This window comes from Mercenaria mercenaria, chromosome 13, assembly GCF_021730395.1.
Source record: "Mercenaria mercenaria strain notata chromosome 13, MADL_Memer_1, whole genome shotgun sequence".
Classification (NCBI taxonomy): Eukaryota; Metazoa; Mollusca; class Bivalvia; order Venerida; family Veneridae; genus Mercenaria; species Mercenaria mercenaria.
In genome coordinates, this window is record NC_069373.1 from 29,537,517 (window position 1) to 29,600,251 (window position 62,735).

Here is a 62,735-nt window from a genome sequence, read left to right on the forward strand (position 1 = left end):
TCAAGTCCCATAACTCTGACCTTCATTTTAGCTAAATTATGCCCCCTTTTGGACTTAGAAAATTTTGGTTTAAAGTTTTGCGTGCAAGTACATACAGCTATTACTAAAAGGCATATAGATTTGAAACTTATTTTTTCTTTTTCTAGATCAATTACCTACCTCACTGGGTCAAGTCCTGTAGCTCTGACATGTATTTTAGCCAAATTATGCCCCCTTTTGGACTTAGAAAATCCTGGTTAAAGTTTTACATGCAAGTTATTATCTCCAAAACTAATGCAGATATTAAATTGAAACTTCACATGTGTCTTCGGGGTTATAAAACTAGTTGATAGAATCAAGTCCCATAACTCTGACATGTATTTTAGCCAAATTATGCCCCCTTTTGGACTTAGAAAATTCTGGTTAAAGTTTTGCGTGAAAGTACAAACAGCTATTACTAAAAGGCATATAGATTTGAAACTTATTTATTCTTTTTCTAGGTCAGTTACCAACCTCACTGGGTCAAGTTCCATAACTTACATGTATTTTGAGCAAATTATGCCCCCTTTTGGACTTAGAAAATTCTGGTTAAAGTTTTACATGCAAGTTACTATCTCCAAAACTAATGCAGATATGGAATTGAAACTTAACATGTTTCTTCGGGGTTATAAAACTAGTTGATAGCATCAAGTCCCATAACTCTAATATGCATTTTGGTCAAATTATGTTTCCGTTTCGGAACTTAAAACTCTTTTGATATTTAACATTTTGGGTAATAATTTCCTGCTTCTGTGACAATATTTCGAATAGTCGAGCTTGGCTGTCTTACGGACAGCTCTTGTTAAAGTTTCTACTACCGTACATAAATATGGGTGACACTGTGTTATTTTAAGAAGCTGCATGTCTTGAGAACATTAATGAACAAAATATAATCCAAAATTTTATTACAGATGAAATTTTACAAATAAATTGATACAAGGTATGGACAATTCATATATTGTAAATAAAAATCCATGAACACACACAGCCACCCCTTCTCACACAATCACCTGAAAATATAAAACAAAACATGAAAATTAGTATTAACTCTATATTCCTGTAACAAATTGTGAATCGTTGAAATGAATGTCACTCTATGTCTATTCATCTAGCCTCACACGTGCAGTAGTCCTTGTATACAAAATGTCATTTTCTTGAGAAACAGATTACCGGTACAAAAAATGTTTGACATAGAACGTAGTTGCAGACACTGATCGTTTGAGATATTTAATTAGAAATGACCTACAATCTGCCAAAATATATTCCTATATATATTTTCTTGACATTTAAAGATCCAGATCATACAACAAAAAAAAGTAAAAAATTGTTAGATAGAAAAATATTGCTATAAGACTTAAGAATGCTTTGAAACTTAGTTACTGCCAGATTATATGTTACGGAAACAGCTGCTCTTACTTAATTTTCCGCTCAAAATTGAAAGGTGTTTGTAAACTGCCTTAACTATAAAGTTTTATATTTAGTGATCAAGAAGTACGTATTCCTCTGTGGTGATATTAGTCAAGAAAGCGGGAAATTTTTTATTGCTGCGACTGCCCAGATTCCATTCCTGACTCTGGCATTTTTAAGGTATTACCGTGGAACAAAAAACATGACTGTGTTCTAATTCCTATAATATGACCAAACTTCAATTTAAAAGAAAGATCATTTTCAGCCAAAATCTGGAGGTCAGTACCTCTGATTATCAACAGTATTTAATATGTTCAGAAAATGTCAAAGGACTACTGCATGAGGACATCTATCTTCCAGTTTAAGTCCACTTTCATACATGCAAGAAAATAGATGAGCCGTGCCATGGGAAAACCAACATAGTGGGTTTGCGACCAGCATGGATCCAGACCAGCCTGCGCATCCGCGCAGTCTGGTCAGGATCCATGCTGTTCGCTAACAGTTTCTCCAATTTCAATAGGCTTTAAAAGCGAACAGCATGGAGCCTGACCAGACTGCGCGGATGCGCAGGCTGGTCTGGATCCATGCTGGTCGCAAACCCACTATGTTGGTTTTCTCATGGCACGGCTCAGATTGATAAACAGGTACTCATGAAAAGTGATACTTGAAAACAGTTAAAAGAATGTTAAAATTGAATATAGAAACATAGTACAGTTATAATTACATACTTTGCTGCAATTATTATATGAATTAATTTAAATGTATGCATTAAACCTTTTGCCTGCTGGTTGAAAGTGATTTTGCCTTTGCGACCAGTGCAGACCAAGATCAACCTACACGCCTGTGCATGCTGATCACAGTTTGCACTGTTCACTATTCAGTCAGTAAATTTTCAGTAACCACCCCTTTGAATAATAAGTGGTACTGCCCAAATTGAATGATAGACCAGTCTATAATAGAAATTTAGCAGGCTAAATGTTAAAGTACAGTACTTTAGCATAATACTTGCTTGAAGGTGTTTGAATATTGAATCTATTCATAAACAAGTTGTTACATCATTATTTATAAGACACTGCTTTAAAATTATATATAAATTTTGTAATAGATGTATGGCATTGTATTGTTTGACACTGAAACAGAAGCACAGAGATTACTTTATTTACACGTTGGGCACAATGCCCGTTCTACATAAACATTATTTTAAGTCGACAAACCATATTTAAGTAAATCTGACCATAACTTCAGCAATCTTGATTTACTCTATGCAGTTTTTAGAAGTTATGAGATTTGTTCAGAACTGACATATCAATATTGTAAACATGTTCCGATAAAAACGAAAATGACATACCAATCATTCAATAAAATCAGTTAAGTTAAATTCTATCAGCGTGGTTGTGAGAGTTGTGCTGCTGTTTCTGCAACTGCCTCTGCTTCTGCAGCTTCTAATTCACGTGCAATGTAGATAGCTAATGCAAACATTCCTATACCTTTAACAAGTGACCTGAAATAAATGACACAAATATAAATACACAGATGTTCACAGGTACAAATTGTGAGCAGTGTGATTTTGATGTGATTTTACAGTAAGCAAATGTGACGAGAGAAATCTCTCTTAAAAGATACTAGTTCTGGCTACGATGACTTAACGACTTAACCGACACTTTTTTTTCTGATGGTTGTGCCCATCAAGTTATGGCATAACCCCATTTGGTTACTTAACCAGTGTTGATCCGCAACATCTGGCACAGTTTCTCATGAGAAACTGACGACGTCATGCAAAGTTCAGAGCACATGTTTATTTAAATTGAAAATCAAGATCAACATTTTGCATATCTATGAATTTAATTGTATTATAATTATAACCATTTTCAACAAATAGATAAAGCGAAGAACTAACTCCAGAAATATACTTTTTACTTCAAAACTAACATGTTTCGTCCATTGGACTTCATCAGAGTATAATAACAAAATAGTATGACGTCACAGGAAAGTACGACGTCAATGACGACGTCAAAAGACGTTACCCATTTTGGCGTAATATTTACATATAGTATAGGATCAAAAATAGATACTTATTCCCTGCAAAAATTGCAAAGCAAAAATAATATTAATACAGGCAAGGAAAACTAACTTACATGCAAAAATACAATAGGAAGAATCTGTGTGAAAAAATGAAAGACTAAAATAATATTTTAGCATTCATGCCATGAGGCCAGGCTGTATTCAATGTATGAATCCAACGAGTCTCTTTCAAGAGCCTAAACCAGTCATTTTTTACCAAGTCGATTGGCATGAAAGAAAAATCACTAACAGAGTGATTTTCAGAATTGAAATGTTCAGATACATTTGTAGGAGTATCAGGAAAATGTCTGATATCAAATTTATGGCTGTTCATTCTTTGAGAACATTTCTGATGTGTTTGTCCCACATATTGTAACTTACACTTTTTGCATGTGATTAAATAGATAACATTTTCAGACATGCAGTTAAGATTTTCTTTAACATCGTAAGTTTTTAAAGTTTGAGAGCTTGTAAACTGTACAGATTCAGTGATATTAGCGCAATGAGAACACCGTGTTCTATTACATTTAAGAACACCACCATTTACATCCGAAGACATCAGGCTACTGTGAACCAAGATATCACTAAGATTTGTAGGTCGCTTGTAAGCAATAATTGGTTTGCATTTAACCAGGATGCGTACACTGCTTTTCTCAGATAGTTCAAAAAGCCCCCAATATTTATTAAGGATCTGACCAATGTTTGGTAGGGATGGGTTGTATATGCAAACAAAGGGGATAATATCATCTGTGTTCTGCCTGTGATTGGTCATGGCTTCTTCGGTTGACAATGCTGATGCTTTAGCTAAAGCATCATCAAGGATATGACTTGGATAATTACGATTTTGGAAATACGTTCGCAATTTCTCCAATTCATTTGTGAACAAATCATCATTAGAAGTGAGACGCCTGTATCGCTTAGCTTGGCTATACGGGATCCCTTTCTTGCATGAAAGAGGGTGACAGGATGAAAATTCAATGTATTGATGTGTATTGGTTGGTTTTTCATGAACAGAAAAATCAAAATTACCATCTCCTGTTCTACCAATATTAACATCAAGAAATGTAGCTGTATCTCTTGAATAACTGTGGGTGAATTTTATATTGGGATGGACATTGTTTAAACTGTCAATAAATTTAAGTAATGTAACCATTTTCAACAAATTTCATGAAAAACATACATTAGTCTATTTGTTTTTAAAAAAAAATGAAGAGTACCCTGATCAGGTGACAACTACAATGGCGGACAAAATATTGCAGACATCAGTACCTATGTACATGAGAGTATAACTTTTGTTCAGATTATGTTGCATGGATTACTTTATGTCAGATCAAAAGAAAAATGGATTAGAATATTTTAAAGTAAAATGCAAATCCATTGCATTTCATTTGATGAAATTACAGTGGAGCAGACTTCTGGTTAGGTTTCAATATGGGATTCATTTCAGTTCAGAGATACACAACAGCATATAAACATCTCTGAGGCTGAAATTGTTTAGCTAAGAAGATACATGACCCCTACTTTTCTCTTTATTTTATTGTAGGAGGACCTGTTTCAGTGACTGACCTGTTTCAGTGACCTTCTGAAAATCTGCTGCCATTTCCAAGTGCAATATTTTAGGCAACTAATTATAGTAGGATTGTTAACAGTAACATTTCAGCTTTCGATACGCACAAAGAAAATGTTGTGCTGACAAAGACAGTTTGGTGGCATTGTTATTTCTATGGTAACCCCAATTATGAGACATTTTTCTTATAACTTTTTTCTGCCCTCAAATTCTGATCTAGCTCTTTAGTTATAAGTAACATTTTGATTTATTTTCTGTTTTGATGCAAATGTCATCTTGTTTTCTGTCTGGTTTTTATGCAGATAGAACAGTCCAACAATTACTTTTAAGAAATATGCAGCTTTGAAATCCATGATTGGCTTATATATCTTTTAACCAGAAATTTAGCCAATCTGAAAAATGACAACTAACTATCGCTTCTGATACTGTTGACATGAGGTGGCCAGTGTTTCCATATTTTATCAAATGAGATAAACAGCATCTTGTTGAATTATACAACAAAGTATGTTTGAATATTACCAACAAATGTGCATATAATGCCCAGTCTTCAAACCCCACCCCCTTATAATTTATAGAATTTTTATGCTGCATAACCAGTATAACCATTCTGCTCTGTACTTTATTATGAACAAGCTAGGCCCAACATTGTTTTTACTTGGTTTGTTGTTCAGTTTGTGAAAGTTAACATTGACAAAAGGCCAATTACTGGCTACTTTGACTAGTTTAGAAATAAGGTAGGGGTCACTGAAACAGGTCCCACAGAAAATTTGTAAGGCAGATCAGGGTTGCTTGTGATAAACAGTACCAACTATTTTGCTGTAAGATTTTCCACTCTATTTTACATCATCTTAATTGGCAAAAGGCTACACTATAGTTATCCATAAGGCCTAAAAAAATTCTTTGTTTCCGGTAACATGCTCAAAAAAATTAGGGTAGGTAGGTCAGAAATTTTTGGTTATTAATAAACCCGGCCCAGCCCGGCCCGGCCCAAACCACGGAAATAGCCGATTCCGACTGTACGGAAACCACCGGAAACTTACGGACGGAAGGCTAATATAATTACGAATGATATCGTGTCGATATCAACTTGCATATTTAGAGTTTAGTAAAAAAACACTGAACTTTATGAAGCCCGCGAGGAACTTCTTTGATGAATGGGTTAAAAGACTGCGTGTTCTTGCAAAAACGTCTTAATATAATTTGTAAACTTGTACACAGGAATCGTTATACACAGCGTTGTTTTGACGAGCCTTCTAATTAGTTCCCGAAAGTTTGTATCGTTATATAATACTTTATAATCACGTTTTGTCCAAAAAGGTGTTATATTTTGAAGAAAGGAATTCCTCTCGGGCCTCAAAGAGTTTTTGTTTCACCTGTGCATTCCTAAAGCCTAAATAATTCTTTGTGTCCAGTAACATGCCTAAAATAGGTAGTAAATAGGTAGGGTTTTTTTATACTTTTTTGTTCAATGAGACTTTACAGAAATTATTTTTATATTTCTAATATCACTGACAATTTCTAAAGAATAGAATGAGCAGTTTTTTTAAAACTTTTTATTAAAAAGTTTTTTAAAAAATCTCAAAGACCATAAAACGTTTAGGGTCATGTGAAAAATTTAAATTAGGTCGGAATCCCGATTACGCACGGAGAATGCAGTGTTGAATATTGAAAAGTTTTACACACGGTACCCCATATTTTTTAAATATTCCTGTATAAATATATAGAAACAAATACTGAGATAGGTTTGTTCACGCAGTATTTTGAGTATCTCTTGAACTTAGTCAACTGAATTGACGTACGATGAAAGTCACACATTGAATTTATTGTGGTACATTGCAGTTTGTGGCATAGTCTTTGCACTTCATTCTCATCCATCAGATGTTCGTCAAAAAGTTCATCCGGGGAACCACGGTAGAACTCTGGTATGCGAGAATGTTGCACTTTCGATATTCGATTTCATATTCGGCAGGTTGCTATAATGTTTTAACATCTTTTTTATTTTTATTTTTTTCAAGTTTGCAAGTAATCTCTGAATAATCTAACTTACTTCAGTTATATTCAAATTAGTTCAAAACTATATAGAGTAGAATCGTGATACAAATTTTACCTTTTTTTCATTTTTGTACAGATGTCTCGTAATCCGGAGGTCGCGGGTTCGAATCCTGTCAGCGGATTTTGACCGTGACTCCAACAGTCCCTTCTTTCGGTGCGAGTACTGGTTAGTTTCCAGGAAGCAGTCATCGAGTGTATTTGACATTAGTTGGTGAACCAAAACTCGACGCGAAAAAGAAATCTTTTGAATGGGAACAAAATTACCATTTAACTGCACTCAATATATAGAACGATTCACACTGTTCCGTGAAAAAAGACCAAGTAAAAACTTGTTAAGGTTCGTTTGGATATTTACCAATGCTGTACACTTTCAGATTAAGCATTTAGATACTTCAAGATTAAACTTCAAAGGTTAGACATATCTTGCAAAACTGCAGTTTATTTAGGTTGATTTGATATATTATTGTATACAGAATGTCCTTTCAGTCAGTTTGCTAGTGCTCGGCATTTCTGATACATAACAACAGAAGAATCATTTGAGCTCGCTAATCATAATTTACAAATAAGTCTGGAAACAGCAAAATAAAACTTTAAATGGATGTTGTTTCTTCAAATCTCACAAATTTCTTCATTAAGATTTTTTTGTAAATTTATCAATATCACAGTGTACTGCAGACGATTTACTCCAACATTGCTTACTTTACTATGGTCACGTGACCACACCGGAAGTGAACTGTACTTGTATCTATATTGAACAGCTTTAATGCTGTCGCATTCTGAGACCCTACGTTTTGTGAGTTTTTCATTGGTAGAACCAAACCTATCGTAACTATGCAAATTTAACTGTTGCTTTTTTTATATACAGAGTAATTGTACGATAGTTTGCAGTTTTTTACGAATGATCTGAGTGTAATTCTCCGGCTAAAATGGTTTGTTAAACTGCCCATGTGTGGCCAAATCCATAAAGCATCTCGGAAAAGTTTTAACCTTACATATTTTTTTTTCAGCTTTATGGTAAAGAAAGTGTAATGAGCGGGATTTTCCAAAAACAAGTTGCATCCATCATAACTTGTTTAAATAATAGTAAAAGTTGACCTTCACCCGATATTACATTGTATTGAAAAGGTAAAGTTCGTACTTCTTACGCAAATCGCGTCGAGAAATCACATTTTAGCTCAACCCTAAATATATATACATGTAGTTGTGACGTTTCTGTTTTTAAGGAGATTAATTTTTTTCTTTTTTTTTTTTTTTTTTTTTGGGGGGGGGGGGGGGTTGTCCATTATATCCAAAAAGTAATTATGTTTCATTTGGTATAACAGGCCCATTGAAACCTGTATGTTTTCAAACGGAACGACTAAGTAGTGTGTTCTTTTTTTCCACAAATTCAATTATGATAAAAAACAAGAGCTGTCTCCATAGGATGACATATGCCCCCGATGGCACTTTGAATGAGTAGTTATGGCCGATGTTAGAGTTTAGGACCTTTGACCTACGGAGCTGGGTCTTGCGCGCGACACGTCATCTTACTGTGCCACACATTCATGCGTAGTTATTTTAAAATCCATGCATGAATGACAAAGATATGGACCGGACACGCCCATCAATGCACTTTCATGAAAAATGACCTTTAACGTCTAAGTGTGACCTTGACCTTCGAGCTACGGACCTGGGTCTTGCGCGCGACACGTCGTCCTACTGTGGTACACATTCATGCCAAGTTATTTGAAAACCCATCCATGGTTGACAAAGATATGGACCGGACACGCCCATCAATGCACTATCCTTTAATGTCTAAGTGTGACCTTGACCTTTGAGCTACGGACCTGGGTCTTGCGCGCGACACGTCGTCTTACTGTGGTACACATTCATGCCAAGTTATTTGGAAATCCATCCATCGATGACAAAGATTTTGGACCGGACACGCCCATCAATGCACTATCCTTTAATGCCTAAGTGTGACCTTGACCTTTGAGCTACGGACCTGGGTCTTGCGCGCGACACGTCGTCTTACTGTGGTACACATTCATGCCAAGTTATTTGAAAATCCATCCATCGATGACAAGATATGGACCGGACACGCCCATCAATGCACTGTCCTTTAATGTCTAAGTGTGACCTTGACCTTTGAGCTACGGACCTGGGTCTTGCGCGCGACACGTCGTCTTACTGTAGTACACATTCATGCCAAGTTATTTGAAAATCCATCCATCAATGACAAAGATATGGACGGGACACGAAAATTGCGGACAGACTGACAGACTGACAGACCGACAGACTGACAGACCGACAGACGGTTCAAAAACTATATGCCTCCCTTCGGGGGCATAAAAATGAATTGTAATATGAGCGAAAACTGATAAACAGGGGTCTCCTTCTTCGTTTTTGCGGTATTGTCTTAATTTTTTCCTACCCTATTTTCACGCAGCTATTGCACATCAATTTTTACATACCAGTGCTTGTATCTAAGGGAAAAATAAGTTAAGCACCAAAACAAGTTTACAACAGCTAAACTTCGTTTTAATTATATTCTTATTTTGTTAGCCATTTTCGATTTTCTTTCTACTTTATTGTTAGCGTGTATACCTGAATACATGTTCACACAAAGCGCGTAATGAAAAATAATATAGTATTCTTATTAAAAATTTTATGATCGTTTGCACGTAGTATGTATCTTTTATTTTCTGAAAATGTTCTTGAAATGTTTTGAATGAAATAAAATTAAAATGACTACCAGTTCATTTTCATGCTGCGTGTGGGAAAATTTGGACTGCAGGGTCGTCGGAGAGTGGGCCGCAGGGGCCGCGACTGCGGCCCAATAATTTGCTCAAAAACAATTTTTGTAAATTCATAAGTGGAGTCGCAGGTACGCGAACCCAATATTTTGTTAGTATATTAAATTTTTGCTTCGCGTTAAACATTTAACACGCTGTCCTGATTAGTGTGTTACCGTGGTGGCGATGACTTGATCGGGGTGTTTAATTGGAGTCATACACACGTGTCCGTGATTGGACTTAATTACGCATGAACAAATCAGCATGTTTTTAATTGGCATGTCTTTAGTCAATGGAATGTTTAAGCTATACCCAGCCGCAAAGATTTAAGGTATTAACTTATAAAATTCAGAAAAATAATTATCATGTTTTTATTTAATGAAAGAGGTTACCAACCTTACGGGAGGCCCCTCCCGTACCTAACCCCCACCCCCCTCGCGGCCCCAATATCAAACACCTTCCGACGCCACTGGACTGTGCATATCAAAGTCCCGACCAATTTAAAAGTCAGAATTAGCTGGGAAGAATTATTTCTGTTGAGGCCTTTGTAGGATTTTAAGCCCATTTTCGTCAACATTGTTGTACATTTACAGTTGTAAATACTAAATCTTTCCTCTACAGTAACTTACAATGGTCGCATTGAGAATATTAGTCATGGATAGAGTTATTCGGGGGATCACCATCTCAGGAATAACATTACTATTTTATTATACCGAAAAATAATGAAATGATTTATTTAACATTAAAAAAGGCATTACTTACCAAATAATGAAAACAGAATTAAGGAGGCTTTAGTAGTAAGCCTTGAAATTGTCGCGACTTTGCTGTATAAAATACTTTCTGATAGGTATAGTCTTGAGGTTGCATAACGCTGTATTTATGGCATATTTCAACAAATCAGCAGCAGTAACATTCGAAAAACGGCGATAACTACGGAACATAATGAGAGCACTCATTTTCTTAGTATTTAGTAGTTAGTAATTTCCAGTCTGATGTGATAGTTCAGTTTAATATTTGATGAAAAAATGTTTTCAAATGTTGCATGTAGAACAAATCATTCAAAGCAGAAAGAAAAATAGGCCAGTTTCACAATGTATGACACAGACGTAATTTAATCTATGTATAAATAGCGCATGTCTTTTAATCAGTACGAACGTATCGATCTCACATGGGACATGAAAATGTAATTCACATGCGCAGAAAACAAAATAGCGTTGTTGCGCATGTGATATGAAATTATTGTTCTTAACATTAAATCTATATCTATAGTCATTTCCATTGTTCTAGATGTAGTCAATGTTCAACGATAAAAGTCGTATTTTCTCGAAGACGGAGCCAAACACAGTATTGACCTCCAGCTGTGAGTCCACACGTTAACGTTAAAACAAAGCGACGTGTATACAATTAACTACGAAAGATGACTAGGTGCAGACATTTGTATCTAATGTTTTACTTATGAGTAGGCTGATTTAATAATAAAACAAATGTCGCCTTTTATGTGTGGTCGATATGTGGATTTATCGACTGTTAAGCGATAACAGCCGTAAATTCGCCGAGGTTGATATTGCTTTATCATATCAGTGATAATCCACATATGAGCCACGCCATGAGAAAACCAACATTGTCTATTGCGATTAGAGAACCGTTAGCAAACAGCATGGATCCTGACAGACTGTGCGGATGTTGGTTTTCTCATGGTGGGGTCATATCGACCTCACCAAAAGGCATTTTGTATAATATCAATGGCAGAAATTAAAAATAAAATTTTGCCACGGATATAAAAACGTTGTAAATATGATAATTATTCAAGTTAAACTAATAGGTAAATTGCATTGGACATTGTGTTGGGTATAATAATTTAACATCTGAACTGCACACATTTGTAATCCATGCTTTAAAATGTTCGAAACTTTGCGACCGATCTTTCATATTTTAAACTCCAGTTCATTCATTTCTACAACTTACTGTAACTCCGGGTATCATCTCCATACATATCACCCGGTTTTGTTTAAAGCTAAATTATATGATTTATCATTTGAACAACATTTTATATTTTTTTCCAGTTTTCTTGTATTTCAGGAACAAAGACCTATTACATAGATTTATACCTTTTTAGAAATGTTTACTTTGATACTTTTATGAAATTTTGTAATTGCCTCCCTTTAATATGAAAAAATGTAAAAAGTGGGCTATTTTTTTTTTTTTAGCTTTTGATATAATTTCTTGTTTTATATTCAGATTTGAATACTTCAACAACCTGAAACAAATGGCAAGTATAAAAACAGCGCATAGCTTCGAAGTTCATCTATTTTCGATCTATCTTGGTTGCGCAACCGAGATAGGCAAAAGGACTATAATAGTAATTTCATAAACTTACATTTCAAATTAATTTTCACAAAATGTGTACTTATCAATGCAAATCTTTGACAACCTTAATATAAGAGTGTTTATATTCATATGTTCCCTAAGGCAAGATATTTTTATTAAATTAATACTTAATATGCTAAAACGCTATCTTGGTCGGGCAACCAAATTTTATAAATACTTCCAGTGCACGCGGTATAGACCCCTTCGCCGTACTACACAACCTAGTGTCACATCGTTAGGTGTGAAATAATGACGCACCATTAACTAGCCTGTCCAGTTCTGTTGAAAGTATCCTGCAAACTGCTATCTCGTGTCTGTCCGGTACACAAAATGACACATCGACTGTCAAACGTATTACTTCTTTGATTGTGATTCAAATATCTTGTTATTTTAGGTCTTTGCTTAATATGTCAAGTGCAATACTTCATCAAACATACGTATCATCAATATTAAATACTTTGCTTCTGCTTTTGTAATAATAAAATAAAATATACATGTACATAAATTTGCCTTGATTAAGATGGCGGTATCACCATTCGTAATTATATTAGCCTTCCGTCCGTAAGTTTCCGGTGGTTTCCGTACAATCGGAATCGGCTATTTCCGTGGTTTGGCCCGGGCTGGGCCGGGCCAGGTTTTATTAATAACCGAAATTTTTTTTGGGGGGGGGGGGGGGGGGGGGAAATCTTTTTTTATTAAGTGGGACTATACGGAAATTGTTTTTGTGTCAAAAAATGAATACAAATAAGGGGGTTATACCTTTAGAGCATCAGTAAGTTGATTTCTAACATCACTGACCATGTTTAAAGCAGAAAAGGTGCAGTTTTGCAACTTTTTGTCAAAGTTGAAAAAAAAATTCTCCAAGGCCATTTAAAAAACATTTAGGGTCAGGCCAAAAATTTAGAGAGGGTCGGGATACCTGAAACAAACATTTTTTTTACGCCTAAATGAGACTAGTTTTTCTCCAAGAATTTATCTAATTCTCCCAGTGGTATTCTTAGGGTCAATGAAACTGGTACCTCAAGGATATATCAGTTTTATCATAACTCTTTAAAATGAGGTAAGGATTTGTTCTCTGAAATGAGTCTAGCTATATTTGGCAGCTCTTTAAAAATGTCAGTTTTGCATAGAATATATAGGAAATAATATTTACAACTATACTGTCACTAGTGTTTGACCTCAAAGGTCATTATTCGACTACATATATGTGTCCGACTACTGTACACATTTATCGCTACATTCTGTTCATTGATTCTACACCAAAAATTGAACTCTTTGTAAATATAGAGCTAATTTACCATCGGTATGGATTATTCCATAAACTCTTCGTGAAATCAACAACTCCCATGTCTGTATTTTGAGGTGTTTTAGGAAAATTATAAACACGCATGAAGTCTAGAGCACCAGACGCTTGCTTTTTCTAGGACCGTTTCGCGAAATGGACTTTATATCTACGAAATGGACTTTTATTTGTAATTTCGATGATATTTGTATTTTCATAAATATTAGAGGAAATACTAAATGCTGGTCGCTTTTGATAATATATATTTCTGATTTATAACCAAAATATAGAAGATTAGAAGAATGAGAACGTAAATGGTCTATGGAATTCAATCCTGATAAATGCGAAATCATAAGAATCTCCAAAAAAACTTTCCTTATAATAAAATTACACAGTTAAGAACTAAAAACTACAGAAAATGCTAAATACCTTGGGATTACCATTAGTGATGACTTTAGTTGGCAAAAACATATTGAAACTACATCTTCAAAAGCTAGTAACACTCTAAGATTCATAAAAAGAAATGTACAATGTAACAAACGTAATATCAAAGAAACTGCCTACAAAACATACGTCGCACTGATGATTTTAAATTGTGAGTGAAGTTTAAGTCAGTTTTTTTGTCTCTACATAGGTACAACGTAATAATTACGGCAATATATTATAGATATTCAAATACACAATCATGCCATACACTGTAACAGCTATTGCACGCCTTTCGAGAATCAATCTTACAGACTATAAGGAACTTACATGCCTGCCTGTGTAAGGCAGGTTTTTCCCTACCCGAGGGACAGTGCGGAATGAAAAACCGAACGTTAGCGAGGTTTTTTTTTATTGAAGATGTCCCGAGGGTTGTCTTGCAGGCAGACATGTTGGATAATTTTTTTTTTTTGCCTATCACTTTCAAAAATAGATCGTGATGACGAATAGATAAATTTCGGTATTTCCTGGCATTATTTTTTTATAGTTTATAACGTCATAATAGTGTCAGTAAGATGTGACGTCACCGAGTGCATGCTATTTTAGACAAGGTTTTTCTCTAGGGAAAGACATATCCACGGCACATGCTCGCTAGATAGACAAGAATAAATCGTCCCCAGAAGTACGCACACACGATATCTAATAACGTAGTATTGAATGTTATGAGAAGAGTACGGTTACTCAGTGGGTTTTCATGCGCAGTAACTTTAGTCTTGCAATAAGCTTTACTTGTATAATTTTGAAGACTATCATCAAGAGATCGCAAGGGATAATGAGAACAGGGAAAGGCGTGTATCCCACGAGTAAAGGAATATGTTATTTCTAAGCCACATATAAAGCTTACATAGTATGTTGGTTTGCTAACCCTTGCAGCAACACATATAATTTCCACTCGGGTTAACTTCTGTATGGTGGCATATTTCTGCCACGAGATAGCTAGGTAGCTATCGCAAAACTTCAAGAAACTAAAAAATGCTTTTGTAAAAAAGCGCATGTCTCCCCCAATGCAAAGTCCTATAGGCACGAAGTCAATAGGGGTCAGGAGCGAAAGTCAAAGAGACACTGATGGTTGGCTGCAATAGGGATCATCTACTTGGCATGTCCAGTCATCCCGCTAAATTTCAACACTAGTGGCCTAGCGGTTCTCAAGTCACTGCTTTTGTAAAAAAGCGCATGTCTCCCCCAATGCAAAGTCCTATTGGCACGAAGTCAATAGGGGTCAGGAGCGAAAGTCAAAGAGACACTGATGGTTGGCTGCAATATGGATCATCTACTTGGCATGTCCAGTCATCCCGCTAAATTTCAACACAAGTGGCCTAGTGGTTCTCAAGTCACTGTTCAGGCTCCTGTGACCTTGACCTTTGATCAAATGACCTCAAAATAAATAGGGGTCATCTACTCTGCATGTCCAATCATCCTATTAAGTTTCAACATTGTAGGTCAAGTGGTTCTCAAGTTATTTCCAAAAAATGATTTTACATGAACAGGCCACTGTGACCTTGACCTTTATTAGACTGACCCCAGAATCAATAGGGGTCATCTACTCTGCATGTTCAATCATCCTATGAAGTTTCAACATTCTGGGTCAAGTGGTTCTCAAGTTATTGATCGGAACTGGTTATCAATGCTCAGGCCCCTGTGACCTTGACCTTTAACGGAGTGACCCCAAAAACAATAAGGGTCATTTACTCTGCATGAACAATCATCCTATGAAGTTTCAACGTTCTGGGTCGAGAGGTTCTCAAGTTATTGATTGGAAATGGTTTTCGATATTCAGGCCCCTGTGGCCTTGACCTTTAACAGAGTGACCCTAAAATCGTCAGGGTTCATCTACTCTGCATGACCAATCATCCTACGAAGTTTCATCATTCTGGGTCAAGTGGTTCTCAAGTTACTGACCGGAAATGGTTTTCAATGTTCGGGCCCCTGTGACCTTGACCTTTTACAGAGTGACCCCAAAATCATTAGGGGTCATCTACTCTTTATGACCAATCATCCTATTAAGTTTCAACATTCTGGGTCAAGTGGTTCTCAAGTTACTGACCGGAAATGGTTTTCAATGTTCAGGCCCCTGTGACCTTGACCTTTAATGGCGTGACCCCAAAATCAATAGGGGTCATCTACTCTGCATGTTCAATCATCCTATGAAGTTTCAACATTCTGGGTCAAGTGGTTCTCTAGTTATTGATCAGAAATGGTTTTCAATGTTCAGGCCCCTGTGACCTTGACCTTTGACGGAGTGACCCCAAAAACAATAGGGGTCGTCTACTCTTTATGATCAATCATCCTATGATGTTTCAACAATCTGGGTCAAGTGGTTCTCTAGTTATTGATCGGAAATGGTTTTTAATGTTCAGGCCCCTGTGTCCTTGACCTTTGACGGAGTGACCCCAAAAACAATAGGGGTCATCTACTCTTCATGACTAATCATCGTATGAAGTTTCAACATTCTGGCTCAAGTGGTTCTCTAGTTATTGATCGGAAATGGTTTTCAATGTTCAGGCCCCTGTGACCTTGACCTTTGACGGAGTGACCAATAGGACCAAAAACAATAGGGGTCGTCTACTCCAGCAGCCCTACAACCCTATGAAGTTTGAAGGTTCTAGGTCAAATGGTTCTCCAGTTATTGCCCGGAAATGAAGTGTGACGGACGGACGGACGGAAGGACGGACGGACGGACAGGGCAAACACAATATGTCTCCTGGGGAGACATAAATATATATACTTCTGTTTTAAACTGTCTTTTAAAGTTTAAGATGTGGACACTACGATCGAGCACGCGCATATTTTTGTTTTAAGCTACTTTGTGCATTGTTAAAGGTTCATGCTAATGTTTATGATTTCTTGCAATGTAAGAGTTTTCCCCTAAAATGTTATATAAATCACTCAATTCTAGCCTGTTCATAGTTCAAGGACTATGTTGGGCATGTAACACAATCCGGTCTCACTGGGCGGCGGTTTCTCCTTTTGGCGGTTTTGTGTCACCCAGTTATGTTTATTCGTGTCATCTTTATTGCAAGTAAAATGTTAGGTTATGAATATAATTGTTATATTGTGTATTTTATGGCATTTTGAATAAATGCCTATTTTTCATTCAAAATCAATATGCGTTGTTTTTCCCTCTTCCCATGCGAGTTCGACCTAACTTTTGATCTAACATCCCAACCTTGGACAATACATAAATGAAGACAAATGAATACAACAATAAAACATAGAACTAATGATTGCAAAAATGATTGCATGAACGGCCTGAGGGCAGTAGGCCCGAAGTATTAATGCCTTTTACACTAACGCTTTAATTTTTCAGTAGGTAACATACACCGGATCAATTTGAACTGGTTTGTAAATAAGCGGCTTCATTTAAACTACGACATCATGATCTAGACATTCTTGGTATATCAACAACAACAACAACAATGGCGGTCGTCGTTAGAAATTTGAAATTGTGGCGTGTAAAGTTTCTCTAAAAAGTGGTAAAATGTGGTAAATCAGAGTTATTACGAACTGAATGTAACAATAACGAGCACATGTTATATCACGTAAGTCAACGAAGCAGAATAGAAAACGTCGACCAGAAGGTCCAGAAAGGTTCAAATTCAAGTGATACCGAGGATCCTGTGATAACAATGGCGACCGGCTCCGATGTAAACAATAAAAAAGGATCGAAAAAGGGATCAAAACCACCTACCTCGGTACCAAATAGTGTTCGTCCTGGTGTAAAAACTGTGTCTAATTCTAAAACTAGTGCTAATTCTCCACTGAATTCTACCATGAGCCCGCATGCAGCATCGTTCGTGTTCCCCATGAGCAGTGTACCCCCGAACCCATTTGGCGTGATCCAATCCCCATCCAGTAATCCAACACAACATTCGAATCAAGATCTTTCGTTAAAACTTGACAATGTTCTTAGCAAGTTATCCTAACTTGAAACAATAGAATCACAACAAACACTGATTTTATCAAGACTCACTACCATAGAGACAGACATTGCAACAAATAGATCACAAATATCTGAAGCCAAATCACAAATCCAAGACGTTGCTAACAGTCAAGCATTCGTATGTGGTAGAGTTGATGATATGTTGAAAACAACTGACTCGCACGAGAAAAACTTGAAAAAACTAAAGGGTGAGCTAAAAGTTTTGAAAGAAGATAATAAAAAATTGCATAAACAAAATAAACAGCTTCAGGAAGATGTAACTGATGTCCGTTGCCGTTCTATGAGAGACAATTTAGTAATGTTGGGTATCTCTGAGCATCCACTCTTGTTACAAGATCCGACTGGTGGTGCACCATCATTTCCCCTACACCAATCATCAGAGCCCTCTGGTGGCAGCAGCATGGACACTTCATCTTCAGCAACTGGCAACCCAGCAACAACGCCTCTCATAACTACAGGGACTGGGACAGCCGCTACTGCAGGCAGTCCATCTGTGTCGGGTCCCACCACGGGCTCGTATGCAGCAACGGCTGCCCCTGAAGATTGTGCTTATGTTTTAAAATCCATTAACACAGACTGAAAACGCTCTTTCAAATGGAAGATTTACAAAAGGATACAGCTTACGTGGCCTAACGTCACTATGACGCTATCTGTCAAACAACATTAAACAATACAACTCATGGTTACTAGTTTTTCACTGTTTAATGCAATCTCTGTCCCATTCTACGAATAGGTTGGGAGCCAGTAACGTTAACCATGCACCTCTTCCTAGATAATATTTAATAGGTACCAAATTGTTTTGTGGAACCAGCTGTTTTAAGATAAAGAATATTCCCATGAAAAAGCTTCTTGTAATATATTATAAATTTTACTGTTTTCATGGTAACCATTCATTGTATGAAATGCAACCCTGTAGATGAAAATCCATCGTATCTTGACTAGATTTGTTGATGAAACAAAGATATATCAAAATAGATCTTAGACACTAATGTTCTTATGTTAATAAACTAATTTGCATATTCATGAATATTAATGAGAATTTTGCAAAATGCGAAAAAAAAAAGAAATGTTGTTTTTTCTACATTGAAATCAGTTTTAATGTAAATAACGGGTACATAGTGACTTATCAGCAGGTCTTTTAACAAATTCAATTGCTTTAGGTGGTCAGTAAAACAACATAACAGTTGGGGTTTTTTTATTCCAGAAAAATAACAGTCAGCAATTAAAAAGAAATGCGATCTACTGTACTGTACTGTCCCCGTGTTCTTCACATGAAATATTATACATGTATTCTAAATACCAATTATAATGATTATTTAGAACTGGCAAACCAACTTAGTATTGTTATATCCTTGTCGCCGCTTGAGGACTCCATATAGATCAAGACTTGCATATAAATTAAGCTATAGCTCGTATCCAAAGCGGCACACTTTGTGGCCACTACCTCGAATACAGGCAGGACATCGGCGGCTGAACTCCCATAGTTATGATTTTCTTTGTTCGGTGTCATATGCCGTTAACTTTTCCAACTGTATTCCTTGTTTTGCTTAATTTAGATATTCTGAGCGGCTTCCTTGCAGGTATTTGTAATACTAGTAATTGATATATAAATTCATATTTAGCGAAAAATGACAGCCTTTCTTTAATTCTGTTCAGGTCCTCTGCCCATATTGTTTGCATTAGATATGAAAATATATACAAGCAACAGATCCGTGCTATTCTAGGTAGTAAAAGCCGCAACTGTTCTTAATTTAGGCAGATAATAACTCTTTTAGATCTTATGATACCATCCTCATGCAGCCATCAGGATTCGGATCCACTTGAAATATATCACTGAATCTGGTATATGACATTAAATGAACTGTTTTAGCCTATATTCTGAGGTATCAACAGATTGATGAACAGTTGTAAAATAAACAATGATACCTTGTTATAGGCTGGTGCCTTAGAGTAAAAGGACGGTATTTCTTTATACTGTAAATCCGGTATTATTCGTGGTGTTTTAATTTTCGCTATTTTTCGCGAAATGGGTGCATCGCGAATTCATAAATCCGCGTAGATTTCCTTCCATAACATACAGACATATCCGAAAGAAAATGTCCGAAATATGATCAATTTCAGCAATGAATACTAGCCGCCTGTACACGATGTTTATTAAAAGAACTTCGATTTATTCCAGTATGTTATGAATAAGTATAATAAAAATCATCGTAATTACATTTCATGTAGAATATACTGCTTAAAGACAGAATTAACGCTAAGGTCTAGAGGTTTGATTTACATGCAGCTGGCAGGGATATATATATATATATATATATATATATATATATATATATATATATAACATTATATCCTGGTCAATGCACTGGAAATTTCTGAGATGCTCTTGAGTGTCTCCCACCTAACCAAGAGACCTGTACTGGTTCTTCCCAGGAAAGACGGCTTCGCGTGTATCGGTACTATACACCGGGCACGTTAAAGACTGTATTCGCAAAGAGCTAGGCTAACGGCTTGTATCTAAAAGGATTTCTCTCTATCTTTTTTTTTTTGGGGGGGGGGGGGGGGGGTTGGAGGAGGGGGGGTTATTTCGTTCTGTCCCTCTGGTCAGATCGCTCTGTGTCTGTACTAGTAGAGGATGAATTTCAAGTTTCAAGTTTCAAGTTTATTCAATAAATTCTCAGTTTGTATACATACAAAAAACATGAGATAAATCCAAGATTTCACAAAAAACATTACATATAGTCACGCAAATATGAGGGCAACACATTGACATTGTTCTAATTGAGGAAACTATTTATAGATATTCAAACATCATTACAAGGTTAAAAATAGGTCAGATTATGTCATTCAGAGAAGCGTGTCATCGAGTGTATTGAAGTAAACACATGTGCTTTCTTGACCGTTTATATTCGTAACGGGATAACCATTTATTCATAACGGGATTACACGTGGGGAATTAAAGAGATAAACGGCTAGAATGATCTTACTACGTTCTTTAGAAAGAGTTTAATGATATAGGCTTTTTAAGAGTACAGTAGGCCTAATATGTTTTTTTAAAGAGAAAATTGCAACAACAAAAAAGTGGAAGTAAAATTCTTCGTAAGTGCATCATATTCTATGTAGATCTAGTAGTGAAAAGTGTACAGTTGTAATGTATTCTTATTCTTGAAATGGATTTAAAGTGTACTGCTGAGACAAGAGTCATGAATGACTAGTGGCTAAGTTGTGAGTATTTTAGACTTTTATGATAAAAATGTTTAACTAACATATTTACTATATGGTACATATAATTTAAATAAGTTGGTAACCAATGGTGCAGATTTGTACTTCGGCTATGTGCATTTTCATAGACATCCGATTTATTTGTGAGAATTGCCATTATTAATGTAAGGTGATACCCTGTGCAGCATAGTTGGTTGTCAAGTACAGTGCCATATTATTCAATATGCTCTTAATAGTTTAAAGAGCATATTCTATGGGAGTACAGTACTGAGTAGTTCTAGAGTGCTTGTCTGTAAATGTAACAGCTCTTAAACGAAACGAAAAATAAGAGCAATACCAGTGCAAACTGTTTGTACATATTAAATATATAATAGGTCAGTATCTGTGTGCCCTCGGTGCTTAAACTTTAAATACAAATAATTGAAATTAAAATAACTTGCAGCATAAATACTAAAGTAATATTATGCCATATATATTTATGTGGGTTGTTGTAAGCCATATATTTTTAACATGTTGTTTATAGCATTTATATTGTTAGGAATAACTTTTAGCATAAATGCAGAGGTTTAAAGACTAATACTGTATAGCATAATAATTATTGAAGCATTTACACTCTAAATAGATATAGCATGGTAATAATTCATGTATAAGTGTGATTAGATCTATCAAACATAGATTATAATGATTCTAATATATATAAATTAGCATAATAATAATTCTAGTATGACTGTGGTAGATAAACATAGCATTGTAATGAATCATGAATAGATCTGTTAATGTTAAAAACAACAACAACTACCAAAAAGAACAAACAACAAAAAACAAAGAACAAAATAAAGAACAAAATAACTTAGCACAGTATATTTAGTGTAAGTATGGTAAACAAAACACAACATAAAGGTGTAAATGGACACAACTTATAAAAGGATAATTAAAGCACTAGTTAACACAATAATAATTTTAATGTACTAACATATAGCAATATATTATTAATATAATGTAAGTAAGCTAAATTTATTGAAATATTCTTGCAAAAAGTATTTTAAAACTATTACATTTTCACATAGAACAGGAGCAGTGTAAAAAAGTATGTATTTAGCTATTATAATGCTTAATTATGGCAACTTGAAAAATGTTAAAATGATGAATAATTCAGTAGCCTTAATATTATCTGTATCAATTCGTACTTGGGCTGAACAATTATTTCTTGAATGTTTTAAAATGGTGGTCCGGCATACTAACATAGTCTTAATAGCAATGTATATAATTACATTAAGCAATCATTTATGGATATCTGTAGCTACCATTATTACATTACAGTGTTTTTTATTTAAGCATTATTTTTCATAGTTTTCATAATAATATCCAAAAATTTACATAGTCTAAGAAGTTCATTTTTATTTTCACTATTCAAAAGTTGGGAGAATTTAATGGTATTTGTGTTCTGGTAATAATATTGTTTAATAAAAAGTTTTCTATGCTCTTTAAAAGAAGGGCAACAGAGTAAATAATGGTATTCATCTCCAATTTCATTAAGTCCACATAGGCCACATTTCCTATCAGCTAATGGTATTCCTGTCCATCTACCAATTTCCACGGGCAATCTATGATTTCTGGTTCTAAAGGCTGTAATAATTTTACAAAAATAATTTGGAAGCAAGCAAAAATATTTATTTATTCCAAAATTGTTCTTAAATAGTCTGAAATTGACACTACTAGTAGATTTTGTTGTAATATCATTCCATTCTTGTAAATATTGGTCATTTGATTTCTGCTTAAAGGCTAAAGGAAACCATTTTCTATTCATTTCAGTTTGTGTTTCCCAAATGTTTCCAAATCCATTTTTTATTACTAAATTTTTAATATACAGTAACCATTTTGATTTGAGTTTCCCTTGTTCCTGGAGACCATTTAGGATTATATACATGTTATTAGATAATTTATTACTTGTGAAATCAGTAAGTTTACTCCAATAATTGATCATTCTATTATCAATATCCACTTGAAGGGGCTTAATTCCTAACTCACCATAAATCATGTGTGATGGGGTTGATTTTTTAAGATTGAGTATAAGTTTAAGAAATTTCAGTTGTACTTTTTCAATATCCTGATTATTAGAAAAGCCCCATATCTCACATCCATATAGCAAAATAGGTTTGATTACTTTATTAAATAGATCAATTTGTAAGTCAAATGTCAAGTTTAGTACTCTGATTTTTTTTAATAAAGAGAACATTGCTTTATTTGCTTGTTCTGCGATATGTTTTTTTGTTTTAACAAAGCTTTTTGTTCTTGATAGATACAATCCAAGATATTTGTATTCATTTGTAGTTTCTAAAGTTTCGCCTTTATACTTAAAATAGTTTTCATAGTTATTTCCTCTTGAGCCAAAAATTAACACTTTTGTTTTTTTAATATTTACTTCTAATTTCCATTGATAGCAGTATTCTTCAAACAATTCTAGATTTTTCTGTAGGTCTGTACTATTTTCACTTAGAAGAACTGTATCATCTGCATATAATATTATAAATAACTTGAAATACATACCAATATCATTGAGGCTTATATTGCATTTAATACCATTAGCATTTTCTGCACTTAAGTAATTTTCTAGATCATTTAAGTAAATTGCAAATAATAAAGGAGAAAGGTTTTCACCTTGCCTTACACCGGTCAAGCATGGAAAAAATTGTGAACATCCTTCATTTGTTTTTATTCTTGACTTTATATTAGAATACATATTTTTAATAACAGTAAAACATTTACCATTTATATTATATTTTAGAAGTTTTGTCCATAGTCCCTGTCGCCATACGGTGTCAAAAGCTTGTTTAAAATCAATAAATACACAAAAAAGTTTTTTCTTCTGTGCTCCTAACATATCAATCAAGCAATGTAAAACATATAAATTATCTATTGTAGAATGATTTTTTCTAAATCCAGATTGACAGTTTCCTATTAAATCACATTCATCTGCAAATTTATTCAATCTGTTATTTAAGATTGCGGTAAATAATTTTCCAAAACAACTTAAAAGTGTTATTGGTCTGTAATTTTCTGGTAACTTAATATTTCCTTTGTTTTTATATATGGGCATGATGTTTCCTTCAGTCCAGCTTTCTGGTATTATTCCAGAGTCAAGTATGAGATTAAATAATTTTTTATATATTGGTAGCATTATATCTAAAGTACTTTTGATATGCTCATACAAAACATTGTCTACTCCAGGACTCTTATTATTTTTCAATAATTTAACAGTGTTTATTATTTCATTTTCTGTTATCTCAGTATTTATTTCTTCATTTATTTCATAAATTGATTGTTCTGTATGATTTATATTATTGTCAGTTGTATTCTTGCTTGAATTTACTTCTTTAAAAAATTCATACAAATCATCAAGTTTTACTTCATCTTTCTGTTTTATTTTGTTTACACTATTTATTGTTTTCCAAAATTCTTTGGGGTTATTTCCCTTTATACTTCTTAGGTGCTCTATTTTATTATTCCTATAAAGTCTATATGTGGTATTAATTTTATTCTTGTATTGTCTACTAACAGTCTTAAGTAATATTTTATTTCTTTCTGATTTATTGTTATTATAAATTCTACGTGCCATGTGGTATTGGTTTCTAGTTCTGAAGCACTCATTATTGAACCAGGGTTGAAATTTGTTTACTTTTTGTTAGTTTTCTTTTTAATCGTTTTACTCCCAAAAGTTGATTTACAACTTTCCATGAAAATTTCATTTATATTTTCTACAACTTGATCAATATCATTCTGATTTACTGCATTAGTATCTCTCAGTAAATCTAGAGTTTCTAATACTTTTTCTACTTTAAAGAGTTCAATATTTGTACTGAACTTGGTATTATTATCATAGTCCCACAATTTAGGTACAGTTTCCTCACTATTATTTATAGGTGAACAAGCTGTCCTGTCCATCCCTATTTCTAGGCCCATTGTTAAAATCACTGGGCTATGTACATCAGAAATAATGTTTGAAAAATCATCTATTTGGATATTCTTAATTATTTCAAAAATGTTTGGTGTACATATAAAATAATCAATTGTACTTTTGCCTTTACATGTAGTGTTTGCATTTACATAATCTGATCCCACTCTTCCATTTATAATAAACAAGTCATTGCTAGCACAAAAATCAATAAGCATGCTACCATACTCATTTGCTATTTTATCAGCTACATTTCTTTCCAAAGGTACATTGAATTGATGTAATGTATTTATAATTTCATTACTAGCAGATATAAGGTCATCATTACCCATGGAGTGTAATATAAATTCATCACATTGTACATAGTCACTTTTGTTTCCAACTCTTGAGTTAAAGTCTCCAAACAAACAATATGGATCAGGATTGGCATATTTAGTTCTAATAGGAGGAATATATATGACTCCACATATCAAATATTTATTTTCAAATCTGTGTTTATACTCAAATCTGAACCATAGAACCAATTTGCTATCACTTTTTATGATTTTCACCTTTGGTATCAGTTCATTTTTAATAATAAGGCAAATTCCGCCTGATCTATATCTAGAGTTCTCATGTCTATTATTTGTAAACACTTGGTAACCAGCTATTGCAATTGTGTCAATGTCATCTAGTTTGCTTTCCTGAATTCCAATAATATCATATTTATTGATGAATTCTAAAAATTCAGGGTAGTTAAGTCTAGATTTTAATCCACAGACATTTATGGAACAAAACTTTACTTCTTTTTCTGTAACCCTATATATTTCATTATTTTGATACTGGTTGCCCTCTTCGCACCATTAAAATTCACTGTCATTCTGGTTTTGCTCAGCTAATGAAAATCTTAGATTAAGACTTTCCATCTCTTCCTCAGGTCTCATAGAATAATCATTCTTACTTGTTTCTATGTATTCTACACTATTGTCTTCTTCATCAGTATCTCTGCTTGGTGAGCATTCTCTATGCTTTTTTGTTTCTAGATTTGTATCTAGTGGTGATTTAGCAGGTCTTTTGCCTGCATTATAATATGGAATTTCCTGTTGAGCACCCATATTTGTTAAAACTTGGAACCTGTTTTCTGTTGGGGTTTGTACATGTACTTGAGTTTTGTTTTTAGGTAGGTTATATTGCCTTGAATCAGGTCTATTTGCACTTTTTCTGTAATATACTTTTGTATTGCTGTATTCACCTGGATTTTTTCTTTGGGGTATATATCTTTTGTGATTATTTAAGCTATCACTTCTATCTGTCTTGGAGTGAGTTTCATCTTCATCAGGTATAAATCTTTCATTTTCAATGAATAATTTGTCTCTGACTAATTTGGCCATTTTCCCTGATTCCTTGGCCTCTTTCAATTTTGGATATAGTGTTTTTCTACGGTTTTCGATTTCTTTTGGATACTGTTCCCTCACTCCATAGTTAGTTGCTTTTAGTGCTTCTGGGGCTGCATATCTTATCAGGTCCCGTTCCTTTTCATCTTTGAATTTGGCTATTATCGGTCTGGGTTTTAGTTGGTCTCTTCTTCTCCTACCAAGTCTATGTACCCTTTGGAATGTAATATCACTTTGGATATTCATTTCATCCTTTATGAATTCTTTCAGAGTTTGTTCGGCATCTTCATGATGTCCTGTTTCTACTTCAACTTCGTTTATACCATAAAAAATAAGATTCTCTTGCATGCTTCTGCACTGGATATCAAGGATAGTCTCATTTTGGTCATGTTGTTTTTCTTTTATTTCACTCAGGCTTACTTCCATTTTCTTTACTAGGCCCTGTAGGGCATCTATTCTGTTGTTAATAACATTATGGTCATAGCTTACAGTTTCATATAGGTCACTGATTACCTCTATACTACTTTGGTGTTCTATTAGTTGTTTTGTTTGAACTTTAACTGTCTCATCTAGTGTACTTACTTTCTGATCAGCTTTTATCACTACAGTTTTGAGTTTATTCATCTCTTGCATCTGATTTTCTAAAGGAAGTATCCTTGTGTTTTGTGTTTTTATTAAATTTCGCGCCCTGTGTGGCTGCGTTTGCTATATGTATTTAGCGCCCTAAATTTGAACGTGTTTATCATGAAAAGGGCGCTACATAAATCTAGTATAATAATAATAATAATAATAACTTTGTTTTTAACAGGTTACGGAGAGCATCTCGTTGATGCACTTTGTATGTGTCAAACAAACAGAGCGTACGTGTGACTTTTACACATATTGTTTAGATAACAATAGGGATTAGCAACAATGTGTCACGCCATTGTATTATATACTTTGTACCGTACAATTATTTATGAAATGACTGTAACAAACTTTGAACATTTTATCAACTATTAAATGTAATGAGAATAATCGCCCGTAAATTGAATAAAGGATTAAAAGGCTGTCTCTCAATTTCAGTCGAACAAAAGCAATTTGTCGATTACTAATACGAAACAGCCGTTACGTACCATGCATTTAACGAGTCTTTGGCGTGCATAAATTCGTTACGGTACGGAATAATGGACATTAATGTAATCACGACTTCTGGAATCGGAATTTCACTAATATAAGATAAGAACCATCAGGAATTTAAATTTCTGACCCTCCCCTCGCGAATTCATAAATCCGCGAAATAATTCAGGGTGCGGGAATTCGCGAAATAAAGATCACGCGAATATATAGTATAAGATTCTTTCACTGGTTGTAGGTGCAGATGAGAATTTCCGGTCTCCAGGGTAACTGTTTAGGCGGTAACGAGGCTTCAGCCGAGTTACCGCCTAAACAGTTACCCGAGAGCCGGATATTCCCATCTGCACCTATAACCAGTGACAGAATCTTTTTCTTGCATACCGATATCAAAATGATAATAAAAATAAAATCAATCGAACGGCTTTCTTTTTAGAACTATTTCTTATAGCAGCGTATTTAAAAAAGCGCGGGAAAGCAACGTCCGTAAACAGGAAAGACGTAAGACAAATAACACTGTTTAGTTCCGGTCTTGTTTTATCAGTTGCAGCGTAACGTTACGATTTTTTTTATAAAATAACGGGTTTTTAATCGAGAAATATACTATCAGGAACAAAGAGGAACTGTCAAGGTACTGGATTTTTATTCCGTTTTTTTTTTAAAAATAAAATATAAATAACTACATAAATCTTCTACACATATGTAGTTCGTAATACGTCATTTAAAGCACGAGAGTCATCTTACACCCCAGGGTGTAAGATGGATATTTCCAGCACCGATAAAAATACCGGAAATCCCCGTCTGGTATGCAAGAAAGTGATTTACAATACTTACGCTGGCATAAATTTTGGACGAAACTTGCCACAATTACACGTAAATATCAACGTCACGGTTAAGATAAGAACAGGTCACAGGTCATTTATGGAAGAGTTGAATTATTTTTACAAATTTGTTCAGGTCTCCAAACTATTCACACCGATTTCATTAACTTGCGCAATATCGTTTATCTAAATTGTTGAGAAATATTCTAACATCAAAATATTATTTTTAAATCTTGTAGGTGGAATATTGTAAAACAATTTCATTACATTTAAGTATAATCCAATAGTATCATGAAACTTTCGGTAAGAATTCGCGGAGACTGGTTTGCTGTGCCATGTAAAGCCAACGACAAGGTAAGGTGGTTTGGCGAGGAGTCATTAAAGAGATACTACAAGAAACATAATATCGAAGAGAAAAATGAAAAGGTGTTTGAAGTCAGGAAAGCTAAAGGAGGGGCGATTTTAGATCCGGATGACTCTATCAAAGACGTTCTCGACGACAATGACTTTGTTACTGTTGGTGAGTACTTTGAAAAGTGTACATGTATATGTAAATTGTATATTAATTTTGTTGAAATCAAATTAACGTTAAATTTTCTAAAAATGTGTCAAATTTCTAACAGTGTTGGTTTGTTATGATTTATTCTGTCACTTTTGACTTTTGGGCAAAATAAAATTCATGTGCTTTCAGTTCTCCATAGTTGTTTGTCAAGTCCGATCACGGGGCCAGCAGAACCTGTTTATCTGGAAGAAAAAATGTATCCTTTGCAAATACTTACATCATCGTTGATTTTAAAAAGATGCATATTATGTCAACAGAATATTTTTGTTTGGTCTTTGTTTGTTTCAAGTTATATTTTTTATTTATTTTTTGGTTTAACGTCGCACCGACACTATTTAGGTCATATGGCGAATCCGTTTGATGTGAAGAAAACAATGGTATCCCTGTTTCATTATACTTCATCGATGCGGGATGTAAACAATCCGAAGCATATTTCTCACATGAAATTCGGCGATGTGTGTCTGTTTGTTTCAAGTTAAGTGTACACATTAACACGTGAGATAAAATTTTGAATTAAATCTGTTTGTTTTGATACCAACGCTATTGCACAGAGGTCTTCTGATTCTTATGGGATACAGTGAAAATAAAACACGCTGCCGATTTTCACAGATATACATTGAACGAATTTTCTAAGGCAACAGTTATTTTTTTGCCAACATCTTGTTAAACGGATATTTAAGTTGTTCATCATTCCAGATTTTTCATCCCCTTAACAAACGCCAAGCGCAACGTCGGATGTATCTTTAGCCACAGAGGTTTGCACTTTTCCATATATTTTACATACTAGAAGACTACAAGTATATCTCTTATCTGACAAAATATATTACTGAAGCTTAGGCATCTAACAACATTAAAACAATTACTCTCATCGTTTAGCTTCTTTATATAATGAAATATTTTGAAAATATAAAAAGTTTTCATCGACATGTTTCTGTCTGTAATAGCAGGAGATTGTTTCAAACAATGTGACTGCAATGTTTGTTTCAGTATATGTCAGTAGATGGTAACAGCCTTAATGCTGACGATCTGGTTCGTTTGGGAAAAGGTCATTTCCTTTTAAGGGTAAGTATAGAGTCAACGATATGTCAGCTGGACAGTGTCATTTATAGTCATAGATATAAAGTTATTGAAACCTGTCTCGTTTATAACTCCAGAGAGGGAGAGGGAGAGGGAGAGAGAGAGAGAGAGAGAGATGTTTTAGCTGACATGTCCACGAAAGCTAATTTATACATATTCATTTGCATATTTTCTATTTGAATATTAATGGTATATAGACGTTTCTATTATTCAGTTGTGCAAATACGAATATGATGATCCTATTTATCTTGCCCTAATGTTTTAAACGAATCTTTAATAAAAAAAAAACAATACAAATCATCGTTAGATTTTCCGTCCTCATATAAATACTGATTTGTGTAACAGACTAATAGGTGTCCAATATGTTGTAATTCCGACGTTCTCCATTAGCTCTTCTGTCACATTTGAGGTACATATTCTAGTGTGAAATTTTAAAGGCTTTATCTTGCAATGAATGTACGAGACTGTGTAAATACTCTCGTTTGTTTTTGAGTTGATTCCCTATTTGGCCTTGGCAGTCGTGTCTTATCTCAGACATTGTCACCTTAGATAAACCTTAGTGCAGTTGCTAAGGTTTTAAAATTGATTAATTAATGCGGTCAATTTTAATGGCTTCAAAAGTACGTCAGCCCGCCCGCTTAGCTCAGTAGGGAGAGCGTTGGCCTACGGATCGCGCTGTCGCGAGTTCGATCCCCGGGCGGGACGTATGTTCTCCGTGACTATTTAAAAGACATTGTGTCTGAAATCATTCGTCCTCCACCTCTGATATGTGGGGAAGGTGGCAATTACTTGCGGAGAACAGGTTTGTACTGGTGCAGAATCTAGGAACATTGGTTAGGTTAACTGCGCGCCGTTACATGACTGAAATACTGTTGAAAAACGGCGTTAAACCCCAAACAAACAAACAAAACCAAAAGTAGTCCGCTGCCGAATGGTCATAACAATCCTAATATAATATTTCAGTACCTATGTGTACATTGTCAAAACTTTTTCCAGACATTGTTTTGATTTGAGTCGTAGAAAACGTCTAATTACATAAAAGGATATTTGCATATTCTGAAATACTCTTACTTTATCACCATATCTAACTGTAATAATTCGCAAATCGAGTAATCACTTAAGGGGACGCATATTGCTACATTCACAGTTCATACAGAAATGATCGAGGAAGGGGTGCATATTCAAGAAATCGATGGTGGGAAGATAAAAAACATATTCCTAAACTGATATAATACTGATGGACACCTGTAATATTCAGTACTTTGTGGATAAGGATGTGGTACTATGAATGTAACAGGAAAACAGAGGTCTTTGTGAAAGTACATTCAACACAAAATATTAAGCTTTTGTATAAGGAAAAAAAAAACAGTTTTTTTACAATACCAGTGTTACAAATAATGTTGAAGGGATGAAATTTTCTTTCTAACACACCAGGTTTACTTAAGGTAGTTCTGCACGTTTGGATCGAAATGTTTTCTACAATGTAGAATTTGATTAAACTCTGTTTTTTCAAAACTTCAGAATATAACTAGAAAATTCAGCAAATAAAAAGGATAGGGTCGTGTGCTTGATTTTTTGCTAGACTGATTTGAAAATTTCGGACCTCGCGCAAGTTTTCATAATGGGAGTCTATGGGAAAATAGCAACTTTCATAACATTTTCGCGAATAGAAAATTTTCCACAATGTAGATTTTAATGAAATTTCTCACAGTCATAAATAAACATATGGCCTATAATATAGTGAAATAAAATGTATAGGTCCGTGTGCTTATTTCTGAGATATTTGGCCATGATTAAAGTGAACCGCCTATTTGAAGCTGATTTTAAGACATTATTTTGAATTATTTAACGTGTCAGATGTTTTAATATCATATTTTAACTTTAGAAAGATAGAGACTGTTACAATTTAATAAATTTATTCACAGGTTGCCTTTATTTCATACACTGATTTTCATTTCCGTACGCCGAATCCAGGCTTTATTCTATGTTTTCCGGATAAATGACGTTACGCCATCACTTCCGGTTTATCAAACGTGCAGAACTACCTTAAACATGTAAAAATTTAACGCCACGTCATTTCAGCTCGGGATGGACGCCATATTTCTCATTGATAAAAAATGTAAACAAAAAAATCAGAGTGGGATAGCACTGCAATGGCTTAACATGACATTCTACACAATGAATACCTTAGAACCGATATCTAAGATGCTACACAGGTCAGGTGGGTTAAATGCATAGCGTCGGTCACTTGAAATTGATCTTGAAAATGTGATTAATTTTAGTTTATTTACATGGTTTTTAATTTTCCCACGACTTCGCGGCGATTCACTGCAAAAGTATTACTGCGCCGGACGAAAGGCAACTCTATTAAACAACGGGAGACAACTTAGGTGTCAGCACGTGTATGATTTTTAAAAAAAAAAACATGTCGATGATTATAATTTCTTATCAAATAACGAATCCTATTCATATATTCGTCTTTAATATCAGAAAATTATTAATTTCTGTGGACATTTATCAAAAAATATTACTTACAGTGGACTACTTTGCGCATCAAACTGGTTTCCGCTTCAGCTGTGAGGCATTTCCGTTATAATTTTTGACAACAATAACAAAACACAAATTGAGGCAATAAACTCACTTATAAACCGACTGCTACTTAGATCAGTATAAGTATAGTTGTTGTTACAACATAATACTTGTTCATTGCGTTATGAGATAAAGTTTTTATTGAACTGCGTAATCCATTAATTACGTTTAGATGATATTGCATTTACAATTTATCTGACCCCGTCTTTACGTGAATGACAGCATTCTCGTGCGACTCGTGCAAACAGAGTTATGAAAAGTATGGTGGAGAATTCAAGGAGAAATTATAAATGACATTAAAGTGAGGATAACTGTATATTCGTCCAGTTTTGATCATTGATATTCCTGCTGTGTATTAGTAAGTTTTGTGAACAAGATTAGAATGTTACTTTTGCACATATACACATTGATTGGACCTCTCAACCAAATTTCATACCTTATTTTAGGGACTTTTAAGACAATACATTTTCAAAAGTTTGTTGAATGTGTTTTGATATTTAAGTGCATTGTAGTTCATGAATACCAAGTTGAAAATTAATAATGGAAACATTTCTAGGCCCTTATTGTAAGTCACTCGACTTGTGTAACGATAAATGTTTAATGTATTAAGGGGAATATACTCTTTTAGTTTTGGAATGTGGCATTCCTTGACCACCATATCTTTTCTTATGCACTACTTTGTAAACAAACTAAATCATGTGTTTTAGCTTACATATGCAAAATGAAAAGCAAGACAGTGAACTTATTTCACTTTTCTTCTTAAAATTAGAATCTGTAGGAGATTGATAAATGTTTGGACAAGGTAAAGCACTACTATTTTCGCACAAAAATATCAATCGTTGACTTTGAATGTACACAATAAGTCTTATGTAATTCAACAATAACTTTCTTTTTTCAGTTTTTCTCATTTTGGTTTTAGTGAGCAATCCATTGTGTACTTATAACAGTTAAAACAGTATCCATTTCATGTACCAAAACTTTGTACTTTTTTGAAGGTAAATTTTATCATACCCCATCCACTTTTTTCTGATTTCAAAGTATGCGTCCCCTTAACAGTAGTGTCGCCATAGAAAGTACATCTTTGTACCCCCCGACAACAAAGTTGTAAGGTGGGGGGGGGTGAGGGTATACTGGTTTCAGGTTGTCTGTCTGTCTGTCTGTCTGTCCGTCCGTCCGTCCGTCCGTCTGTCTGTCTGTCCGTAGACACAATCTTGTGCGCACCATCTCTCCTCGTCCCCTTGACACAGTTTAATGAAACTTCACACAAGTGATCAGTAACAACAGTAGTTGTGCATGGGGCATGTTAGGTTTTTTTCAGAAAAAATAAATTTGCAGAGTTACGGGACTTTGTTTTTTGTTACTATACTATATACATAGACACAATTTTGTGCGCGCCATCTCTCCTCATCCCCTTGACACAATTTAATGAAACTTCACACAAGTGATTAGTAACAACAGTAGTTGTGCATGGGGCATGTTAGGTTCTTTCAACAACAAAAAATGCAGAGTTATGGGACTTTGTTTCTTGTTAACATACTATATACATGCAGTCTGCATATGCAATCTTTTGCGCGCCTAATCTTCCGAACCCTTGCACGCAATATAATGAAACTTCACACAAGTGATCAGTACCAACCCTAGATGTGCATGGTGCATATTACGTTCTTTTAGATAAATATTCTGCATAGTTATGGAACTTTGTTTTGTTGTTACTATACTGTATACATACAGTCCACATAATGATGCAGTCTTGTGTGCGTCAAATTGCAATGTACTGTGTCAGTGCATGCGGGGGTGGGGGCGGGGGGGGGGGGGTACATTCATCACCTTTAGTGATAGCTCTAGTTGCTATCAGTTTACATGTACGTTTCGGCATAAAACGATAACAGAAATATTTCCTATCTCAACAAAACTGTATTCACATATTTCAAGGAGAAATGAACTTCCATTTTATACTTGATTTAAGAAACGTCCGCCATAGAATAATGAATGAATTAGAAATTTATGTATGACATGATCAAATAGTTAATCAAAAGAACCGATAAATAAATATAAAATATAAGAATCATGTTATACTTGTACATTAATACTAATTTATCCGTACTTTTCTTCCTTAGCTAACCCCGGAATCAGAAACAGCCGTAAACAAAGCAAGAGCACTATTGGAAGATATTGTCAATCAAAACAAAGGTATCTGTAATATTCTTAAAATAAGCAGCACTTTCTATGATAGTGTATAAACTAGACTTACAAAGTCTGTTGAGATCAAATAGTCTGTAATAATATTTATTTCTTCACACTGACACTAAATTATTTTCTCAGAAAAACATTTTCTCTCTAGGCTCATCTCAACGTTAGAGACAGAGGCAAGAGATATTGTAAAATTTTTTAGAAAGTGGTATCAGAGAGGATTGATTTTATGGCCAGGTGCTTTACATTCAATGACTCTAACGGCTGATGCCAGTCTATGTATAAACTAGATTTTTCTGTTTTGACAAAGTTAAATATATGTAGCTCTGTTGCCTGCATGTTATGAATGTCGCTCTTTGATACACGTCCTGTTGCCTATGCGCCATGCATGTCGCTATTTCTTACACGCACTGTTGTCTGCATCTTACGAAATTTGCTCTATAAAAGCTTTAACTTTGAAATATCTTTCAGTGATTTTATACATTTTGTAATGTTCATTATAATCAACAGTTGACAATAAATAGAAGTCAAATACATTACATAGACTGGCAGTCTTAGAGTCTAGATAAAACAGAGCATGATACTTTGTTAATTAGTAATCTATTATCTTGTGTGTATTTAGCATATGTAGTTTAAAGAACTATTTTTCACGTGAGCTAACATAGCTCTGGGATGCTGTATTTGGCTCGAGTGGATTTTGCCAGATCGGATCTCACGAGGCGCACAAGAGCCGGAGTGTGATCCGTCCTTGAAAAATGCACGAGGGCCGAATAAAATATTCCAGATCTAGCTACTATTGTAATGACTCTTATCGTATATACTTCCACCTTTTTGTTTGTTGTTTAGTTATCTGACGAAAGTCGATGTTAAAATAGTAATGAGTGAAGTTTTTGTGTGCGCTAATTATAGAAGTGTGTCAGATCATGCATATTAAATGAAAGCAGTCAGGCAACAGACAATACAAAAGGTACAATACGGATTTTTTCTGCCTGTTCATATTTACTTGTGAAATACAAGCCGTAGTTTTGGCAATATTTATTTAGGTATACAATAAAAAACATACTTTCAGTTGTTTATGGTATAACGACTGGATTCGGTAAATTTGCAAGAACGGTAATAGACAAGGAAAAGCTTGTGTAAGTACTCTTGTTAATATTAATTTTAATGAACGACATTAAAACCCTGCAAGACCTAGATGGATGCGAAAATGTTGACTCATTATATTGATAAACACTTTAATGTATGATAGAACGATAGAAAGTGAAATTTAGAATAACGCTGCAAAATATCATCATCAAACATCTAGATAGTTGTTTACTATTAATTTTTTGAAAGTTGTATTACAATGATAAACAAAGACCTTAGCTGTGCCTATCATCTCTGGGTATATAGCTTCATTAACGTGTGAGTCAGTATGGGAAAACGTGCAGAACGCATCTTTCAGTTGTTTCAACGTTGAGATAAACAGTATCATATTTTTGTAACCGCTTGGATATGTTTAGGTAGCAGGGTACACTTCGAATTTTGGCCCCCGTCAATATTTGTTATAATTAGAACTTCGTGATTTTGGATGTCTGTAAATTAAAGTGAGAGATAATGATTGTTAATTCTTTAGAAAATTTATACAGCCGACACATGTAAAATTCTGATGTCAGTTGTAAAACTAACTGCTGGTAGCTTTGTATGAATCAGTGAGGCACCTTTTCGCGGAAAATTCAAATCACGGAAGGGTTCTGTGCTTGTTGATTGATACTCAGGAGCATTTTCGCTATTTTGTGATAAAACGAGCTGGATGGGCCCTCATTCTCTTTATATCCTGAAGTTCAGTAAGGACTATTAAATTGAGAAATGCAATAAAATTGGGCATTGTTCTTGCAGCGGGATCATTGTAGGCTGTTCAAAAAGTGCAAAATTGATGATTTTAGCATGCTATTTTTTCATGGATGGTGTAAAACTTTCGTTTTGATATTTTTCTTTATTCTTGTATGAGAATCCTGATCTTGACATTAATTAAAAGCAGAAAACATGCACGCAATTTATAAAATGGCCACCCTGATTCTGCTCATAAAGGAAGTGCAATATTGCGACTAGCTACATGTAAGACTGTCCGTGCCCAAAATTTTCGAATCTAAGTGTACCCTGCTACCTTTAATATAATTTATACAAAATGTTTCACAATGTGACCATGCACATAACCTAACTTTCTTCAAGTTACATGTCGGAGAATGAGATAAAGTGTCGTATAATCAGAATTCATACCCATTCCTTGTCTTTTTAAACCTACATGCATGTATGTTTGTATTTTCAGAGAACTTCAAGAAAATCTTATCCGATCCCATGCAGCTGGTAAGACATTCTTCTGATTGAGGAAATGGAATTTTGCTAACATCTCCTTACATTTGATCATGTTTTGCATGTCAGAAATTCGTATTGTATATTTCGTAATTGTACCTTAGTGTTGATATTTTACCGTTGTTTTTTATATATTTTTTTTTTGCATGTACATTAAGGCATTAAGAAGAAATATGCCGAGTTTTGTGCTTTTTATTTGTCTTTTTACAACTGAGTAAACTATACATTGATTGACAGATGTATGGTATTGAAAATTCTGTTCATGTTAGTGTTATTCATACAATGTGTATATTACTTAGCGCTTAGTTATTTTTATCTTTAGGAGTTGGTAATCCATTGTCACCTGAAAGGACTCGTATGTTACTGGCACTTAGGATCAATGTTTTAGCAAAGGGATACAGTGGAATTTCTCTTACAAATTTGAAAAAGTACATTGCTGCATTCAATGGTTAGTTTAAGTCTGAATTTGTCAATGGGCGATAACAACATTTGCATTATTTATTTTCAACTCATTAGGAAAAATGTAAAACAAATTATTGCAGAACTGGTAAGAAATTAAAAACGCCCGTTGCTTAAAAAGCATTTTCGATCTTTTTGTTGTTAATGTTTTATACCTAACGGTATTCTTTGTGACGAGCAGCCAGTCTTTTGAGTAAATGTACTGCCTTCTATGTAGTTTTCAAATCACGCTATTTATTCTAGCCTCGTGCTTGCCATGGGTCCCAGAGAAAGGAACTGTAGGTGCGAGCGGAGATTTGGCACCTTTGTCTCACCTTGCACTGGGTATGATGGGTGAAGGTAAAATGTGGAGCCCCAGAAGTGGATGGGCTGATGCTAAATACGTAAGTGCGGTCAGATGGAACGGGTAATTGATACATTTTGAAACATTCTAATATGAAAAAGCGCCATGCAGGCGCTAAGAAAGAATGCTACTACATTTGATCAACTATTTTATAGAACAGAACAGTAATTTATTGATATAACTTGAATCTGTACAGTTCATCGTTATAAGAACTAAAATATACTCAATATAATGAACGTATAAGAATCAAAATGATATAATTAAGTGAATTGTGATACACTTGATTCAAACACACACTGCATAGTTAATTGGGCGTGAGTGGTGTGTTTGTCGCTGCATGGTTAAATGGGCATGAGTGGTGTGTTTGTCGCTGTATGGTTAAATGGGCGTGAGTGGTGTGTTTGTCGTTGCATGTGTATGATGTCCGTTGTCATAGTGTAATGGTGGGTTTGTCTTTTTAAATATATCTTAAGTAATATGTCTGCTGTATGTTTCCAAAAGTAAAGACGTCCTATTTTAGATAATATTTAGTGTGTATTAGTAAATCTCATGTCACAATTGTTAACTAAATTCTTTGACTCGAACGTTATGATTATCAAAGTTCCTGAACAGAATTTACACAAAAGCGAATGTTTATCTGACTTGAGCTAAATGTACTGATGCAAATAGTATATTACAGGTCTTAGAGTCAAACGACCTCGAGCCAATTTCACTCGGACCAAAAGAGGTAACATATGAGTTTATCTACCAGTATTCATTCCCCATTTTTCTTATAAATTATCAAAAATTAAATAATGGAATAAACGATAAAAGTATTTGTTCCCTTTCAAAGAACCCTTACAATTAAGAACTGATGCGAGGGCCGAAGTTCTCTTTTATTTATCGTTTAAACTTACGTTACAAGTAACTTGAAAACATCAGAACTATGTTTATTTGTAATAAGGATATGGCACCATTTTATGCATAAATGTGTATATCTAATTAGGATCTGGCAACATTATAAGTTCAGTTTGAATATGTCACTATTTTATGCATACATTTGCCTACTTAATAAGGATCTGGCACCATTTTATTGATACGTAATAGTTATAGTATGTGTGAGAGTGTGTTACCAGGATATATCAGAGCTAGGGGTACATCGAGGGTATTTTTCTCTGCACATATCGTCGAGGCCGGTAGGCCGAGACAAATATGTGAAGAGAAAAATAACGAGATGTACCCCTAGCTCTGATATATCCTGGTAACACACGAGCACTACATATTATAACTGTTTTATCGCATAGTTTATCATTAAAATTTATATATTATTTTCATTTAAATTTGTTTTTTATTATTTTTACTATTTTGATTCCCTTTCTGCGCCTCGCTGACTGAAATACTAAAACTTCTGTTTTAGAAAATGTGTTCCCCAGATAAAAGTACCCAACAAATTTCTGCATTGGTTTTAAATCTTTGCATTTCATTGGCCAGACATATTGTAAAACTTGTTGTTTTGTTTGTAAAAAAAATCAAAGAAAAAGAAACATTTGAGAAATCTCAGAATTTCATATATTTCATGTATTTCTGAATTTGGCAATAACTATCAAGGAGAAATATTCTAGTTTATTTATTCTTTTACTTTATAAATGTAGGTGTTTGTGACAATTCTTTCTCTGTGAACTGTAAATTGGAGCTAAAATCATCTTTTCTTTGAAAGGAAAAAAATATACTCCCTTGATAGGACCTCAATAGAGAAAAAGTGTTCCGATATATATCGGAACAGTTTTACTGTGCTGATATATATGGGAACACTTTTTTTCTTATGAAACACCATAGAGATTTCCGTGTTGATATATATCGCAACAGTTTCGTAAGATATCAGCACAGTTTTGTAGTAATAATGTGTGTTACTATGTATAACATGCTGCAAAATTGCCGCACTATGCGATAAATTTGTATATTTAATATGGGTCTTGCACAATTGTATGCATACATTTTTTTCTATCTAATTAGGGACTGTCACCCCATTTTATGTATACATTTTGCTAATTTAATTTGGGGTTTCATCATTTTATGCCTACAATCGTATATCTGATTATGGCCTGGCATTATTGATGATTCGTATAACTTATTATAGAATATCATCATTTTAGACACACATTTGTACATCCAGTTAGATTCTGACATCATTTTATGTATACATTTTGTATATTTAATTAGGGCTTGGCACTTATCAATGGAACACAGCTTATAACATCACTTGGTGCAGAAGGTAAATTTCAAAATATTGTCACTTTCTGCATGATTCAGTTGTTTTTGTCTGTTCATTTAAAAAAAAACCCATCAAATAGGAACTGCAACTATTAACTCTTGCATTTTGTCATGTAACGACAAAAGATAATTTTTACATTCTTCAAACAAATTCGTTTGATCTGTGACTTACACAGTGTAACTTCTCCTTATCGGTACCGCGGAGGTAACGCGGTTCCATTGAGTACGCACATGAGCATCACGAAGTCCCGTTGTTTACTCGCAAAGCGTGGCGTCACTTCCTCCGTCAGTGCGCCCGTATGAAAGCGCTGCCTTAGTGTATACACTATGCCGACACTCCGACACAGTGTTACTTCCCCTTATCGGCAACGCGGAGGTAGCAGAGTGGCCTCGTGATCCTAAATAAAACTTGTGAATAACTTTTATATAATTGCAGCTGTTGAGAGAGCGGGAGCAATTTGTCGGCAAGCGGACATTATTTCTGCACTATCACTGGAGGTTCTGAAGGGCACGACAAGAGCTTTTGATAGCAGTAAGTTTCATTCGATTTTCTTTTCTTACAGATATTATTTATTGTATACAGTTGAGACAGAAATTTTCTTTTTCATCAGAAGTTTGCCTTTACAGTTTTTTTTTTTGTTTTTGAAAGAAAAATGTCTAAAAGCTCGCGTTACACATGTTTGCCTTTTAAACCGCAGCTTCTTGCACTATTTCTTGTAAGATTGATGAAAAAGTCAACTAGGTGAACAAATACCATTTGAACTCATTCTGCTTTACTTAAATCTTTAGTTATGTGTAAGATTTATGTATGATTGATCTGTAACTACTGCAATGGTTTATGTTTTGATAGACATACATCATGTTCGTCCACATCCGGGACAGGCAAAGGTTGCCAGAAGACTGAGATCTTTGCTTCATTCGGACACGCATCCTTCAGAGATAGCAGGTATTACATGTACTTTATCCATTATGGCTCCTGTATTCAAACACAATTTTGCTTTCAAACACAATTTTGTTGACTGTCTTTTATTTACCATAAGAATGGCCTTTATTGTCCGAAGCATTATCTTATTCAATTTTTGTTTTATTCCGTAATACGAATTTGATTTTGTAGGCCGAAATTAGTTTTAAGTCCCAACTATTTTGAGAATAAAATCTGTAAAATGTCCTCTGAAAGCACTACGTGTTTAGTGCTCAGTCTATTTACGGCTAGACGTTTCGCTTTCCTCTTCGTTTGTGTCGTACGGGACAGGTCGGACTGCAAGAATGGCAGTGACTGAGCTGATTTGGTTCTTGTCTTCTCGCCAAATCGTCGGGCCCTCATGTTGTTTTGCTTTCTGCAAAGGCATTGAGTATATGCGTATTTGGGGCTTTAGGCCTTCTTATATATATTTTTACACGAACATTTTTGTGTTTTACATATATAGCCTTATTAATAAGTAACCATTACGTATGTAAGTGATTCACCTGGTTGCGATAACTTCAATTTACACTGTCCTGTAACTTTGGAACATGGTGGGAATAGAGTGAGGATGAGCGCGCAATTAACCGGTTTAATCTCCCGACTGATGTTTTGCCACACTGACCGTTCCAAAGCGATGCCTCACTGTGTTCCTTAATGTATTTGTTTTGTCATTTGTTTTCTTTGTCGATGTTTCATGTGTATCTGTCTATCGTTTATACACGGCTATTCCATTTTGATCATTGCCATTGTTTAAATGCCTTTGATTGTTCTATTGTAGAGAGCCATAGATTTTGCGACAGAGTACAAGATGCATATACCCTGAGGTGTTCCCCGCAGGTGAGAATTGTTCATATTTTTCATGATTGTATATAATACTCTTACATACCGTATAAGAAAATGGACAAAACTGAATTTTATCTTGAGTTTTTACAAGGCTATTGTGCTAAGATGACGTTAATTAATCAGTTCTTAAACAAAATGATGATTTTAGCCGGAACAAGAAAAAATATATAAAACATATGTTTTAACCTAAATTATTGGAAAATACATTATATCTTGGTGTTATCTTATATCATAATGGTTATCGTAAACATGCCGCGCAAAAGTCTCCCTTAAAAAACTTGGATTTCAATTATATGAGCAGTCAATCCAAATTAAAAAATATTTGTCACCCTAATTAGATCAGTAATGATCTATGGCTCAGATATATAGATTTGCAATTACAATATCTCAGATAAACATCTAAGTTTTCTCCCATTTAAAAAAAACTGCATACATTGTAATCGAACTTGAAAATATCCACTAGGGGGTAAATAAAGCATTTTGGACCAATAAATCTTCCACTTGAACTCGAAAGGGAATCATTGCTTTATTAGCTCAATACATGTTTAATGCTAGATTTATTCGGTCTCCATCTAATAGTTTGTTGTATATTTTTAAGATTACAAAGTTGACAGACAGTCGTGAACAGACCTTGATATTAATTAATGTATAGACATGAACCTAACACTTGTCTGCATGTATTTACTGTCTAGTTTTAAAGTTATGTTGTGCAAATGTAACTGCAAGAATAAGATTTTATTCTCTTTCACATATACTTTATTATCATAAGTGAAGTAACCCAGTAATGTTTGTATCTTTAAACAGGTTCATGGTATATCGGCTGACACAGTGGAATTTGTCCGTGGAGTAATCACTACTGAAATAAACAGTGCAACTGATAACCCTGTATCCTTGAATGTAAACGCATTAGCACTTTGTACACGTGCTTTGTCCATTTAAATTCACATGCTGTAATTATATGCATACTTAGTTGAACCCTACAAAACCTGTAGTTTATCTTCCTTGTTTTGCACTTCTGAATTCCATTTCCTGATATTATGTCGGTCATACTAATGCCGCTTGGTACTTAGTATCTAATGAATACTTGCCAGACATCTGTTGCCAGACATCTGATATTAACTTACAATTTAGTCTGACTGAGGAATTAAAAATGTGGTGAGAAGATCCTTTGGAAGCATATAATGCCACTAAGCACAATAGTAGACCCAGTTTGATTTTGTTTATGATGGGTACTGAAACGTACAACACCACTCACGCCCATTGGACTCGTCTAAATGGAACACTATATTCGTAAGTATTGAATGGAGTTATGATCTCTAAGGACCAGAACGTGTAACATAACTCAAGACACACCATTAGCTATAGAGAAATTATCAATTCTTCAGAGAAATTATCAATTCAGCTGACAAATGTATAGATGTAAATGATAGTTTAAAAATTAAATGTTTTTAAAAAATCTAAGAAAGAAAAAGAGCATGTCCTTCACAACTTTGTAGATGGTGTTTGTAGATCAGCAAGAGATAATATCTGGCGGTAATTTCCATGGAGAATATCCAGCAAAGGTATGTTATACTGACGTAGTCCTGCGCATTAACTATAAACTGATGTGTTTTTATTGTACATGAAACTAAAGTAGATATTTAATTTTAACATTAATCGACAGATTTTTTCATCAAAGTACAAGTACATGTACTAAACTCTGAGTTAATTTTCTATGGCATACCGGATTTAGAAACAGAAAAAATAATGTACATGTATCAAGATTCGCAAAAATGAAAATAAGCAATACGTATACCTCGTGTAACTACAGACGTATGGTTGCTAAATGCACAGTATAATACCACTCATTGCAATTATTATTGCAGGTGCTTGATTACCTTGCTATTGCTGTGCATGAACTTGCAAACATCAGTGAACGTAGAATAGAAAGACTTGTAAACCCTGGTGAGAAATTTTAAATGTCTGTCAGTCTGTACGTTCTGATACCAGACAATAACTGACATAGTAATTTCATTAATAAAATATGTGACAGACATACGGTAGTAAATGAGATAAATGAATGCTAAAAGCTTTCGCGGTAAGGTAATATTGCGGATATTATATTTATTACCCTTATGATCATCAAACTTCTTTGTAATACACCTATCACCCCCATTAACACTCCCACTACCCACACCCCCATTACATATGTTCCGAAGTGGCGAAAAAATGCACATTTGATTATTACATGTCACTTTATTAGTCCCCTACCGGATCCTGCGATTGCTCAAAAAGTATTCAAGCTAGGTTCATAAAACTTGGTATGTATATAACGGGCTATATGTAGAAACATACATGACTTATGCTTGTAGGTCACAGGTCAAGGTCACTATTGAACGTCAAGTGAAAACTGTTTTTGGTCCATAACTTTTATATGCATTGATGGATTATCTTAGCGGTACACACGTAGAGACAATGTGTCAACACAGGACTTATGCTTGTCGGTTAAAGGTCAATATCACTGTCAAAGGTCAAGTAAAAATTTGTTTCTGCCCCACATTATTTTTAATTGCTTTGAAGGAGTTTTTTATTACTACACAAAAATGTTTCACATGATTAGAGTATTTGTTATGCACATGACCCATAGTTGTCGGTCAAAGGTCAAGGTCACTATTGAAGGTCAAGTAAATATTTTTTTCCGCTCCATAACTGTTATGTGCATTGATGGATTATCCTAATATTGTACACAAGTATTCCCCATGATGAGACAATGTGTTGTGTACATGATCTATGCTGGTAGTTCAATGTCACTATTGAAATTTAGGTAAAAATAGTTTGTTTCTTAGCTCCTAACACTAACAAAGTTTTATACCGGTAGGGGACACTGCAATACTCGGCCACTTGTTCCAACTCTTTCAAACATATGGATGTAATAAAAACTATATCTGTATTTGGAAACTTATATTTGCAATTATATCTAATTCTTGTGTTGTAGCATACAGCGAGCTGCCGGCATTTCTGACACCAGATGGAGGTCTGAACTCCGGATTTATGATTGCACATTGTACAGCAGCCGCCCTTGGTAAGCCTGTTCCTTTCTTTTTCTGCTTGCTCGCCCTTGTCTGTCACAATAAAATTAACTTACGTTAATGTTAGAGTTTTAATTCGAACTGAGTGTTCTGATAGTCTTATAGGATTCACATAGTCACTCCTAATATTTGATGAGAAGATTAATTCTCCTGGTACTGCATCTAAACGATCACAAGGGGCTTACGAGACGTTGCCGTAAGATCATTCGACTGTAAACATGTCTATAGAAATGTTTTAAGTAATACACATTCTTTAAGGGAATGGTAACGTGTTCCGTATTTTTTTTAATCGAATGCTTTGCGACCGCTCGATGTCCGTCGTGCGTCGTCAGTCGTCCGTCGTGCGACGTGCGCCCGTCAACAATTTCTAAAAAAATATTCTTCTTCAAAACCACTGGGCAGATTTACACCAAACTTCACAGGAATGATTCTTGGGTGGCCCCCTTTCAAAATGTTCAAAGAATTGAATTCCACACAGAGGCAACCGAAAGGAAAAACTTAAAAAAGCTTCTTGTCCAAAACCGCAAGGTATATAGAGCCTCGATATTTGGCATGTAACATCATGTGATGGTTTTCTATGAAGATTGTTCAAATTATACCCCTAGGTTGAAAAGAGGCCCCGCCCCGGGGGGTCCAAAATTTTACATAGATATAAAGGATTTTATTTTTAAAAATCTCCTTTTCTGAAACTGCAAGACCTAGCCTTTTGATATTTGGTATGTTGCATTGCCTAGTGGTCCTCTACCAAAATTGTTCAAATTATGCCCCCGGGGTGGAAAGAGGCCCTGCCCTGGGGGTCCCAAGTTCTATATAGACTTATTTAGGAAACAACTTTAAAATATCTTCTTGTCTGAAAATTCAAGGCTAGGCCTTTGATATTTGGTATGCAGCATTGCCTAGTGGATCTCTAACAAGATTGTTTAAATTATGCCCCTGGGGTGAAAAGAGGCCCCGCCCCAGGGTCACTTCTTATAGAGTTATATAGGAAAAACTACTTAAAAAATTATCTGATCATATTTCCTAGACTGTTTAATTATAATTACCTGATGAGCCCAAGTAGGGGTCACTTGACTGTGACCTAGACCTACTGACCTACTTTCTTGTTCTGTAAGATACGGCCTTGAAATTTGGATGACATATACAGTTTTGCACACCGATCTTAAAATTGACTTTCAGTGACCATGAATGTGACTTACTGACCTATTTCTTAACATTTTAGCATCAGTTTGACATTTGAAACATGTAGCTCATATTACTAGTACTCAGGTGAGCGATCCAGGGTCATCATGACCCTCTTGTTAATCATATCAATGAAACTGACTTTGAGGTTACGAAATTGTTTAAAAGTTCTACTTGACGGTATACGTTTATATTAAACTATGAACGTGTGCATTCGACAACCAAGTCGCTTAAAATATATATATATATAATATATTAAAAATTTATATTATAAATACCTGTCTTTGTATTTATTTATGTATTTATTTATTATATCAGTTAATATACATGATTTTTGATCATGTTTAGTTCGTCGGTACGATTTGAGGGGATGTATCACTGTAAGTACAATTTTATTCTTTGTAGTGTCGGAGAATAAGGTGTTATGTCACCCTGCTTCCGTTGACTCTCTGACGACAAGTGCGGGGACAGAAGACCACGTGTCTATGGGAGGGTTTGCTGCACGGAAATGTGTAACTGTTGTTGAACATGTAGAGCAAGGTAGGCGGTCAAAGAGAAATCTCATGCAAGCATGTCTAAAATTTAAAAATGAACACAATCTGAGTAAATGTTACATTAATTCAGTATTTTAATGCATTTGTGTTCGACTGTCCTTAACACTACTATGCGTGCCTGAAAATGAGACACTGCTGCTTATTTTGTGGTCTTGTTTCAGTAGTACCATTTTTGATTTTTTTCTGATTTTGGAATGGAAAATTAACCTCAATTTGAAATGAATCGACATATGTTTTAATTTTAGTACTGGCAATAGAACTACTGGCAGCATGTCAGGCCATTGAGTTTTTACGGCCATTAAAGACAACAGCACCGTTGGAGGCTGTGTGCAAGCTCGTAAGGACAGTTGCAGCGTATGTAGGCTTGATTCTATGACAATTATGAATACAGCTTAACTTATTATAAACAAAATTATCCTCTATTTTGCATAAATGTCTGTTTCTTACTTACGACTATCTATATGGTTATGTACCCTTACAATAAGGTAGATATATTACAGTGTCTAAATATATTCAGTATTGATTTACAATTCCTTTTAGCTGTGCAGAAAATGCTGTCTGCTCAAACTGACCCTTTTTCTCGTATATTCGTCTTTAATGAATGTATAAAATGCACATTAGAAAGCATAAAGTGCATTTTGTAGTACTGGAAACATTTAATAGAATTAAGTGTGGGTAACAAGGTAAAGTGAAGACCTCATAAAATTGAAAGTATGTACATGTATACGAATTTGGATTGACAACATCACGACATTTTAATACTTAAACGCCACCAACGTAAGCGTTTTGCAACGTTTTGAACCTCATGCTCTGTGTAAACATTACTGGAAATGCCATAATTTTGGATCCCGCTCTAATGTATTGTCATAACTCATTAGGTTAAAATATACCAATGAAATTCTTGCAAATCAACTCATTTAAAGTATTAGCTCATCTGGACATTTTTTTTTCTTATATGTTTGTAGACCTTGGACTAAGGACCGCTACATGGCTCCTGACATAGATGCTGTAACCAAACTTCTACAGGAAGAAAAGGTAGCTAAGTTTTGTATCAGTATTGCTAGTACTATCCTAAGTTAATTGCTTTAAGCGAGCAGATTTATTCATACATAATTGTCTATTAAACTGCAGGACGTCACATTTGGAGTTGATATTGTCTAGTAAACTTCAGGGCGTCACATTTCATATTTAACATAAACTGCAGTTGTCACTTATATACTTTAGTCTCTTAGCACTCGCCTTGTTATTATTGTTGAAAGACTGTACGAAGCACGTTTATGTCTTAATTTCTATTATATCTTATAAATAAAATTAGTCGCACAGGATTTCATAGTTTTGTATCAGATAAATAAATAATATAGATTCAGACTTAGTTTAAACCTGTTTATTCCGAAAATTACAATCGCAGGAAATTGCATAAACATGCTTTCACACATTTACTGCTACTGCATGTACTTCATGAACTTGTGAGAGTCGCATGTTTACCATGTATGCACATAAAATATACATCACAATTGAATATTTAAGAATTTATCCAAATAAATACTATTACTATGTACATGGATTCTGAAGATTCACAACAAATCTTTCATTGTACATATTATTCTTGCACTGCTTTTAATGTACCAGGTCTGGTTCACGGCCAAACCCTACATGGAGAATTACCACGCTGCACAGGATATTGAAACACGTGTTCTTTCTCCAACTACAGCCATGCGCAAAGAAGGTTCTGCCCCAAAGAGACGCAAGGTTGCAAGTGAACGCAAGAATAGATAAAAACAATTATTTTGAATGTTACTTTGATAGAAGATAAAATGTTTACAGGCAATTTGTTTGTCTTAATTGTTACAAAAGTATGTTAAAATGATGATAAACCTTCTTATCAAAAATGTTTTAAAGCACGTATTAGTTTTTCCTTTTTCTCAAACAAATAGTAAATCCTTGCAAAATTATTCTGTTTGTGTTAGAATTATTAAATAAAATGGTAATAGTTGATATGTTTGCCTTTCTTGTCATTATGCTACAAATTACGTTTTTGTATTTGTTAAATGCAACAATTTCGTACAATGTGTCATTATACTGAATTAATGTTCACTGACAAAACCTATCAGGAACTATGGCCGTAATGTCTTGAATTTTACACTTGACCCGTATTCATCAACGTGTAGACTTAATTCATAGAAATGAATTTTGCAGCTATAAAATGCATTTTCAAGTTTCACCAGAATCTATGCTAGTATTTTAACAATAACAGAGCAAACAGAAAATTTAATATCATATAGTCTAACTTTTAGACTTAAGAATTTGATGAATATGGGTCAAATAATGTTGGTCACTACGCTTTCCTCATTGACTGTGCGATGGCAGTACTTATGCCTGACCAATGGCAATTAGTTCGTAAATCTACACTAAGGCCAGAGTGGATTGATGAGCGCCCTATTTCCTGCCCCATCATGCTCTTAACAGTGTCGTGTTGATAATCTGGATTCTGCAATATCCTTGAGTATGTACATTTACGGTTACATCGGTTTTGATCATTACATGAGCATATTGGTGTTTTATTATAGTATATTTCTGTTGTAACGTATGAAGGAGACACATCTAGTGGACAGCAGTGTTATTTACACAGTCATTTAATATGGGAACATGGTGAAGGTTTAAGAGTGAGGTTCGACACTGTTCCCCCAGCGGTGGTTTTGACAGTTTCTAGCCGGTGCCTTGTCATGATCTTTCTTCGCTGTTGTTTTTGTCTTTTTGTAGTTTATACTAATCTATTTTACTTGAATGTAAAACACATTCTACAACTTAGATTAGTAATGTAATATGATATATATATATGAATTATATCATGTATGTTGGAATAATGAGTTTTATAACAGAGGAAGCTCTGTAAACCGAGCGGCCTCCGGATCGGAGTAACAGTTCGGTTTGGATAAGTTTAGAGAGATTTTGTCGATGGAATGTGTGTTTCAATAAAAACAATTACCAGGCAACACGGGTGCATTTTAAATCCTGAGCTTATTTACTTACTTTATCAAACAACACTGATAAAGCCTTCATGGACATATACTACCAGATAGAGTATATTCTGGTAATCACAATAAAAGACGAGTGCTAAATTTCTGATTGCCTTTACAACTGTTCGGTTTTAAGGGAAACTTTTGTGTTAAAGAATGGAGGCTCGGTCTGGAAAAAATGTTCGGTTTCCGGTTTAAAGGGGCTCTGGTTTACAGATGTGCCTTTATTGTTCAAACTCACATGGCAATTGGGATATACAAGGCAAACATATTTCGTATTTCTGTTTATTGAAAACCAGTAGTTTAGTTTATTAGTTTATTAGAGTCTCTATCACATACATACAATAACAATATACATTTACAAACATACATATAATAGTACATAACTGTTCTATATAGAACTATTAGAGACTATACATTATACATTTATTCATCGTTAAACAATTCTTCTATTAAAACCCTTCTATATACACTAATAGATATATTGTAATCATATAAAGAGTCTACTGTTGCTTTACACATGTTCTTTATGAAATATGTGTCTAAGTGAGGACTTCTGGAAAATGTTCCGTATTCTGCCCGATGCATTATAAAACAACATCAATATTAAATCTCGCAAACATTTCGATTTACTTGAATAAAATCAGTACGTGAAACAAAACAAACATTCAATGTAATTTACATTTATAAAGAAAGCATTGGGTCTTTAATGAACCCAAAACAACTAATTGTATAATTGCTGTATATTCCAAATTATATATTTATCAGTTGAATCTTCATTGAATTCTGAAGTATTTTGTCATGTCAGCTATCGAGTTTTATTTTACATGTAGCTTTAAATAAATGAAACTATTCTGAGTTTACGGTAGATAGATCCATTTGCAAATAGATTACAACACAAGATCAGAGCAACTTTGTAGCATTCATTTCATTTTCAACTGCATGGCTTCCTGGCTGTTACAATTATTTTTGTCCTGAACATACAAGTAGGTGTATAAAAAGTACTAAATTATCAGTGAAAATAAATTGTCCGACACTGGTCAGTTTCGTCTTTCAAAATGATGATAGAGCTATAGGAACATTATATAATATATAAAAGCAAATATTTTTATAAGATAAGAAATAAAGACTAAATACTGATTAAATATTGACTGATTAACATACCAGAAAGTATAAATAAATGATTGTGTACACGATGTGTACATATCAACAAATATACATGAAATCAATCACAAATAGCAATACGTCAAAATTAATGATGCAAATTAAACACTCTAAATTGAGTGTAAATCAACAACGGGGCTAAGTTCGATCTTCCTTTGAAAAAATCCACGTGGCTAACTGAGCAATTTTACGTCTACCATGTTCATAAAATGTATATATCAGATATTGAAATAATGTAGCAATAGAGTAATTTTTTAGTTCTAGTGTAATATATGAAACCACATTATTCCATTGCAAAATTATATAAATATTTTAATTTTATCCTTATTTACTCATTCTACGTTTATTGGGGGGATATTTTTTCGAGGATGCGGGCAGCAGCAGTGAACTAAACCTGGAATTATAATGGTAAGAAATACCATCGTCAGTGCACTACATCCTACTTCAATACCAAAGATATACCGACCAGACCAGTGCTTTCTTATCAGAAAAACAAGTAAACCGTAGGCAAACAATTGACAAATCCACAAGCCTGCAAGTATCAAGTATCTCAATTTGCAATTGTAATGTTTGTGACAAACTTTGCATTTATTTCGGATTCTCTGGCAAAATTTACGGTTACGACAAAGTAACTCTGTACATTTTTTTTCGCACTGGTGAACAAAGAAAAACACGTAACAGCTATTCAGTACGCATTTAACACTATACCCTATAAGAAGAACCGATAGTATTACACCAGAAATGACCTCTTTTGGGACTACATCGTCGGTAGACAAAATTGCAACAGATAAGATAAATCTTATAATCTTCCCTACATCAAATCCACAAATTATTAAACGTTGGAACCACACAATGTATTTATGGACCTGGGTGCTTTCCTTCCGGCCGGTACAGCATTCATTACAAAAGTGCTCGCAGTTATTTGCATATAAACTGTACTCGTTTTCATCGAGTCTCTTTTTCGCTCTTTCAAGTATTTCATCTGCCGGATAAACTTTCTCTGCGTCGTGATATCGGACAATGCAAATATTCAAGTTTTTAATTTTTAAGTCCATGTTATAATCAACTCTCTGAATTTTCATTTCAGCACCGTCCGCGTCCGAGTATTCTATTACTGTTACACTAGCTTTGAGCGGTGAATCATGCGCAGGAGTAACTTTTTCAACGATTGCATGATGTGTATAAAATGTTTTTCTGCAGCAATAGCACGACTTCCCAGATTGTTGGCCATCGAAGCAGATGTGATCACCCTTTTTGAGAGTATTGAAATCTGTGAGTTGTTCCTTCCAATGGCAGTTGGGGCATGCTTTTCTTCACCTAAAAGAGGGTCGAGTTCAGAACTCATGGTTGGAAATTGCACTGAAACAGAGGAAATTGAACATATGTCTATTCCATGTCATGTAAGCCATAACAGATTAATCGCATGAACAGTTAAGCCCTTTCAATATTAAATAATAACTATTGTATTCGTCGACGTTTGGATGTTTCTGTTTGATTTTCAAATCTCTTGAAACTTGAAAAGTTGAAAGGGGAGAAATAGTATGACAGTTTTATCAAAATGAAAAATGTGATCAGTAAATGGTTTATATTTTCAAAAGCTGCTACCTTAGACTAAAGCTATTGCCAAAACTTTTTTTTGTATATTGTTGTCTTGCTCCAAATATAGTATGATTCATTAAACCGCATATGTGTGTTATATAGTCTCAGATGTAGTCAATTTTTGCCATGTGTTCAGTTAGATGTGTTAAAGTAGATCTTGCGGAGTTGAACTGTATGTATAGTGATACCGAATATAAGATACAGAAAAGGTCATACAGTATAATAGAAGCTAAAATACACTTATTTTACAAGTCAATATTCCGGAATGATATCAATCAGAAAAAAATATGTTTACTTAACTTATATCAGCCTTGATGTATTATTATAATACTGTATTAGTAGTTTTCAGGTAATTTGTATATTGTCTGCCAGTGAAAACGGTACACTAAACCATTCCCATAAGTGGTTACTGAGATACCGGCTTACATACAAAAAAACTTAACCAAATCGGGACGCGGACGCAGACGCCGACGCATGAGTGAGCCCAACAGCTCTACCTATTCTTTGAATAGCCGAGCTAATGACACAGCTGTCTTTCGCAAGCAACCGGAATACAAGACTATATTTAAAAAATATAGGCATGAATGAAATTATCAATAGTGCACTTTTTTAGTGTTGTAATTTTATAAAGTATTTAATTGTTGTCTTATTTTCTTTCCCGTAGAGTATTTCATTGCTGAGCATCTCTGCTACTTTCTGCAGAATGATGGGTTCAGCTAGGGTCAGTGTGTATTTCAACATGTAGCTCTTTAAATCTCTAGGGTCTAGGCTACCTAGCTGATAGGGCTAATGCTATAATTTATGAGGTAGCATTCTATATTTGGGAGATAGTTTTCAACATTTTGTAGCTGGTATAAAATGGGTTGTTTTCATGTTTTCTGGGCAGATTGGAGATTATCGAGCTTAAAAAGTCGCGAATATGTGAGAAAAAGATAACTTACCATTTTGAAACAACTGCTGTACATACGTTATTCGTTATAAAATGAATTTAGTTTAGTATAGATTAAACATGTATTCGGACTTTATTCTTTGTGTTTTGTATGAGTATCTACAAGTATCTATAAACTATTTTTACCCGCCCGCTTAGCTCAGTAGGTAGAGCGTCTGTCTACGGATCGCAGGGTCGTGTGTTCGATCCTCGGGCTGGGCGTATGTTCTCCGTGACTATTTGATAAACGACATAGTGTCTGAAATCATTAGTCCTCCACCTCTGATTCATGTGGGGAAGTTGGCAGTTACTTGCGGGGAACAGGTTTATACTGGTACAGAATCCAGGAACCCTGGTTAGGTCTACTGCCCGCCGTTACATGACTGAACATGATACTGTTGAAAAACGGCGTTAAACCCAAAACAAACAAACAAATTATTTTTACAATATATTCAAGCATCCATACTTCCTGGAATTGTATGAATTTGTATAGAAATGAAGACCAATATATTGTCTATCATGTTTACTTTTTAAAGTAATTTATTCATTATCATACTGATGTTAATATTTTAACGCTCTTGACCTACATTTATTCATTTTCAACTTTTATTAGCAAAACTTCAGCGCATGTTTTTATCATCATACCCGCCATAATATGCATTATCACGCGAGGTTTTTTTTGCAGAACAAAATATGCCATATCAGTCAGACCTCAAATTATCCGGCACGAAACCTAGAACATTGAGTCGACATCCGCTATATATAATTAGTACGATATGTATACTTTTTAAAAATTAAATCAACTTCGGGAGCAATACATATTTAGTTGGTGATGTCCAATATACGCATCATCACTGATTTAACTATTCTATAAACTAATGTAACGTATCATACAAAGTGTACGCGGATGCCGATATGAACTCGGAAACATGTGTACTTCGAAGGAACCCGCCGTCAAAACGCATAATACAATACATACATCACGGAAACCTAACGCTTCAGTGGCTATATATTTTTGTGAGTTTTCACACAAAATCGATCCTTTCAATGAGAAAGCACGTGCGACCGATTTGACGTTATCTGTGAAAACGCTTTAAACAGCAATATTATATATTTTCTGCGTTTTTATAAGACATTTCTGGGGACCTATTTAGTTCTTTGCCGGGTAAGGGGAGCTTATATACATGCGCTTAAGGTAGGAGTCTATAAGCGGGAACCAGTTGCATAGATCCGATTTTTGTGGGCAGCAAAGCATGCCCACAGATTTACCATACCACAAATTTACGGTCGATGTGCCTTATCCAAAACCGAAGAACAAGTAGTTCCATGTCCTCCACACATTTTACGTAATTCAAGTCTGTTTAACTTTCAGAAAGCTTCTGAGATTCAACTTTATAAAAAAAACATTGCTTAAGTATATATTTGTCGTAATCTGTATTTTATATAAAAAAAACGTATGAAAATGAGCATGCTTGCTTTGATGACTTAACCAAAACAATTCTTTATCACGTGACCAAAATAAACTATAAATAACCTACAAAAATAGTACTTCGGCTCTATTAATCGGTATTAAAACCAAATTGCGTCTTTTGTAAACATTTTAAATAAAAACTCAGTTCCTGCTAGAAAATTAATCGAAATTTTATTATAATAACAACAACAGGAGTTTGTTTTGGTCACATTGTCAGAAAACATCTATCACGGCGTGCGTTCTTCCGAATGATAAAATTGCACCCGTGTATCCGTCGGAGTTTGTAGCATAGAAATGGGTTTATGGAAACATATATTGCATGAAATCAACAGAAGAGGTGTTATCATTTTTATTTTTCATATAGAAAGATACGATCCTTTCATAATATTTACGTAAATATTTTTTATTTGCACGACTTAGGAAAATAATTGCAGCCGTAACAGCGGGGCGAAAAATGTCTCACGAAAATACGAACATATGCACTTCAATTTGATTTAATTTTACATTGTAGTTGGTGTCCGTGACTGACATATAATTAACTGGAAAGAAACATTATTTTAAACAAGTCCGCCTTTTAATCGCCGGTAGATTCTCGGTGTTTTTGTCCCCAAATATTCACGTACTGGCGTACGATTTCTTCTCGGATAATTATACAATAGCAGACTTCGGAAGAGTGCAATGGAATTATTTGAGACAATACCGCTGGAAAAATAACCACGGTGCAAACTTTTTTCATTCATTTCTTTGGATACGAAGCCAATGCTTGCAATTCAACTTTTAAGGAATTGACATGAGTTACTTTCCGATTTCTGGTCTGAAAAAGATCGTTATATTTACAGATATTTTTGTAACAATTTCTTCAGTCGGAAAAATCTAACAAAATTCCAAAGTTTTACGCAAATGTCTTTGTTTATGAACAGTCTGCGAAAACTTATAATATAACGATTTTTTCCAGACCAGAAATTGGAGATGTAAGCGATGCCCATTCCTTGACAAAACTGCCAAGTTGAATTGCAAGGATTGGTTTCGTATCAATAGAAATAAATGAAAAACTATTATTACCCATTTACAGCAGGGACTTTCCAGCGTTTTTTTTGTATAGCATACTATATAGCATAAGTATTTCTTATTTGTATTTGGCGGGACGGCATTCGGCAGCCGGGCGCCATAACGACGCTGCGCCGGGCAACGTTTGGCAAGGTGACATTTGTCGTAGAATGTAATTACGAAATGACAGAAAACAACTGCCATAATTCGCAGAAAAAAAAGTGTTCATATTTAAACAGAAAATGTTATTATTTAAGGACCCTTACAGAAGAAAAAGGCCTGCTGCGTACTCTTGCTGTGTACATACAGCGTATATGATGCGTACATGATGTGTACTGAAATCAAGGGCTTTAAATAGTACGCAGGATATACACCGCACATACACCGATAGTACGTTTGTAGTACACTTTTGACATGCAAATGAGCTCTGCCGCGTACTACTTGCTGCGTACATGCTGTGGACTACATAGTACACAGGATGTACGCTGGAGGAATTTAGTATGCGGGAAATAGTACGCAGCATGTACGCGGCACATACACTTTTCACATGCAAATGAGCCTGCGGCGTACATGCTGTGTACTCCTGCGGCGTACATGCGGTGTACTCCTGCGGCGTACATGCTGTGTACTCCTGGCCAGAGTCCTGCGGCGTACATGCTGTGTACTCCTGCTGCATACATGCTGTGTACTCTTGTGGCGAAACTGCTGTGATAATGTAAATTCCTTACCCCACCAACTTTCGTATGCAAATGCTGATCATTTGGACAGAAAAAAAACAGAAAAAAGATAAGTGACATGCATCAATAAGTATTTACCCTTACCAAAATAATGTAGATTGATGTTATCAAGTAAATTAGTATGCTTTTCTTCGTCCACTTTTCAATGAAATAAATAAATTTTTGTAGCATGTAATTTGGTAAACATTTGAAGAAAATGGCGTAACTGCATCAAGGGGAAACAACTTTAATGCAACTAAATATAAGTGTTACGATTTATTATAGACGATGTGTGCGTAGTATGTTGAGGCATTATCTTGGTAATTATTTCATGTATTACAAAATGTAATGCAACGAAGTTCAAGTAAGGCTTTTCAATTATCCAAGTTAGAAAGCTCCAGGATTAATTCAAAATGACAGAGAATATATTTTTAAACTGCATGCAAGGTGCAGCTCAGAAATCACTAAGATGTAAGCTTCACAAATGAACATTGCAAATAGTTTGGCAAAGTTTCATTGTTCAGAATACCGGTAATCTGAACTATTCTATGCTATTAAGATAAAAGTTACTCGGAAATCAAGTTCTTGCTTCCAAAAAAAAATATAATGTACAAATCCTTCCTGCATGAAGTGTACTACAGACTTTTACCTAAAAAAATTCAAAGTATAAACACCAAAAGAAAATGAACAAGTCCCTCCCGCGTATATGAAGTTTACTTCAGACTTTAACTTATAAAAAAAAACTAAGTATAAATGCCAAAAGAAATTGTACAAGTCTTTCCCGCGTATATGAAGTGTACAGCACAAATTTCAAAGTATCTGCGGTGTACATGCAGTGTACTATTTTCTTGTATAAGTCCCTCCTGCGTACATGCAGTGTACTCCTTAAATTTTCAGAGTCTGTGCTGCGTACTTGAAGTGTACTAGTGACCTCCTGCGTACATGCTGTGTACTCGTCGAAATAGTACGCGGCATGTACGTGGCATGCGGTGTATGTAAAATATACTCCTCTGGCGTACTACTGTGTTCGCGGCATATACACAGCAAATACGCAGCATGTACGCCACAGAGGCTTGCTTCTGTAAGGGGAAATAATTAAGCAGATAAAGCTTACCTTGTTTATGAATTTTGTCTCAAGGTAGTTCAGTCGCTAGTTATATAACCTAATTGCAAATTTCCAGAATCCAAAGTATTCAAGATTCAGGTAAACAACTGAGTCAAAGTTGGTAGAAAAGTGGACAGTGTTCAATCGTACCACTAAATCTGGGAAAACTATTGCAAAATGATGGTTCATGTCTGAATATAAATTAAGCGTTATCAAATGACAAGCTGGCTCTTTACCAGGTACACGTTCAGGAACACGCTTTGGAAAGTTGACAAAACATTCCGCGAAGGCCATTAATTTACATACTGTACGGCAGGATCAATGTGCATGTATAACTTTAAAATAGGGTTTACATACATTTGTTCGTGCATTAACATCTCCAGAAGCACAAGGCCTGTGTAGAAACCCTAAACAGCATGCTGTTTAGAGCCCGAGCCTGAGCTGTTTAGACGGAATAGAAGTTATGCCTTGCCTTACTTATTCGGGTTATCGGAATGACTTATTCCATAAGCTGGTATTTCATAACTCATCAGCAAAAGTTAGTATGCTGTCCCTAAACCTGCTTCTTTTTGGCGTATTGGCATATTTCTCCAATTCTTGGCCAGAACGTTGACTTGCCAACATCCATTGTTCTGTGTATTGTGGGGCTTAAGTACGAGCATAACTAACAACGTGTATAAACAACACGTGAACGCGAGAATTCGTCCGTTAATGCATGCTTTCTTCCTTGTTTATCCACACCGAGAACGCGTTTTTATGCAAGAACACAGCGTTTGGTGTAAATAATGCCGAAATAGAATCATTGATCTTGTATCACCCGGTATGTTTGAGTTTTACAATGGTTAGAATCTATGTAAGACGCAAGTCGAGCTAGCTCGCGATTGGTTAATTTATTTCGGCTCCCTCGTCTTCCTTCAATAATGTTCAAAAGGGGTCGTCTCTTTTTCTATCGTTCCTTAAATGTCCAAAGATCTCTCCCTCCCTCTCACTACTGAAATAATGTCCAAAGAGGTCATCTCCCTGTCTCGTGTTCCTTCAATAACGTCAAAAGTGGCCGCCCTGTCCCTTTCTCGCGTTCCTGAAAAATGTCAAAGAGATCATCTCGCTTCCTCTCGTTCCTTTCACCTCTCTCACTGTGTCTGTGAAATGATATTGTCAAAAGGGATCCTATCACATCCACGCATCCTGACGTAATATCAAAAGAGATCCTCTCTACCCAGATGGGTTCCTCCGTGCTGAAATAATGTCCAAAAACTCACTCTCCCTCTCTAACGTAGCAGAAAAGGATTATTCCTCCTTAGTGGTTTTAAAAATATGTCCATAGAAGTTCTCTTCCTGCAATTTCGGGTAGGGCCCTCAAAATTTACTTTTGACATACCAGGAAAGGTCCATGGGTAAAATTTGCATACCTTATGCTTAAACTAAAATTATCGACAAATAGTTTTGTTGACTGATGGACTAACTGACGACACATAAGTCATCGGTAGACACTATAAATTATTAACTCGCGCTCCAAAACTAGGCACTTAGTGTCTAATTTGAGGGCAATACCAAAACTACTGACAATCGTGCTGGAATATGACCAGTATACAAACTTTGTACAAATTTCTAATTTACTTTATCCATTTAGCCCTTGACTTTCATGCACTTCCATAGTCGAGAAATCCAAGAGGTGAACACTGCATAAAAGTCTCCCCTTTGTATGGTCTTAGAGTAAATGAAAAAAATATCACTTCCAAGTGTTTGTTCGATAAATATTTGCGCCTAGCCAGCATCCTTTTTAGCTTTTGGAAAGAGGAAAATGTCACAAGGATTTAGATCTGTTGAATAAGCGGGATGATTGATTTGTACCACTTTTTCAACTCTCAGAAACTTGTGAACGATGATGGCTAGTTTGTGAGCCGCAGCGTTGTCATGGATCAACTGGAAACCACGAAGTCCAGTCCTTGGACACATTATTTTGTATTTTCATTTAACAGCTTTCTGTACGTTGTCTCTGTAAAACTTTCCAGTTCCTGACTTTCCTGGCAGTGTAGGAATTTGTACAACAATATCTCTTGAGTTAAAGAAATTGGAATACAATTTTTATTGGACACGGTTATTTTTGCAATTATTGCTGTACGGTCATCTTTTCGCAGCCACTGTAAGTTGTCAACGCGAAGAGTGTATTCAAATCTCATCTCCTCTTAGGGGCTGTGACATTGTGCGATCATTCGACTTTTAGAACTTTGTCAGAGTTAATTTGGCACATATGACTTTATTGGCCATTTGCTCCCGATTAACATGTTAGGCACCCGTCGGACACAAACCTTTCTGAAACCAAAGTGCTTGGTGAGAATCTCACGAGTTCTCCCCATTGACATGCCAAGAAAAGACACTATCTCGCACACTGTGTTACTGGCGTCTTCATCAATTAGACATCTTACAGCAGCAATCTTCTTTGATGTTACTGCCAGGACGATCCCTGGCTTAAACCCCTTCTGTAACCGTTTTCCCTGATACTGCAGACTTTCCGTATGAAGAAAGCAGTTCACTGAGGTATTTCTAAAGAACAACGTACTTCAGTGTACGCTCTAATTTCAGATTTTTGTTCGCTTCCCGCTACAAGTATTTTGCTTAGTGTATACGACTATAAAAAAAAGTGGACGCAACTTGACCCCGATGGTTGACCTTTGTATTATAATACATAATGAGGCACAACCTATTATTGAAAAGGAGTCTACGTAAAACACGAGCTGCACGAGATAATGGAAATATAAATTTGTGTAATTATAAATTAGTGTATTAGAAAGTTTTAACTGATCAAATGTAAGTATACATACTTTGATACTACAAACTAATTCCATATAAATATATATAGATACCCTCATCACCCTTTATTTCTACAATGAAATAATCGATATGAATAATCAGCTGAAGGTCAACCATCGCGGTCAAGTTGCGACTGCTATACACTTGATATCAAACTAATTACATACCTCTTCTTTTGTTAGACAGAAGTCTATATTTTCCTGAAAGACCTCTTTGAACAAAAGAATTCTCGTGCAGAGGTCTAGGTGATCTGACCCAGACCTGAGCACGTGAAAAGTGATGAAATAGCATGTAACAAATGCATAAATATGTTTCAATAACATGCTTTTTATGGTGATGATTACCTAATAAAATAGTCAGTGGTTTAAATAAACGGATTTTCAAGAAAAACATGCACAATTTTATTAACATTTTTTGGTATTAAATGCACTTTACATGTATGCATGATTAAGATACCAAAATTCATAATTTCCACATAAAGATGAATGGAAAAAGTATGTATGTGAAATCAAAATAAGAAGTCAAAATAAAGAATTTTCCGCTCTACCACTGAGACAGACTAAAAAGTTATACAATTCACCAGTTCCCGGCATAGTCCACTCAAAACGTTATTTTCAGTCAATTGAATCTAAAGTAACACAAATTTTAGCAAGCAAATTGGTATCCCCCGCAAAATGGGTTTGTGGTGAGAAATTGCAAAGAAATATATCCGGCAAATAGTTAAGGATGTTTATAAGAAGCAAATAATTTCTTTGGTCAGGATCAATTTTACAGAAAGTGAATGTTTTAAGTGTACGTTTAAGTTTCAAAAAAAGAGAGTGGGTTTAGAAGGGGAAGAGATGTAACCAGGGCGTTGGGGTGACAGGGTGTGGGCACACAGATTCACATGTTGATAATAAATGTTTATGTGAAAAAAAATGAAAGAAAGTTAATGAAATTCTACAAATAGGTTAGTTTGTAATGTACAAATATATGGATTTTTAAAAAGCTAAAGGGTAATTACTCAGAAGTTTATAAAAAAAAACACGTCACAGGATAAGAAGCAGAAATTGCCATATTTATAGTACTTTATATAGAACCTACTAAGAGGCATAATTCCGTTGAAAATTGATAGGTCCCATTTCCCTTTAGTGGTGAACATGTTTATGAAGTTTTATTTAAATATTCCGACCCACTTCCTAGATATGGATCCGGACGGACGGATTTAAGTGACCTTTGTCAAATTATATAAAGTTTCTTCATGGACGCTTTAAGTAAAAGATTTTTAAACAGTTTTGATAATGTTTGTTTTTTTGTGGGGGGGAGGGGGGGGTGGGGTGGGGGGTTGTGCATAATTTGTTCTACAAAAATGAAAGTTATTTCATTTTCCGGGGTTTCATATTGCCTACCGGTATCGAAGTACTGTTTTGGTATGCTGGCGATAATTATCCTGCATAAATCTTTCAGGTAAAGTTTCATAGGGTACATACCTTTCTGGCCTTACATGTACACTATTTCCACTTCCTACAGCCAAATAAACTGAAGAACGAGAAAGATTATTACGCCATAACTTCTACGAATAAACGTACTTTTCTAAAAGTAACATAATTCCTTACATGAATGTATTCTGTATCAGGAAAATCTTTCTGTCTTCAAGTTAATTATACAGATGTTATGCCTGCGATACAGTTTCGTCAGAATCGTAACCGCTGGACATTTTGAGAAAGAAGACGGTATGTAAGTCGGATATCGAGCTCGTACATCGGCCTTTCTCTGATGGAAAGACCTCGTACTCGGTCGATATCCTATACATATCACCGAAACGGTGCTATAGTTTTCAATAAAACTTTGCAGATAAAGAAGTGATTCACGTATCATTCTGCATGTAAAACACGAGTTTCTTGCGTGTCAAACTTCTACGGAAGCGCTCGATTGTCATAATCTTTAGAATGATGACCATCGTATCTTCCAGGAAGCACAGTAACGTTGTGACAGCGTTGTTACAACGTTGTGCTGTACGTTGTGACAACGTTAGA

At 34.9% G+C, this 62,735-nt stretch overlaps 2 protein-coding genes across 8 annotated transcripts; one reads left to right on the forward strand and one right to left on the reverse strand.

Moving 5' to 3' along the window:
• Positions 1-908: 908 nt before the first annotated feature.
• LOC123529459 (uncharacterized) lies at positions 909-13,679 on the reverse strand. 2 transcript variants are annotated; one of them, XR_006682146.2, is made up of 3 exons: positions 13,545-13,679; positions 2,774-2,926; positions 909-1,028 (listed from the first exon to the last, which is right to left on the reverse strand). XR_006682146.2 is itself a non-coding variant. In XM_053521398.1 (3 exons), exon 1 carries the CDS (start codon positions 4,637-4,639, stop codon positions 3,605-3,607), a length of 1,035 nt encoding a protein of 344 aa, XP_053377373.1. In that variant the 5' UTR covers positions 4,640-8,358; the 3' UTR covers positions 909-1,028; positions 2,774-2,926; positions 3,323-3,604. The 2 variants fall into 2 exon arrangements, 1 of the variants encoding a protein (XP_053377373.1); XM_053521398.1 differs by lacking the exon at positions 13,545-13,679 and adding an exon at positions 3,323-8,358.
• A 6,618-nt stretch (positions 13,680-20,297) lies between these two features.
• Positions 20,298-48,857, forward strand: LOC123529064 (histidine ammonia-lyase-like). Of its 6 annotated transcripts, none has more exons than XM_045309261.2 (24): positions 20,298-20,464; positions 21,011-21,176; positions 28,672-28,952; positions 29,124-29,190; positions 29,719-29,749; positions 29,982-30,056; positions 34,778-34,850; positions 35,920-35,986; positions 37,159-37,196; positions 37,525-37,650; positions 37,905-38,044; positions 38,684-38,731; positions 40,204-40,255; positions 40,691-40,786; positions 41,105-41,200; positions 41,997-42,055; positions 42,866-42,946; positions 43,558-43,623; positions 43,927-44,005; positions 45,036-45,122; positions 46,714-46,848; positions 47,108-47,216; positions 47,828-47,897; positions 48,492-48,857. In XM_045309261.2, exons 3-24 carry the CDS (start codon positions 28,724-28,726, stop codon positions 48,636-48,638), a joined length of 1,971 nt encoding a protein of 656 aa, XP_045165196.2. In that variant the 5' UTR covers positions 20,298-20,464; positions 21,011-21,176; positions 28,672-28,723; the 3' UTR covers positions 48,639-48,857. The 6 variants fall into 6 exon arrangements, with proteins under 6 accessions (XP_045165196.2, XP_053377376.1, XP_045165198.2 ...); XM_053521401.1 differs by having other exon boundaries at positions 21,081-21,176; XM_045309263.2 differs by having other exon boundaries at positions 21,081-21,176; positions 28,707-28,952.
• Positions 48,858-62,735: the final 13,878 nt, after the last annotated feature.

Excerpts from the sequence above, each read along its gene's own strand:
- LOC123529459 (XM_053521398.1), bottom strand. The coding sequence starts at position 4,639 with ATGGTTACATTACTTAAATTTATTGACAGTTTAAACAATGTCCATCCC.
- LOC123529064 (XM_045309261.2), top strand. The coding sequence starts at position 28,724 with ATGAAACTTTCGGTAAGAATTCGCGGAGACTGGTTTGCTGTGCCATGT. Across the intron at positions 41,201-41,996 it reads GCATCCTTCAGAGATAGCAG|AGAGCCATAGATTTTGCGAC; the intron begins GTATTACATGTA and ends GTTCTATTGTAG. Across the intron at positions 42,056-42,865 it reads CCCTGAGGTGTTCCCCGCAG|GTTCATGGTATATCGGCTGA; the intron begins GTGAGAATTGTT and ends ATCTTTAAACAG.